We start from the raw sequence: 60,995 nt of genomic DNA on the forward strand, positions 1-60,995 counted from the left end.
CTAAAAACATACCCATAACATAATAAAGCCATCCCTATGCTTGAAAAAATGGAGAGTGGTACTCAGCAATGTGTTCTATTGGATTTGCCCAAAGATAACACTTTGTATTCAAGACAAAAAATGAATTGCTTTGCCACATTCTTTGCAGTATTACTTTGGTGCCTTGTTGCAAACAGGATTCATGTTTTGGAATATTTTTTATTCTGTACAGGCTTCCTTCTTTTCACTCTGCCAATTAGGTTAATATTGTGGAGAGTAACTACAATGTTGTTAATCCATCCTCAGTTAAACAGTATTACTGCACACAGAGTGAGTCCATGCAACTTATTATGTGACTTGTTAAGCACATTTTTACTCCTGAATGTATTTAAGCTTGCCTTAACAAAGGGGTTGAATACTTATTGACTCAAGACATTTCACCTTTTCATTTTTTATTAATTTGTCAAAATTTCGAAAAATATAATTCCAATTTGACATTATGGTGTATTGTGTGTAGGCCAGTGCCCCCAAAAAACTATTTGATACACTTTAAATTCAGGCTGTAACACAACAAAATGTGAACAAATGAAAGGGGTTTCAATACTTTCTGAAGGCACGTACAAGAATCGACACGTCACTCTAGTAATAGCGAAAGCGAAAGTAGCCAAAGCCTGTTGTCGGTCAATTTTACGATCTTTATCAGATCTTTCGACCCCTTCTAAACGTCAGCAGCCTGTAGGGTTTGCGAGGTAAGATTTTTTACGTTTTCCGTGTCTGTAGACTATGTTTTGTTTTTCTGAATAAATATTCTTAATTGTTGCTCATTGATATTGTTTTATAAATTTGAAAAATAAATTTTAGTGTGTTCGAGACACAATTACTTTTATGTGCAACTTTTTAAAAGTTGACCCTGCCTACAGTTGGGTTTCTCAAATACACTACATGGAGGAGCTGAGAGAAACTAGGCTGCCTGCGTGCGGGTTGTTGTGAGTTATATGCAACTGACAGTGGCTACTCAAAACCATTATGGGTAAGGTTAGGCTATGCTTCACGAGGGGTAGATTTGTGAGGTGCCGTTACTAGTAATGTTTATTTGCTTAGGGCTAATAGTACCCTCAAAATACATGGTGGACTTTCCCTAGTCGAACAGGCTATACCACCTCTTATCTATTTGCATAGTAAAAGAGAAAGTTCGGAGTCCTTTTGTGTTATCATACATTTTGGCGCTTTCTCCACATGTAAAGTATACTATATGGAATTGTTTGTTCGCTTTTGTCCCCAAACCACAACCACGTGAAGTGCTGAGTCCATAAACGGAATTATAGTTATAGAACTTCCTTCTCCTTTACTTCCCCTTCATGCGAGCTCTACTGTGATTCTACTGAAAAATGTATTCAATAACTGGTTGGTTTACTCCAGATAAAAAATGTTTTCTATTAACATTACACCCATACAATGTCTAGTTTATTAAAAAAGGAATTTGATAATTACATCACAACCATCTGGGAACGCAAAGGTGCAAGGCAGTACACTCTATATATCACAATGACAAATATGTAAATCTTTTTTTTTAAATATACTATCAAAGACCAGGTGGAGTACAAAAACTGCTAAAGAACAAATTGAAGAGGAGGGTACTGCACTTTTGTCTCTCGATTATTGCATACATTTTAGCATCCGTAGGCCTAATTTATGCATTTTTTTTGTGAAAGGTCCCTCCAGTAGTCCTCACTAGGGAGAAAATAAAATCCCTTATTCTCCCATTGCAGCTGTTTATTCCTATTCTTCAACTGCATTGGCTCTAGAAGCAATGAGGATATTGTGGGTGAGAATAACTCCAACAGCTTTAGTGACAACTTGAATTCATTCTCCCACACATTGTTTCCTTAATAATAGAATGTGTTTCCTTCAGTGAGTGTTATGCTCTTTTGTCTATTTGTCTAATGTTCACATTTTATTGCATTTGTCAGCCAAAGAAATAGTTCAAACAGGCATGTTGACAATCCAGGTGGGAGGTGACCAGTAGATAGCTAAATAGGGGACAGTTGTCTATGTGAGGCCCCCATTCACTATGCACTTAGTTAAGACCAATGGTTGACTTGGGATGGAAGAAGTGCAGGAGCTGTCTTTTTCCAAGTCGGTCCATTAGACCACCTCCTGCCGTTGTGCCCTTGATCAAGGCACTTAGCCCCCCACGTAGAACTGCACTGTTAATCACATGTCAACATGTGGTTAACCCTCCATCTGGAGAGCTCCTGGCTTTTTCAACATTACAACCAAATACTTTTGTCTTTATAAAATAATTCCCTCATTCAATAAATCAGGGATCAAATGGATAAGGTAGACTACTTCAAATCATGGTATCTAACTAGACATGTTTATATATGCGGCTCAAATATTCATGTTTCGGGGGAGATCTATGCACAGCAAGTTATTTATCTATTAGGCCATTATTAAAATATTTTTTTACGTTGTCCCAATTACATGGCTACTGTTTAATAGAGGAGAATTCCCGTTTTCCAACAGTGCAGATCTATTTAGGCTCTACAGTGCGGGTGGAAAGGCAACAACGGAATTCATGTTTAGATAGCTATAGTTAACTAGAGAGATAACTGCTACAAGTTATGTTTTAAATTGGTGATCTAGTTAATCTGTCATTATTTTTATACCTGCTGCTGAAATGTCTCGCTCTCTCTCCTCGGGCAATGGCCCACTCACACTGGCAGACACGCAGCACCACAGTCATGCACTGAAGGGTCATTCCGATATTGGCTGATATGTTGTTTTTTAATTGATTGATCATATTTAAAAGTGTGCTTTCATGAATTACGTTAACAACAATTATGAAACAAATTTCCATGACTTTTCATTTCCTTACAAACAGTGGTGGAGCTAGAGTTTTCTACATGGGGTGGCCGGGGGGGGGGGGGGGGGGCAAGGCTACTTCAGGGGGTCTATAGACCATGACAGAAAATGTGTGTGTAACCCTAACCTGGCATCTAAGGAGCATGATTGAATCCTATGATTGCTGATTAGAGGTAGAAGTGATAATTCACTTAACCCAGAGTTCTTCAATGTGGCAGATAGTGTGGTCCAAAAGGGTTACTTCACTACTTCACTAGAATTCTTTAACATACTATGAATAGTCAGTGTCTCTACCGCAGAACTGCAGCTCAATTTCTTTCTTTCTATCTTTAACTCTCTCACACACACGCACACGCACACACACAATCCCACACACACACATACACACATAAACACGCACACACACACACACACACACACACACACACACACACACACACACACACACACACACACACACACACACACACACACACACACACACACACACACACACACACACACACACACACACACACACACACTGTACTGTACTCACATACTGGAGAGACTTCACTCTGTTTTCATGAATATATAATCTGGGTCTATAAGTGTTGAACATCCAAAATATTTTCAGAAAATAAAGCACCAAGGAGATAAGATAGCATTTGTGTGTTACATAAATTGCATAGTTTATTTACAAAAATGGAAATTTACAAAAAAACACACTGCAATTTGACATACCAGGTATCAAGCAGAAATGGACTTCAAAATCAAAATAATTTTGGTTTCCATCAATATTACAAACGTGCAGTATCATATTTATGCTAATATATATTATGTTAACTAATAGCAAAGACAAGTTTTGGAATTGGCCTAATTAAGACCAAATGAAATCTGTGTGACATGATACCCTTTGGATTTATCATTTTAGAATGTCAGTGTACTAGTTAGTACACAGTGCAGGTTTTAATCATGACCAGAGGGACCGCCTAAGTGCCAAATTATCCTAGATAGATTTAAAACAGCATAATTTTGCGGTTCTGGTGAGAACTGGCAAAATGTTTCACAAACTCATCCATGTTGAGGGAGCGTGCCCTCCTTGACTCAACACTGAGAATTCTGAGGTGACTTAACCTGTCATCAACTATTGTTGTCCTAAGGTGGGTTTTAATCCGTTTTAAAGCTGAGAAGCTTCTCTCGCAAGAAGCACTGCTGACTGGTGTAACAACAGAAATCTTACAAAGTTGAAATAGCTCATGTAAGACCTCTTTATAAGGTTCAAGAAACACAACAAAGTCAAGGAGAGTAGACGGTCTGTCCCTTCCACTTTTCTCTCTCATATCAAGAAGCCGCTTGGTTTGATGAACCTCATGTTTGAGGTCCTCTAAATCTGACTCAAAGGTCTGAGCAAAGGCAAACAGAGGCTCCTCATTCAAGAATGTTGTACTCTTTGGGTTGAGAGACTGGACCCCTTGCATTGTCTCGCAATTCTTCTTTGAAAAGCGCCTCTGCAGCTCAGCTGTGAGACTGTCAAGCACCTGATAAAAGATAGCTCTTTGGAAGCTCTCACCATCACTTTGGTCACTATTTTTCTGTCCTACGGTGCTCATCATCAATGAGTCGTGAAATCGTAAGCTTGTTTTAGGCTGTCTTTTACACACTGTTTGTACACTTATTTTGCAGTGCTCTGCAATCTCTTCAACCTCTTTCCATAGTTCTCCAAAGTAACCCTCACTTCTGTAGTCATGTAATGTGTCTGTAAGAGCACCTACTAGATCCACAGCCCTTGCTGGGTCAAGAGAGCTTGATTGGAGCATGTCAGAAAGACATTGGCATCACCATGCACTTTACAAAAGGTAACCAAAAGCCCTATGACATGTAAATCAATCTGAGAAAGAAGGCCCCTTGCCTCCACTGATCTATCACCACTATTTTCAAGTGTGATATCCTGTAGCACTCTCAGAACTGCTGGAAGCCTGTCCCTCAGATTATTGCATGCCATGTATCTGCATGCCCACCTTACAGCTGTAAGTCTCTGTAGTTCCCTGGGCTGCTGCTGTGGATACAGCTCTTTCTGAACTGCAAGCCACTTGAGATGAACGTACGAGCCAGATACAAAGTTATAAAGCTTCTGCAGGAGAGCAAAAAAGTTAACTGCCTCAGGCACTGATTTTACAGCATTTACAAGAACCAAATTCTGACAATGTGCATTACAGTGCACACAAAATGCAAATCTTGCACTGTTTTTAATCTGTGCAGACACACCAGAATGCTTTCCGCTCATGACGGATGCACCGTCATAGCCTTGCCCCACAAGATTATTTCTGTAGTCCAGACCATGTTTTTCAAGGCAATCAATTATCATTTTTGTGAGACCTGCTGCATCTAAGCTTTCAGCTGACTGAAAGTGTAAAAAGCTTTCATTGATAGCCCTGTTGTAATAGTATCTCACAAACTAAAGACATTTGTTCTTTTTTCTTCAAATCTTTGGTTTCATCTGCAATTACACTAAACACGTCACTTTCTTTTACTTCTCTTGTTATTTCACTTTGTACCATCTCAGCTAAGCCTTCAAGAACTTCCTTCTGGATTTGGTGGCTTGTGTACTTAGCATTGCCACATGCATTCATCCTTTTCTCCATGAGAGGGTCATGCTTTGCTATTTCTTATAAGATTGTCAAAAAATGACCCTTGTTGTGAGAGTCATCAGACTCTCGATGGCCTCTCTGCGCTATATTTTGAGTGGCAGTTAATAGGAGCACATCTGCAGTTGTTTTAATGTAAGTACAGTTTTCGTCCACTCTCTTTTTCCGGTCCTCATTTATGACATCTAACATTGATGAGTTGCTGTCAATAGCCCTTTTATGCTGATTCCAAGCATACATAGCATTGATATGATGCTCTGCCTTCAAATGGAGCTTAAACCCAGAATCTTTAAACAGCGCCTTTTTCCAGTTACAAAAACCTGACTGTGATGTGAAGGCCGATTCAGGTGTATTGGGCAAAGAAAAATGCCTACAGGCGAAACATTAAATAAAATCTTGATTTACAGAATATTCAAGCCATGAATTGTCCTTATACCAGGAGCTGTTGAAAGCCCTTTTCCTAGTGCCAAGCTGAGTTCTGGGAAATGTTTTCAAACACGTCTGTACATTAAATAATGTGTCATATCTCTATGGAAATGTATAATTAAGGGAGCCACAAAATTAGATACTAACAGCTGCTAGCTAAAATGTGTAGTTTAAAGTATAGGCCTGGCCTACCATTGGGTCCTTTTTTCGGAACAGCATATCTGGTGCTTGATGCAGTTGGGAGGGGCTCGATGACATCTGGCAGCTCTGGCTCACTGTCTTGCTCAGAGCCAGAGGTCTCTGTGTCATCCCTTGATACATCTACTACATTAAAATAAAACAAGAACCATTAGTGTGTAATCACAATAAAAATGCCACAGCCATCAAAACAAGAACACACATTTTAAAGTGAGGCTTAATCTGACAAAATCATCTATTACAAGCTGAAGCTAAACTTACATTCTGATGGCTGACTGCCTGGTAGATGCTCTGCCATGGTGGTGGTAGACTGGGTCCTTGTGAAGACTCTGACTAGCCTCAGCTAGGGAGCTGCTTTCTTTTGCTTTTTTTGCAGTCCGGAGCCATTTTGAGTGACAGACGATCTATAAAGCTACCTCATGCTGTCTACAGACTTACCTCATACTGTTGTGACAAGTGTTGTCATTGTACATTTCTCTCTTCCTACTCAGGAATCCAAAGATGACTTCAGCTACCACCTTGCTGTTTTTTGTGATCCATTTAGCCTGTATCAGAGCTGGAAATTCCTCTGAGTGTAAGTTGTGCCATGAATGCCATAATAATGGTCATATACAAAAATAGCTTTCAGCTGATTGTTACCTTTGTCTGTGGTTTGGGAGAACTGTATATTGTAGTTTTTTTACTAAAAGTTCAATAAGATTGGCCACATGATAAAACTGACTACTATAACAGTAATTCTCTCTTGTATTAATGTACATTTTTTTCTCTGATATTTTACTAACAGCATTTGTCAAACTGGAGTGTAAAACAGAATACCATGGGGTTTATGGTCAGCAGTTAATTCTAGAGTGCATTGTCAAACCTGTGGTTGTGGATGTGACCATCATAACGGTGACCTGGAAGAGAATGGGAGCTGCTGATAAAGCTGATGATAATTTGTTGGAATACCATAAAGAGAAAATGGACCTAACCCCTGGGTTTAAATTTGCTGAGCCATCCTGGAACAAGAAGAATATGAATGTGTCCTTGTTGTTGACAAATACCAAGATGGCCGACAAGGGGGCGTATGAATGCATGGTGACCACAGATGTTGGGATTGCCACAGCTACAATCAGCCTCAGTGTCACAGGTGAGTCGTAGACTGTCTATAGTTCAACCAAGTGTGATTTTAGGAAAATATACACATTTTTCAACACAGGTTCATTAAAGGAGCAAACTTAACATGTGAAATATTCAGCCAAGCTTGGAGGGCAATAGAAGAATAGACAACATGTTTTCTTAAATGTGTCTCGGCTCATAGGTTATGATGCCCATACGCTGAAATGCTTTGGAATGAAGTTCTATTCAACTTTCAATGTTGTCTCCCACACACACACACACACACACACACACACACACACACACACACACACACACACACACACACACACACACACACACACACACACAACCATACAACCACTAAGACTTGCATCGAGGATAGAATTATAGCTGGACAGGCTTTTCAATTCTGAGAAAGCACTTCCATACAGTTATGATACAAAGTTGAGAAGGATGTTAATTCTGGAATATTTTCAGGGGGAGTTCAGATCTATTTCTAAGTGTGTAATTGGACAGCACAGCAGGAGCATTGTTTACTTTCTGTTTCAGTGGAAATTTATATTTATATTTTCTTTCTGCCCATGGTATGCAATCACAGTGTACACAGACCAAATTAGAACATGTAATAGAAAGAGGTAATTCCAGTTTAATAAAATCACTCCTACGGTAATCTCATTCCAAGATATAACCACTGAATTGACGTTGAAAAGGTGCAAAGTCCGTCTAGACAATGTTTACCCACTGACGTTGTATAACTACTGATGTAGCGAATATCAACCACATGTATAATATATTTTTCCCTTCCTCTCTCTCTTTCAGCTAAGTACAAGACTCCAACGATGAGCTCCATCCCTGTGACCAACATCAAAGAGAACACAGATGTGACCCTTTTCTGCAACTCTACAGGCGGGCACCAGACAGGGTTGATCTGGTGGTTTGACCAGTTTGGCAGCAATTGGACGCGCAGTGCTGAACTCGTGGCCAAAGAGACTGACGATGGACTGTTCCGCCTCTCCAGTAGATTCACAGTGCTGAAGGCTACATCCAGTTCCACAAACTACACGTGCAAAGTGCTCAATGTCAATGGTGCCAAGGAGGGGATGGCATCATTTGTGATAAAGTTTGTGTCTCGAGACTTAGGTACGTGCTGCCATGCCTGCTACCTATGGGTATGAATATGTTGGTGATGTCATCCTTTGTAGAAGCAGGGTCAAGTCCAAAACCTGCCAGTTTATCGTATTCGCTCATCCTGACCCTGATAATTGTAAAACAATTCAGCCTTAATCTAGTCTAATTTTATTAACATAGGCCTTTTTTTACGACGTCTTTATGACATTTCTGAACGCAATAAAAGTCAGCTTTATAATGAGAGAACAACATGTCACTGAGGGGTGGAGTAGATCAGGCCATAACATGCTGCCAAATCTGACTGAACATCTTCCTTGAAACTGGAAAAAAGAAAATGAATGTCTTGATTTGATTTGGGAAAGAAACAATAGATAGCAATAGTAATGGCATCTTTTTGTAGGCACTAACTCCCCGAATGGTTTGTTGGACGAAACCTATGAGGAAATGAATGGAGTTTTTGGAGGGTTTTTGGATAAACGCCAAAAATAAGGTCTGTGGTAAGCATAGGCTTAGGAGATCTTATATGTTTTGTTCTACGAGATAATCTTCATCAGTTTGCATAACTTTTTGTGAATTTTGAAGCTTTTATGTAATTTAATAAAGCACATAAAGGCTTCATAATTCATAAAGGTCATGTTAACTGACTGATATTATCTCATAGAACAAAATGTATAAAATCTCCAAAACCTGTGTTAACCTCTGACCTTATTTTCGGTATTTATCTCAAAACCATATTCTTTCCCCATTCATTTTCACCATAGGAATGGCTGAACGAACCAAGAGTAACTCATTTCCGGGTTTTAGGACTACAAGCGGTCCTTCAGCTTTTGTTCTTTAGCCTGGCTTGGAATTTTCCAAGACAAAGGATGCATCTAATGCCAAACGAATTGTTCTTAGCAATGGAAAGTAAAGTAGCCCATTCTTGCAGTCAATGACCAAAAGGGCCCTCTCTGGCCTCATGGGTGGAATGTTATGAATATTTTCCAGATTTAAAAAAACAAACAAATCCAGTATTTCTATGTCAAAAGGTTTTGTTATATTTCAGTCTTCAAGATTTGTTTAAAACTAATAATCTCTCTGTGTGACCTTGATTTATCCCACTGCAGTAAAAGGTTATTAAGATGCATGCAGATTTGAACAGAGCTCAAGTCTGTGTGTGTGAAATGCCCTGATATTGACTTTGACCCAAGCATAACTAACCTTTTTCTCTTGACTTCATATGAATTGCCTATTGATTTTGTTACTCCCAATTTATGTCCATTTTGTCTGTCCAGGTCGTAAAGCTGACCACTTGGATAATCTGTCCACCACCAAATGGCTAACCCCTGTTGTAGTGCTAGGATCTCTGATCATTGTACTCCTTGCTGCACTGCTGTTATTTAAGAGGCGCTCTGCCCAACGTAAGTACATTAGTTGTCATACTCATGTATCTGATCATGTACGTACTTGTCATGCTAACTGGTGCTAGATTAACCTGTACAGTGGCCCTGCCTCTGCCAAGCCTGCATGCTCTGGCAGCCATCCATTTTGGCTTTGCATGGGGGATTGATTACACAACCTGTAATGTTGTCTGGTAACTCAGCCAATACGGGTCATAGCTTTCACCTGGATTCACCTGGACAGTCTATTTCATGGAAAGAGCAGGTGTCCTTAATGTTTTGTATACTCAGTGTATAATATAAGAAAACTATTATCTATTAATGGATTAAGCATTAACTGCACTTGTAGGCTATTTATTGTTAATCTATTAATGGATTAAGCATTAACCTCACTTGTAGGCTATTTATTGTTCATCAGCATTGCCTTTGGTTTAATTATCTTTTTTATTTAATTTGTTTTAAGCTAAATTGTAATAGTAGGTTTTGTGTCCATTTTGACAGGAGCTCGAAGGCAGTCCACCTTCCCATTAATGAGTATGTCCTTCAATATTCAGTATATGTCATTTTCATTTGTCACTTTGGGTTTATGGTTTCCCATCTTTCCTAGACAGTTCACAGAAGTCACTGTAAAAGCAGTACATATACTTCATAATGACCTTGTCACGGTTGTCTGAAGAATGGGACCAAGGCGCAGTGTGTGTTTCGTTCCACATTTTATTTAAACTGTGGAACTGTCACGGTATTCGAAGAGATTAGACCAAGGCGCAGCGGGTTGCGTGCTCATTATTTTATTTAAACGTGAACACGAAAAAACAATAAACAAGGAACGACAGTTTTGCAGGCTATACTAACAGCAGTGCAAAGATAACTACCCACAAAGGGACAGGTGAAAAACAAGCTCCTTAAGTAGGACTCTCAATCAGAAACAACGATGTACAGTTGTTCCTGATTGAGAGCCACACCAGGCAAACAAAGAAATACACAACATAGACAACCTAGAACATAAAACAAGAACATAAACCAAAAACCCCGGAACACATAAATACAACACCCCTCTAAGTATACACACACCCCGAACCATATAAAACAAGTACCCCTCTACCTAAATACCTAGCCCAAACCACATGAAACAAACACTCCCTGCCACGTCCTGACCAAACTAAAATAACCCCTTATACTGGTCAGGACGTGACAGAAACTATGCAAGACATACAAATAAACTAATAAACGCAACAAACCGTGACAAAGAGGAGCAACATACACTTACTAAAAATAATCTCCCACAAACCCAGGTGGGAAAAACAACCACTTAAATATGATCCCCAATTAGAGACAACGATGACCAGCTGCCTCTAATTGGAGATCATCCCAAAAAACAACAATATAGAAATACAACAACTAGAACCCCACATAGAAATACATAAACTAGACAAAACCCCCAACATAGAAAAAAGAAACTAGAACCAACATAGACATAAATAAACTAGACAAAACCCTCTGTCACACCCTGACCTACTCTACCATAGAAAAATAAAAGCTTTCTATGGTCAGGATATGACAGACCTACATCATATTTTGAATATTTGATAAAAAATTATAACTCAACAAATGAAAATGATTACATTTTCCAAGGCAAAAACAACACTCCATAATGCATTCACATAGCCTGAGTGCCAGTCTGTTTGGGCTATCATGTCAACCCCTTGTCACTCATTGTCATGCCTAACATCTTTGTCTTGACAATAAGCTATGGAGTTGGCAAGAGTAGTACAAACAGATATTTGACCAGGCTAGCATTCACATGATTTTGGTTTGTGAAACTAGCCACTCAGCTTTGGACAGTAAAACTCACCCGGAACACTTGTCTGTCTGTTCTCACCCTTCCAAATCTTCTCACTAACCACATCCTCTATCAGTTCCTCTTTACTGTAGCTTCAGAGGGAGATACTTTGTTTACATTGGGCCCGTATGTCTGATATGCTGTACATACAGTATCTGTCCTATCAGTCCAGGGCAGGTGTTGGGGCTTCCAGGGGCAAAAATGGGCCTGTGTGTTAGACATTATTGCCTGCTTGTTAGATTTCTGATCCCAGTCCGTCCCTGTATCTGTCCCTGTATAATATCTGATATGCTGTACGCACAGTATCTGACTTAGCTATCCTATTAAACATGACTACTAGGGTGTTTGAATGTAGGTCAAAGGGTAGTGTTTCTTCCGTCACAAGTGGAGTATAAAATGGAGGCCGGATGATTACTCATTGTTTACCAAACCAGTTGGCGATGATGATAGCTCTGCTTTACCATTGTTCTCATGGGGAAATCTTAAGAATTGACTCACCCCTTTTCTAATTAAGGTAATTTAGCTGCATGGCTGTGGTGAAGGGAGATTATTTATTTTGGGTCATACTATTATGTAATGCTGGGTGAAATATGGGCCTACCTGCACTGAGAGGAAAGACTTGCTGTCTTGACTAACTTGTCTCTTTCTGCCCAACTCTTAATTCTACTGAACTTTGGAGGAGGCAATGTTCCTCTGGAGATTTAAACGTTAGATGACTTTCCTCCACAATATGTCACAGATCAGCTTCTGACTTAGTCTTTTTCTTTTTTAGGTGGCCATCAAACAGATAACATGCATGATCAGATGTTGGGGCAGAAGGTACTGTGTCCACGTGTTCAATCTACAATTAATATATCTATATTTTTATTGTACATCTAATGAACATATCTATCTAAAACATATTGTATCTACATCTACTGTATTTATAATAGCTCTCTTTCTATTCAGCATCATAGCTTCATAGGGGACATGTTTTTTTTAAATGATTGTAGTTTACATGCTGCTTGTGCTCCTTGTAATGATTAGTGAAAAGTCTCTCCTGTTTTTACTTTCTATTATTGTGTAACAATATGCTCGTTCTCTCTCTCTCTCTCTCTCTCTCTCTCTCTCTCTCTCTCTCTCTCTCTCCCCTTCTCTGTCTGTCTCTCTCTTTCTCTTTCACTCTCACTCTCTTTTGCCCTTTCTCTCTCTCTGTCTCCCTGTCGCCAGGTCTAAACAGCGACAGGAACTGATTCGTTAACTGGCTGTTTCTGGAAGGGACTGTTTCCTTGATGATCAATAAGGGGCTTGTCACTATCCTTTGGACTGTTTCCTGTTAAGTGTCCGATGACAGTCACTTTGGCACTCAGGTCATTCTGATTGAGGCATTTGTTTCCTCATAATCTACTGATGATGCCAGCCTTTAAGCACTGTGGTTGATTACAAATGATATAACTCTTTAACAGCCTATGTTTAAAAGCCTAACATGAATGGTTATATACAGAGTTGCCATGGTGTAGGTAGACTGTAGATTCTACCAGCATGATTGTTAAAACTCAGGTCTGCTGAGCGCAAATTTGAATATTGTGAAAATTCTGTGCAACTTCCTGTGCAGGTTTACTGTGAACACCGCGGCTGTGCCTGCTTTAAGTTAGTTTTAACAGTGGTCAAGTAGGCTACTGTGGCTATTTGATCATAATATAGGCCTACCAGAGTGGCCTACCATAATAAACAATGGAGAAAATGCATCCCATAACATTTTAACATGGAAATAGCTGTTCTATCATTCAGCCTACAGTAGCAGCTGATGTGTGGTGTTCAATGTAGGCCGATATTCCATGAGACTTTTGAAAAAAACATGCAGGGCTTGACATTAACCTGTTTATCCACTTGTCCATCAAACAAGGAGGGGACTGAACATGTGGTTGTGTTGTTTGATGCAAGAAACCACTTGCATCATTATTCCCATACCATTATTACAGAGAATGAGACAAATTATGCTACCCTCTGCCTATTGGCTACTTAGCTTATTCAAGACTGAAATGCACACATTTTGTGTTCTTGTAGGAAGCAATCACCCCCCCCCCCCCCCCCCCCCCCCCCATTTCTGACTACAAATTATCAATTACTGGGCTAATAACTCACTAACTACTGAACAAATGTACAAATATGCACACGTCGCTACATATAGCTCTCGCTTTGATCTACTCACAACCGCTCACGCTGTAAAAACAGTCCAGTTCAAAGTGAATGGCACAGATCTATATATTGCAATGGTCTATTTGCATATAGGCCTACTGCAGCTCTGATTGGTTATGGCGCACTGGTCTGTGTAGAGTACAAGCCTGAGTCTGCCTGTCAATGCAATAGAATCCTACTCCGATGCATTCTGCCAACAACAACATCTCTTATATATTTAGTTTTGCATAGTAAGTCTTGCATAGTTTGTTTTGTTTCGGTATGTTGCATTGAAAGTGGCTGATATTGCGTTGATTCGATCACAATTCCCACAGTAAAGGGAAACGCTGATAGTGTTAACTAACGGGGAAAACTCTAGAAAGTTGAGTAAAGTTCAGTCTCGCACAGGGCTGATATTTATTCTGCATATCAGTCCCTGGGAGCTGCACATGCACAGCTTAGAGGGAACATTGTTCATGAGACACAGCACTTATTCAGAAAGATGAAGTTAAACTAGTTTCGCCTCTGAGGTTTCGCAAGACTGTACAGTGCAATACGACATGTTTCATTTGACCAAAGATTTGTTGATCATCAGGTTTCGATAGATACTGCTGTGCCTGCCATTATTCCCCCTGGGCTTTGATTCTGCTGCAATGTGTATGAGAAGAAATGTTATGCTAAATAGTACATTACTTTTGACTAGAAGGAATAGGGTGTCGTTTTGAAGTCAACCTTTGGAACTTATTGTAACATTAACCAAACTTGTTACCAACAGCCAGCCTGTTGCTTCAACAGTTCTACCGCAGCAGTTTCTTTTGTTTTGTCCTTCCTTTTTCTGCTGGTGGAAAATTCAGATCTATGTCTATGTTTTGCCCAGGCTCGCCTCCATGAAGTCAGTTTAATGGAACGCAATAGTAAACACGAAAAACAATGGACTAGAGTCAATTATTAATCCGAGAGAATTGGTATCAGTTTCAAGGTAACGTAAACACCTTCACCTGGTGGTTGATTATGATCATTTTGGAAAAACATTTAAAAACATGTTGTGTTATGCAAGGGGCAGAAATTGTCTTATGTTTCTATAATGATCGTTTCAGTTCCCATTATGTTTTACTGCTATCGTGTTGCTGGCGATGGCGTTACATTTCAACTGAGAAATCTGTTGTATTGTGGCAACTTGAGGTGAACGCCGTCCACAACAAGACTACACCTCCCACAATTCCTTCCAACTCTTCTACAGTATCTGTTCCTTCTTGCTTAAGTGCATACTTGGCAGTTGGCACTGTAGATACAGATATGATTAACCTATCTCTATGCCAGCCTGCATGCAACTAATCAGGGCTCTTTGATATTTTGTGTTGTTGTTGATTTTTGCTCAGATCTACTGTGGTGTCTTGAGATGTTTGTGTGTAAAGTTATGACTATTTGCAAATTCGAACAAAAATAAGACATGTTATTTCGTAGTGTAAGAGGCCAAGATGAGAGAGGACTCCTGTCTGTATATGAAGTGATTGTCAAGTGATTTCATAATAGGTACAAAAAAAAGACAACTTCCTGTTTTCAGCACATAGATATGCCTGCTTGAGGCCTACTCCGTACCTTACCCAATATGTACCTTACCCCATTTTGTATGTTTTTATATGTGACTTTGTTTGTTATTAAGGATATCATTGAGATTAAAGCTTTTTTACTTTATCCAGATAAAACATGTAAAATGCAGAATATCATTTTGTATGATATTTCTGGGTATATTTTTCACCGAAATTCCTGTTCAAATCGTGCACCTTGATACTGTTCATTAAATATAGGGCAGTGAGAAAGATGTTACACTGAATGTTTTGTAAATATTTTCAATTGTTGTTTTTAAATACTGTAATCTTTAAACAAATGAAAATCATTATTGATGGGGAGACTAATCTGCATTCTTTCATGTTCTAAGATGTAAATAGTTTTCATAAGTTTTAAGGAACCAAAAGCAGTAAACCCATTGTGATGAAAATGTATGTAATCACTGCACAAAGAAGAAAAAAAAAATGTCTTCATAATTATGTATTATATAAGTAGTTACAGTACCTGAAGACTGTATTGTTTTCCCCCCAGCGACAGTACATTAGTTCACAGTAGCAAAACAATTCACAACGGAAAACTTATCGTATGTTCAGGTGGTCTCTCTACATCGGCTTTCATTTCGTCCCTTGTGAATACAACCCTGGATTGATTGAACTGAAGTTAGACATGTGACACTGAACAGAAGCACTAGAGGGAATTCTCTCCTCACATTCAAATTCTGATGCAAAGGGTGAGAAGAGATATGAGCTGAGTTTGATTAACATTGAGAAAAATCGACATCTGAAAGGTGAATAACATGAACACAACATGATGTAACTTTGATATGCTTTTTTAACAGGCCTGTAGTAATGTGAATGCAATAAAGTTCATTTACAGTTGGATATGTTATTGTTGTTCTCTAACAATGCAATCCATCTAAACTCTCCACTCACCATATTGTATGTCTAACACAATAAACCATTGAGATTCTAATAGCATATAAAAATAGCATTTGATTCAATTAAGAATTCTAAATTAGACTGCAGTAATACATGAAGGTGTGGTTGACTGTGAGGGACTGTGATGTCAGATGTACCCTATTTCCTGTTCTTTATAAGTAGATGTCAGACAGAGACAGACTGCAGTACACAGCCAGCTGTGGTAATGGTGATGTCACTGTTGAGGAGTTTTCTGTTGTTCTACTTCTCATTCAACAAATTGACCACAGCAGCAGGTAAGGCACGCTGTTTCTTCCCACCAATCAAGGTTGATTCTGTATTAAATCCTGTTAACTCATTAAAGTGAAGGTTCTGAGTCCTGCAAATGTTTCATTTTGTGTATCAAACATTTTGGAGCTTTCTCCACATGTCAAGTATACTATATGGATTTTTTGTTGTTGTTGTCTCAAACCACAACCAAGTTAGCGGGGTACTACATCCTATCCCTTGATCATTGCCTGAAGTTTTGCATCTGTAGGCCTATTTCATGCATCTTTCTGTAAAAGGTCCTTCCAGTAGTCCTCACAAGGGAGGAAAAAATAACTTATTCTCCCATTTCAGCTGTTTATTCCTTTGCGCATTCTTCAGCTACATTGGCTCCAGAAGCAACAAGTATATTGTGGGTGAGAATAACTCCAACAGCTTTAGCGGCCACTTGAATTAATTTAACAGTACTGTCATTCTCCCACACATTGTTTCCTTAATAATAGAATGTGTTTCCTTCAGTGTGAAAAAAAAGCCTTTCGCACTTGTCCCTCCCTTACTAGCTCTAACTTTACTGATAGCTACTTTATTGAGGAAAAATGTATTTACTATGACTGCGATATGTGGTTGACCCACCTAGCTAGACTACATTACCAAAGTATGTGGACACCTGCTCGTCAAACATCTCATTGCAAAATCATGAGCATTAATATGGAGTTGGTCCCCCCTTTGCTGCTATAACAGCCTCCACTCTTCTGGGAAGGCTCTCCAGCAATGTTGGAACATTGTTGTGGGGACTTGCTTCCATTCAGCCACAAGAGCATTAGTGAGGTCGGGCACTGATGTTGGGCGATTAGGCCTGGCTTGCAGTCGGCGTTCCAATTCATCCCAAAGGTGTTCAATGGGGTTGAGGTCAGGGCTCTGTGCAGGCCAGTCAAGTTCTTCCACACCGATCTCAACAAACCATTTCTGTAATGACCTTGCTTTGTGTATGGAGGCATTGTCATGCTGAAACAGGAAAAGACCTTCCGCAAACTGTTGCCACAAAGTTGGAATCACAGAATCGTCTAGAATGTCATTGTATGCTGTAGCATTAAGATTTCCTGTCACTGGAACTTAGGGTCCTAGCCGAACCATGAAAAAAAGCCTCAGACCATTATTCCTCCTTATAGTTGGCACTATGCATTCAGACAGGTAGGGTTCTCCTGGCATCCGCCAAACCCAGATTCGTCCGTCAGACTGCCAGATGGTGAAGCGTGATTTATCACTCCAGAGAGTGCGTTTCCACTGCTCCAGAGTCCAATGCCGGCGAGCTTTACACCACTCCAGCCACAGCTTGGCATTGTGCATGGTGATCTTAGGCTTGTGTGCGGCTGCTTGGCCATGGAAACCCATTTCATGAAGTTCCTGCCAAACAGTTATTGTGCTGACATTGCTTCCAGATGCAGTTTGGAACTCGGTAGTGAGTGTTGCAACCGAGGACAGGCGATTTTGTGTGTCCTACCACTTCGCGGCTGAGCCGTTGTTGCTCCTAGACGTTTCCACTTCACAATAACAGCACTTACAGTTGACTGGTGCAGCTGTAGCAGGACAGAAATTTGATGAACTGACTTGTTGGAAAGGTGGCATTCTATGACGGTGCCAAGTTGAAAGTCACTGGGTTCTTCAGTAAGGCCATTCTACTGCCAATGTTTGTCTATGGAGATTGCATGGATGTGTGTTCAATTTTATACACCGGTCTTCAACGGGTGTGGCTGAAATAGCCGAATCCACTCATTTGAAGGGGTGTCCACATACTTTTGTATATACAGTGCATCTTAATATGAACACTTAAGTCGCTTTGGATAAGTGTGTCTGCTAAATTACTAAAATGTAAATGCTCTTTTGTCTATTTGTATAATGTTCACATTTTATTGTGTTTGCCTGCCAAAGAAATAGTTGAAACAGGCATGTCGACAATCCAGGTGGGAAGTGACAAATAGATAGCTTAATAGGGGACAGTTGCCTATGTTAGGCCCTCATTCACTATGCACTTACACTGAACAAAAATATAAATGCAACATGTAAAGTGTTGGTTCCATGTCTCATGACCTGAAATTAAAGATCCCAGAAATGTTCCTTGCGCACAATATTTTCTCAAATATTGTGCACAAATTTGTTTACATCCCTGTTAGTGAGCATTTCTCTTTTGGCATGATAATCCACCTGAGAGGTGTGGCATATCAAGAAGCTGGTTAAACAGCATGATCATTACACAGGTGCACCTTGTGCTGGGGACACTAAAAGACCACTTTAAAATGTGCAGTTTTGTCACATACCATAAACCACCTCCAGCGTCCTTTTAGGGAATTTGGCAGTACGTCCAACCAGCCTCACAACCACAGGCAAGTGTATTGCGTCGTGTGAGCAAGCGGTTTGCTGTGCCAATGTTGTGGGGTTTGCTGAGTGCCCAATAGTGGCGGTGGGGTTATGGTAAGGGCAGGCATAAGCTACGGACAATGAACACAATTGCATTTTAACGATGGCAATTTGAATGCACAGAAATACTGTGAGGCCCTTTTATTTTTAAATGTATCTGTGACCAACAGAGGCATCTGTATTACCAGTCATGTTAAATCCATAGATTAGGGCCTAATGAATTTATTTCAATTGACTGATTTCATCATATGAACTGTAAATCAATAAAAAAATTGAAATTGTCACAGATTGCATTTATATTTTCGTTCAGTATAATTAAGACCTATTCAGCCCTTTACTTTAGTCGATCAGGATTTGTTTCTGTTAGCAACTGTTTTATGTCTTTATTTTTGGATGACAGTCCAGAGCCACTCTGTGAGTGATAGGCAGTCTATAGACCTACCTCACGCGGTCTAGAGACTTATCTCATACTGCTGTGACAAGTGTTGTCATTGTACATTTCTCTCTTCCTACTCAGGAATCCAAAGATGACTTCAGCTACCAGTTTTCTATTTTTTGCGATCCATTTAGCCTGTATCAGAGCTGGAAATTCTTTTGAGAGTAAGTTATGCCATAAATTCCATAATAATGATTATAAAATGTTATATACAAAAATACAACAATGTATTTATCGTTTTCAGCAGATTATTAACATTGTGGTTTGGAAGAACTGTATATTATTTTTTACTAAAAGTTCAATAAGATTGGTCACATTATGATAAAACTGACTACTATAACAGTAATTATCTTCTGTATTTATGTGGTCTTTTTCTCTGTAATGATATTTTACTTACAGCATTTGTCAAACTGGAGTGCAAAGAAGAATACCATGGGGTTTATGGTCAGCAGTCATTGCTGGAGTGTATTGTCAAAGCTGTTCAGAACGTGACCATCTTGACGGTGACCTGGAAGAGGGTGGGAGGTGATGCACTTTTGTTGGAATACCATAAACATGTAAATACCTCAACCCTTGGATTTAAATTTGCTGAGCCATCCTGGAACAAGAAGAATATGAATGTGTCCTTGTTGTTGACAAATACCAAGATGGCTGACAAGGGGGAGTATGAATGCATGGTGAGAACAGACAGTGGTGATGCTACAGCTACAATCAGCCTCAGTGTCACAGGTGAGTCCTATACTGTCTACAGTTCAACCAAATGTGATTATAAAAATAGAAGCACCTTTCAACACAGGTTCATGAAAGGAGAAAACGGAACATGTGAGATATTCAGACACTCTTTAAGGGCAATAGAAGAATACAATACAACATTTAATTTTTTGAAATGCGTCTCAGCTCATAGCCTTCATCAGGGTGTTATGATGCCCACATGTTGAAATGAAGTTCTATTCAACTTCCATTGTTGTCACACACACACCCACACACACCCACACCCGCCCATACAGTTATGATAAAAAGTTGATAAGGATGTTTAGTCTGAAATAGGTTCAGGGGGAGTTCAGATCTATTTGTGTGTGTGTGTGTGTGTGTGTGTGTGTGTGTGTGTGTGTGTGTGTGTGTGTGTGTGTGTGTGTGTGTGTGTGTGTGTGTGTGTGTGTGTGTGTGTGTGTGTGTGTGTGTGATTGGACAGCACAGCAGGAGCCAGAGTTTCTTTCTGTTTCAGAATGACAGTGCTCAAACGGCACAGAGTATTATCAGTGGGAATGTCCACAACTAGTCTCCATAATGCCATTCTACCCATGTCATGCAATCAGTGTTTACAAATAATGTACACAGACTCAGTTAGAACATGTGAGTGATAAAAGAAAGGTAATTCCAGTTCATTAAAAATCACTCCTCCAGTAATCTCATTCCAAGTTCTAACCCTTTGATGGGTGTTGAAAAGGTGCAGTCTGTCTTAACGATGTTTACCCACTGACGTGGTTGCAAACTGCACCCACATGTACAGTTGAAGTCGGAAGTTTACATACACTTAGGTTGGAGTAATTAAAAATCTCTTTTCAACCACTCCACAAATTTCTTGTTAACAAACTATAGTTTTGGCAAGTTGGTTAGGACATCTACTTTGTGCATGACACAAGTCATTTTTCCAAAAATTGTTTACGGACAGATTATTTCACTTATAATTCACTGTATCACAATTCCAGTGGGTCAGAAGTTTACATACACTAAGTTGACTGTGCCTTTAAACAGCTTGGGAAATTTCAGGAAATGATGTCATGTCTTTAGAAGCTTCTGATAGGCTCAAATTGACATCATTTGAGTCAATTAGAGGTGTACCTGTGGATGTATTTCAAGGCCTACCTTCAAACTCAGTGCCTCTTTGCTTGACATCATGGGAAAATCAAAAGAAATCAGCCAAGACCTCAGACCTCCACAAGTCTGGTTCATCCTTGGGAGCAATTTCCAAACACCTGAAGGTACCACGTTCATCTGTACAAACAATAGTACGCAAGTATAAACACCATGGGACCACCCAGCCGTCATACCGCTCAGGAAGGAGACACATTCTGTCTCCTAGAGATGAATGTATTTTGGTGCGAAAAGTGAAAATCATTCCCAGAACAACAGCAAAGGACCTTGTGAAGATGCTGGAGGAAACAGGTAGAAAAGTATCTATATCCACAGTAAAACGAGTCCTATTTCGACATAACCTGAAAGGCCGCTCAGCAAGGAAGAAGCCACTGCTCCAAAACCGGCATTAAAAAAAGCCAGACTACGGTTTGCAACTGCACATGGGGACAAAGATCGTACTTTTTGGAGAAATGTCCTCTGGTCTGATGAAACATAAATAGAACTGTAGCTCAGTTGGTAGAGCATGGTCTTTGCAATGCCAGGGTTGTGGGTTCGATTCCCACGGGGGGCCAGCACAGGAAGAAAAAAAAATGTTTATGAAATGTATGCATTCACTACTGTAAGTCGCTCTAGATAAGAGCGTCTGCTAAATGACTAAAATGTAAATGTATAATGACCATTGTCATTATGGCCGAACAGCCAACTGACACTTACTCTTGTGTTACTGACTTGTTGCACCCTCGACAACTACAATGATTATTATTATTTGACCATGCTTGTCATTTATGAACATTTGAACATCTAGGCCATGTGCTGTTATAATCTCCACCTGGCACAGCCAGAAGAGGACTGGCCACCCCTCATAGCCTGGTTCCTCTCTAGGTTTCTTCCTAGGTTTTGGCCTTTCTAGGGAGTTTTTCCTAGCCACCGTGCTTCTACACCTGCATTGCTTGCTGTTTGGGGTTTTAGGCTGGGTTTCTGTACAGCACTTTGAGATATCAGCTGATGTAAGAAGGGCTATATAAATACATTTGTTTTGATTGTTATGTTTGGAGGAAAAAGGGGGAGGCTTGCAAGCCGAAGAACACCATCCCAACCGTGAAACACGGGTGTGGCAGCATCATGTTGTGGGGGTGCTTTGTTGCAGGCGGGACTGGTGTACTTTACAAAATAGACGGCGTCATGAGGATGGAAAATTATGTGTATATATTGAAGCAATATCTCATGACATCAGTCAGGAAGTTAAAGCTTGGTTGCCAATGGGTCTTCCAAATGGACAATGACCCTAATACTTCCAAAGTTGTGGCAAAATGGCTTAAGGACAACAAAGTCAAGGTATTGGAGTGGCCATCATAAAGACCTGACCTCAATCCTATAGAACATTTGTGAGCAGAACTGAAAAAGCGTGTGCGAGCAAGGAGGCCTACAAACCTGATTCAGTTACACCAACTCTGTCGGGAGGAATGGGACAAAATTCACCCAACTTATTGTGGGAAGCTTGTGGAAGGCTTCCTGAAATGTTTGACCCAAGTTAAACAATTTAAAGGCAATGCTACCAAATACTAATTGAGTGTATGTAAACTTCTGACCCACTGGGAATGTGATGATAGAAATAAAAGCAGAAATAAATAATTCTCTCTACTATTATTCTGACATTTTACATTCTTAAAATAAAGTGGTGATCCTAACTGACCTAAGACAGGGAATTTTTACTAGGATTAAATGTCAGGAATTGTGAAAAACTGAGTTCAAATGTACACTGCTCAAAAAAATAAAAGGAACACTTAAGCAACACAATGTAACTCCAAGTCAATCACACTTCTGTGAAATCAAACTGTCCACTTAGGAAGCAACACTGATTGACAATACATTTCACATGCTGTTGTGCAAATGGAATAGACAACAGGTGGAAATTATAGGCAATTAGCAAGACACCCCCAATAAAGGAGTAGTTCTGCAGGTGGGGACCACAGACCACTTCTCAGTTCCTATGCTTCCTGGCTGATGTTTTGGTCACTTTTGAATGCTGGCGGTGCTTTCACTCTAGTGGTAGCATGAGACGGAGTCTACAACCCACACAAGTGGCTCAGGTAGTGCAGCTCATCCAGGATGGCACATCAATGCGAGCTGTGGCAAGAAGGTTTGCTGTGTCTGTCAGCGTAGTGTCCAGAGCATGGAGGCGCTAGCAGGAGACAGGCCAGTACATCAGGAGATGTGGAGGAGGCCGTAGGAGGGCAACAACCCAGCAGCAGGACCGCTACCTCCGCCTTTGTGCAAGGAGGAGCAGGAGAAGCACTGCCAGAGCCCTGCAAAATGACCTCCAGCAGGCCACAAATGTGCATGTGTCTGCTCAAACGGTCAGAAACAGACTCCATGAGTGTGATATGAGGGCCCGACGTCCACAGGTGGGGGTTGTGCTTACAGCCCAACACCATGCAGGACGTTTGGCATTTGCCAGAGAACACCAAGATTGGCAAATTCGCCACTGGCGCCCTGTGCTCTTCACAGATGAAAGCAGGTTCACACTGAGCACATGTGACAGACGTGACAGAGTCTGGAGATGCCGTGGAGAACGTTCTGCTGCCTGCAACATCCTCCAGCATGACCGGTTTGGCGGTGGGTCACTCATGGTGTGGGGTGGCATTTCTTTGGGGGGCCGCACAGCCCTCCATGTGCTCGCCAGAGGTAGCCTGACTGCCATTAGGTACCGAGATGAGATCCTCAGAACCCTTGTGAGACCTTATGCTGGCGCGGTTGGCCCTGGGTACCTCCTAATACAAGACAATGCTAGACCTCTTGTGGCTGGAGTGTGTCAGCAGTTCCTGCAAGAGGAAGGCATTGATGCTATGGACTGGCCCGCCCGTTCCCCAGACCTGAATCCAATTGAGCACATCTGGGACATCATGTCTCGCTCCATCCACCAACGCCACGTTGCACCACAGACTGTCCAGGAGTTGGCGGATGCTTTAGTCCAGGTCTGGGAGGAGATCCCTCAGGAGACCATCCGCCACCTCATCAGGAGCATGCCCAGGCGTTGTAGGGAGGTCATACAGGCACGTGGAGGCCACACACACTACTGAGCCTCATTCTGACTTGTTTTAAGGATATTACATCAAAGTTGGATCAGCCTGTAGTGTGGTTTTCCACTTTACTTTTGAGTGTGACTCCAAATCCAGACCTCCATGGGTTGATAAATTGGATTTCCATTGATTATTTTTGTGTGATTTTGTTGTCAGCACATTCAACTATGTAAAGAAAAAAGTAATTAATAAGATTATTTCTTTCATTCAGATCTAGGATGTGTTGTTTAAGTGTTCCCTTTATTTTTTTGAGCAGTATATTTGGCTAAGGTGTATGAACTTCCAACTTCAACTGTATGTAATATAATGTATCTTTCTCTCTCTCTTCCAGCTATGTACAAATCACCAACCATGAGTTCCAGTCCTGAGAACTGCATAAAACAAAACACTGGTGTGACCATTTTCTGCAACTCTACAGGTGGGCACCAGAAAGGGTTGATCTGGTGGTTTGACGAGTTTGGCACGAACTGCACAGGCAGTGCTGAACTTGTGGCCAAAAAGGCAGACGACACACTGTTTAGCCTCTCCAGTAAACTAACAGTTCTGAAGGCTACATACAGTGGTTCTACAAACTACTCATGCACAGTGCACAACACCAATGGAGTCCAGGAGGGGAAGGCATCATTTGAGATCCCTTTTGTATGTTCAGCAGGTACGTTCTGCCATCGTGGTCGGTATACACAGTGTGTATGAATGTTTGTGATGTCATCCTTTTTGAAAGCAGGGCCAAATCCAAAACATGCCAGTCTCCCTTATTCGCTCATCCTAACCCTGATCATTGTAAACAATTCAGCCTCAATCTAGTCTACTTTTATTAGCAAAGGCCTTTTTTGCGATGTCTTTATCATGCGTGAGCACAATAAATCAGCCTTATAAAGAGAGAACATGTCACTGAGGGGTGGAGTAGATCAGGCCATAACATGCTCCCAAATCTGACTGAACATCTTCCTTGAAACTGGAAAAAAGAAAATGAATGTCTTGGTTTGGCTAAGAAACATTCCATACATGTTTCAATATGATTCCAGAAGATCTTCAATGTTTGCTTAACCCAGTCTGCTTGTCATCTGGTGAGCCTAGAGGAAATTACTAGGTTAATAATGATAGTGGAGTTGTAAATACCTGCACTAGTTGCAAATTAGAGCTCATAGTCTCCAATCTGCTCCATTTTATCACGATTCAGTGTAGTCATAATACCTTTTTACCAGAACATTCCTTCTCTGCAGTTGTTTCTCTCCTCTCGCAGCCATTTTGAATGTTTTTTCTGACCTGCCTGTCTGGTAATTTCCAAATACAAGTTATCCATCTGATGCGAAAACGAATTAGTTTTAGCAATGGGAAGTAAATTAAGATTATATTTAGATTAGAAAAGAGCTCTAGTCTGTTTATTTTAAGATATCAAAAATTACTCTGCAGGAAATGAAGTTGGAACAAGTGACCTGACCTGATACTGACTTTGACCAATCATAACTGACCTTTTCCTCTGGATTTGATATTTTAAAATAATATTGGAACTTCTATTTAGTTGAAATGACATTGAACTTTGGTTGACTGAATCCAGGTCTGCTGGATTAGATTTGTAAAAATAATCTGATTTTATTTGTTCTCAATCATGGACTTTGTGCATCTATGTCTGTTCACAGAGTAGCACTACCTGTATTTCATTCAAATATCTGTGAATTCCCTATTTAATTTGCAAATTGTTTATTTTCCACCTGCATTTGAAGGTTCAAAAGATGATTTTGCTTCTGACTCCACTACCCAGTGGCTTGCACCAGTTGGAGTCATAGGATCTTTGGTCATTGGACTCCTTGCTGCGCTGCTGATATTTAAGAGGCGCTCTGTCCAACGTAAGTACAAGAATTGTCATACAGTACAGACTGATGACAGCTCTCTTCGACTGTGCTACATGGGCCTGGCTGATATGTGTGATCTCTCTGTGTGTGTAACTCCATGAACAGATATCATTGCATGAAGCTTGGTTGAGTATCATGGATCTCTGCTTGGCGTGCTAAATGAACCTGTATAGTGGGACTGCATGCTTTAGCAGTTAGCAGCCACCCATTTTGGCTCTGAATAGGTATGATTACCTTAAAGTTACACTGCCAAGTACCTCAGTAGTCAAACAACCTAGTGAAAATACCCAGGCTCAGCCAGTCGTCATGTACAGTAGTTAAATATCAGACATCTTTACTATATGATCAGTGGCTTTCAGCCATGTGTGGCATAGGCTTATATTAACCATGAAAAACTGTGTATTTGATGCTCAATCCAAGTCAATATTAACGGATTAAGCATGAACTGCACTAGTAGGCTATTTATTGTTAATCAACATCACTTTTGCTTTACTTATTAGCTTTTTTTATGTATACTGTACAAAAATAAACGTAACATGCAACAATTTCAACCATTTTACTGAGTTACAGTTCATATAAGGAAATCAGTCAACTGAAATAAATAAATTAGACCCTAATCAATGGATTTCACATGACTGGGCAGGAGTTCATCAATGGGTGAGGGCATAGGCCCACCCACTTTGGAGCCAGGACCGGCTAATTCATTTTCCCCCACAAAAGGGCTTTATACAGACAGAAATACTCTTCAGTTTCATCAGCTGTCCGGTTGGTTGGTCTCAGATGATCCCGCAGTTGAAGAAGCCGGATGTGGAGGTCCTGGTCTGGCGTGGTTACATGTGGTCTGCGGTTGTGAGGCCGGTTGGACATAATGCAAAATTCTCTAAAATGACGTTGGAGGCAGGTTATGGTAGAAAAGTGAACATTAAATTATATGGCAACAGCTCTGATGGACGTTCCTGCAGTCAACATGCCAAATGCACACTCACTCAAAACTTGAGACATCTGTGGCATTGTGATGTGTAACAAAATTGCACATTTTAGAGGGGCCTTTTATTGTCCCCAGCACAAGGTGCACCTGTGTAATGATGCTGTTTAATCAGCTTCTTGACAAGCCACACTTCTCAGGTGGATGGATTATTTTTGCAAAGGATAAATGCTCACTAACAGGGATGTAAACGCATTTGTGCACAACATTTGAGAGAAATCTGTTTTTTGTGCATATGGAACATTTCTGGGATTTTTAATTCAGGACATTTAACATGGGACCAAGACTTTACATGTTGCATTTATATTTTTGTTCAGTATAGTTCGTTTTAAGCTAAATTGTAATAGTAGGTTTTGTGTCATTTTTTTTTTCTTCACAGGGGCTCGAAGGCTGTCCACCTTTCCATTAATGAGTATGTCCTTCAATATTCGGTATTTATTAAAAAATGTAATTTTTATTTGTCACTTTGGGTTCATGGTTTCCCATCTTTCCTAGACAGTTCACAGAATTCCCTGTAAAAGCAATACATATACTTTATAATGACCAGCATCATAATTTGGAAAATTTGATAATTATAACTCAACAAATGAAAATGATTACATTTTCCAAGGCAAAAACAACACTCCATAATGCATTCACATAGCCTGAGTGCCAGTCTGTTTGGGCTATCATGTCAACCCCTTGTCACTCATTGTCATGCCTAACATCTTTGTCTTGACAATGAGCTATGGAGTTGGCAAGAGTAGTACAAACAAATATTTGACCAGGCTAGCATTCACATGCTTTTGCTTTGTGAAACTAGCTACTCAGCCGGAACACGTCTGTCTGTTCTCTCCCTTTGAATGTAATTACTTATTTGATTGAATGTTGGTCAAAGGGAAGTGTTTCATCCGTCACAAGTGGAGTATAAAATGGAGGCCGGATGATTACTAATTGTTGGCGATGATGATAGTTACGCTTTTGTATTGTTCTCATGGGGAAATTTTAAGAATTGACTCACCCCTGTTCTAATTTCGATAGTTTAGCTGCATGGCTGTGGTGAAGGGAGATTATTTATTTGGGTTATACTAAACTCAGCAACAAAAAAAAGAAAACGTCCTCTCACTGTCAACTGTTTATTTTCAGCAAACTTAACATGTGTAAATATCTGTATGAACATAACAAGATTTAACAACTGAGAAATAAACTGAACAAATTCCACAGACATGTGACTAACAAAAATTGAATAATGTGTCCCTGAACAAAAAGGGGGTCAAAAGTAAGTCAGTATCTGGTGTGGCCACCAGCTGCATGAAGTACTGCAGTGTATCTCCTTCTCATGGACTGCACCAGATTTGCCAGTTCTTGCTGTGAGATGTTACCCCACTCTTCCACCAAGGCACCTGCAAGTTTCCGGACATTTCTGGGGGGAATGGCCCTAGCCCTCAATGTCCGATCCAACAGGTCCCAGATGTGCTCAATGGGATTGAGATCCGGGCTCTTCGCTGGCCATGGCAGAACACTGACATTCCTGTCTTGCAGGAAATCACGCACAGAATAAGCAGTATGGCTGGTGACATTGTCATGCTGGAGGGTCATGTCAGGATGAGCCTGCAGGAAGGGTACCACATGAGGGAGGAGGATGTCTTCCCTGTAACACACAGCGTTGAGATTTCCTGCAATGACAAGCTCATTCCGAAGATGCTGTAACACACCGCCCCAGACCATGATGGACTCTCCACCTCCAAATCGCTCCCGCTCCAGAGTACAGGCCTCGGTGTAACGCTCATTCCTTCGACGATAACCGCGAATCCGACCATCACCCCTGGTGAGACAAAACTGTGACTCATCAGTGAAGGGCACTTTTGGCCAGTCCTGTCTGGTCCAGCGACGGTGGGTTTGTGCCCGTAGGCAACGTTGTTGCCGGTGATGTCTGGTGAGGATCTTCCTTACAACAGGCCTACAAGCCCTCAGTCCAGCCTCTTTCAGCCTATTGCAGACAGTCTGAGCACTGATGGAGGGATTGTGCGTTCCTGGTGTAACTCAGGCAGTTGTTGTTGCCATCCTGTACCTGTCCCGCAGGTGTGATGTTTGGATGTACCGATCCTGTGCAGGTGTTTTTACACGTGGTCTGCCACGTGAGAACGATCAGTTGTCCGTCCTGTCTCCCTGTACTGCTGTCTTAAGCGTCTCACAGTACGGACATTGCAATTTATTTCCCTGGCCACATCTGAAGTCCTCATACCTCCTTGCAGCATGCCTAAGGCACGTTCACGCAGATGAGCAGGGACCCTGGGCATCTTTCTTTTGTTGTTTTTCAGAGTCAGTAGAAAGGCTTCTTTAGTGTCCTAAGTTTTCATAACTGTGACCTTAATTGCATACCGTCTGTAAGCTGTTAGAGTCTGAACGACCGTTCTACAGGTGCTTGTTCATTGTTTATGGTTCATTGAACAAGCATGGGAAACAGTGTTTAAACCCTTTACAATGAAGATCTGTGAAGTTATTTGGATTATACGAATTATCTTTGAATGACAGTTTTTTTTGTTGTTGCTGAGTTTATTTTGTAATGCTGAGTGAAATATGGGCCTATCTGCACTGTGAGGGAAGACCTGCTGTCTTGCAAGTAGGGCTGGGCGATCGAGTTTTTTCAACATATTCGAGTTTGTTTTAACACGATATGGAAAATGTCTATCGCAATAATTGAGGTTCTGTTATAATGTTGTAACGTTTTACAAATGCAGTGTCTCACTGTCTCTTCGCTGTCAGCCCAATGTCGAATCATGTCCCAATTGCGTGCCAACACGTGCACAGAGGTTATCCACCATCACAACCCAAGACAGCCTTTCACAAATTGTAACCACGCCGACGAAGTGTAGTGGCGGTAAGAGTTCCGCCAAAATGGAAAGTGGGGAAGCCAGCTCAGCCTCTCATGAGGTTGAAATCATCCCCAAAAAGGGCAGCAATATTTTTCAGTAATTTGGAAGTGGTTCGGGTTGAAGAGGTCTGTTGTTCAGTGAACGAATGTCCTGTGCAAAATGTGTCGCAAGACAATTGCTACGAAAAGCAGCAGTACAACCAACCCCTTCCACCACCTGCAACTGAAACACGCGGTGGAATGGGAGGAATTCGTGAGACTATGCAATGCCGATTCCAGTCGCCCAATTTCCAAAATGTCAGCTAAAAGACAAACTACCATAGCCGCTTCCTTTTCAAACGTAATCCCTTATGTCAAGAAAAGTTTGAGGTAGAAGGAGATAAGGATGCAGTGACCTATTACATAGCGAAAGATAAGGTTCCAATTTGTACAGTAGAAAAGCCAGCATTTAAAAAAGCTGCTAGGTACAGGTGTCCACAAATCAGCTGCCAAGCCGCAAGTATTTCACGGAAGAAGCCCTGCTGCGATTATACATTGCTACCCGCGAAAGAGTCGCAGAGAAGCTGGCTAGTGTTTCTTATTTTTCCACCACAGACGATCTATGGTTGAGCAAAATGTCAGAGCCATACCTAAATTTGACAGTCCACTACATAAATGAAGACTGGAATTTATAAAACGTCTGCCTCCAGACGTCTTACTTCCCCGATGATCATACGGGTGAAGTAATAGCCCAGGATCTCAAAGACTCTGGCATCGTGGAAGATCAGTGAAGACCAACAGGTGTGCATGACAACTGACAGCAGGAGCAACATGATAAAAGCATTGCGCTTGAACAACTGGACCCGCCTGCAGTGCTTTGGGCACAGGCTTCACCTCGCCATCGGTAAGTGTGACATTGGATAATTAAAGTGCATTCAAGAAAGTTATGTTCAGGCCAGCTGTAGGCTAATGTGTTAGTAGTTGTCTCATTCTGCCAATCCAATAGCAAATAACTACAGGCTGTTTAATTATAACAACAAATTAACTAAATGAATACATTTTCAATCAAAATGATTATATAAATTACATTCAAACAGCTTGTGGTCAAACATTCCTAAACAATAGAATAGACACGTGGATGTGTTCATTTGTTTTGCACAAATAGGCATTGAGGCCTTATATTTTTTAGTTTTAATAAAGAAAATTCAGTTAAGAATTAAGTGTTGGCCTATTTTAAATTTGTTTAGAGAAAAACAAGAAATCGAGATATATCGGTAATCGTCCTAACCTCTGAAAAGAATGGAGATGTTACTTTTAGGCCATATCGCCCAGCCCTACTTGCAAGTCTCTTGACTAACTTTAAAAAACATTCTGCCCAACTCTTATTTTCACTGAACTTTGGAGGAGGCAATGGTCCTCTGGAGATTGAAACATTACATGACATTCCTCCACAATATGTCACAGATCAGCTTCTGACTTGTCCTTGTCGGTTATAGGTCACAGTGGCCACCCAACTGACACGCACCACGCTGATGAGGCAGAAGGAAAAGCTATCCTTACTGTATGTTCTATCTACATCTAATATGTCTATCACTATTGTACATCTAAAACATATTGTATCTATAATAGCTCTCTTTCTGTTCAGCATCATAGCTTCACAGGGGACATGTTTTTTTTTAATGATTGTAGTTTACATGCCGCTTGTGCTCCTTGTAATGATTAGTGAAAAGTCTCTCCTGTTTTCACTTTCTATTATTGTGTAACAATATGCTCTTTCTCTCTCTTTCTTTCTCTCACTCACTCCATCTTTCCAGGTCTAAACAGTGACAGTCCACAGGACCAGCATTTCAGTCGTTAGTAACTGATTCGTTAACTGGCAGTCTCTGGAAGGGACTGTTTCCTTGATGATCAATAAGGGGCGATCAATAAGTGTCCGGTGACAGTCACTTTGGCATTCAGGTCATTCTGATTGAAGCATTTGTTTCTTCACAATCTACAGATGATGGCAGCCTTTAAAGTCTGTGGTTGATTACAAATGATATGTAACTGCCCTATATATCAATGTTTCTATACAGGGTAACCATGGTGTCACTATGCATTAGATTCTACCACTGTAGAACATTGGTATACTGTAATACCAGGTAATCTAATCACTATACTCTAGATTCTACCACTGTAGAACATTGGTATACTGTAATACCAGGTAATCTAATCACTATACTCTAGATTCTACCACTGTAGAACATTGGTATACTGTAATACCAGGTAATCTAATCACTATACTCTAGATTCTACCACTGTAGAACATTGGTATACTGTAATACCAGGTAATCTAGTCACTGTACACACTACTATACTCTAGATTCTACCACTGTAGAACACTGGTATACTGTAATACCAGGTAATCTAATCACTGTACACACTATACTCTAGATTCTACCACTGTAGAACATTGGTATACTGTAATACCAGGTAATCTAATCACTGTACACACTATACTACAAGGTGCATGGTTTAACATTCCACGTTTCCTCTACTGTAGATTCTACCATATTGGTTGTTATTACTATACTGTAACACCATACCATCTAATCACTATAACGTTACATGCTGTTCTATACTAAGGTTGTGCGAACATTCAATTTGAACACTGCACTTTTCTGAAAACATGTAGTAAAACTGGTTTACCTTCTGAAAGAGTGTTTCGCAAGACTGTACAACAACCACTCTTATAACCAAAAGCCAGCCTGTTGCTCCTACCACAGATTTAGTTGTTGGCCTTCCTCTTTCTCCTTGTCTTGCTCGATCTGCTGGTGTAAAATGCAGATCTATATCTATCTTGCTCAGGTCCAGGAAGTGCAATGGAATGAAACTGTAAACATGTTGATCATCAGGTTTCAAGAGCTACTACTGCATCTGCCACTATTCTCCCTGGGCTTTGATCCTGCTACAATACCTCTGGGAAGAATGAGTCCCCATCTATTCTATTTGTTTGAGTCCCAAATGGCACCCAATTCCCTATATAGTGCACTACTTTTGACCAGAGGGAATAGGGTGCCATTTGGAATGCAACCTTTGACTTGACTTTGTTTTATTATTTTTGGCACTGAATGTAACATATAACCATTACCAGAAGTCAACCTGTCGCTCCTCCCACAGCTGTTTGTTGTTGGCCTTCCTCTTTCTCCTTTCTTCTTGTCTTGCACCATCTGCTGGTGGAAAATTCAGATCTATATTTATATCTTGCCCAGGGTTCGCCTCCATGAAGGCAGTGCAATGGAACGCAACTGTAAACCTGAAAAACGAGTCAATTAGTAATCTGAGAGAATTAGTTATCAGTTTCAAGTTGAACATGTAAATGTTTACCTGGTGGTTGGTTATGATACTTTTGTAAATGCCACAATTGTTTTATGTTATGAAAGAGGCTGCTATTGTCTTAATTTTGTAGTTATAGAATGACTGTTTCAGTTCCCATTATGTTTTACTGCTATCATGTTGCTGATGACATTACATTTAGACTGACTAATCTGTTGTATTGTGGAAGCTTGAGGTGAATGGCGTCCACAACAAGACTCCGCCTCCCATAATTCCTGCCAAATCTTGTATCAGTTCCTTCTTACTTCAGTACATGATTGGCAGTTGGCACTATAGATACAGCTAGAATGATTAATCGATTTATATGCTAGCCTGTTTGGCACTGGTCAGGGCTCTTTCAAAGAAGCTTGGACTTTTGGCTTAGCTCTATTATGGTGGTTTGAGATGTTCATGTGTAAAGTTTTGTTTATTTCGCAGTTCAACAAAATTTGTTTTGTTTTCTGTGTGAAGTGTATATCAAGCGATTTGTTGAAGATGTGCCTGCTTGAGGCCTACTCCACATCTTAACCCATATAACATACTTTTTTGTTGTCCCCTGTTTTTCTTTTGTATATTTCACACTTTGAAATTCCTTTTCAAATCCCACACCTTTGCCACTGTTTAGGTTCTGTAAAAATGATGAAAATTGTTATTGATTTTAATTACTATAATCTTTAAAAAAAAAGAATCATAATTGATGGGGAGGCTAATCTGAATTTTTTTGTTCTAAGGTCTAAACTGTTTTAATACGTTTTAAGGAACCAAAAGCAGTAAACCATGTGAGAAAAATTTATATAATTACTGCACAAATATTTAACAAGTGACATCATTAAGGGATCATAGCTTTCACCTGGATTCACCTTGTCAGTTTCTGTAATGGAAAGAGCAGGTGTTAATGTTTTGTATACTCAGTGTATAGTCTTCATCAGGGTGTTATGATGGCCACATTTTGAAATGCATTGGAATGCAGTTCTATTCAATTTCCATTGTCCTCCAAGAGTGGCTGAATATCCTGCATTGTTGTGATTGAACAGCACAGCATGAGCCAGAATTACTTTGTTTTAGAATGACAGTGCTCGAATGGCTGAGCCATCCTGGAACAACAAGAATATGAATGTCTTCATGTTGTTGACAAATACCAAGATGGCAGACACCGAGGAGTATGAATTCTGTTTTACTATCCAGGTCTGTGCCCAAACAATTTGAGCTTATAATTTTAAAATCCACCTCTCCAGAAACAAATCTCTTACCGTTGCTCCTTGCTATAGACCACCTTCTGCCCCCAGCTGTGTCCTGGACCCCGAATGCGAATTGATTGCCCCCATCTATCTTCAGAGCTCGTGCTGTTAGGTGACCTAAACTGTGACATGCTTAACACCCCGGCCATCCTACAATCTAAGCTTGATGCTCTCAATCTCACACAAATTATCAATGAACCCACCAGGTACAACACTAAATCTGTAAACACGGGCACCCTCATAGATATCATCCTAACCAACCTGCCCTCCAAATACAACTCTGCTGTCTTCAACCAGGATCTCAGTGATCACTGCCTCTTTGCCTGCGTCCGTAATGGGTCTGTGGCAAAACATTCTGTGGCATACTGCATTAGCATCAAATAGCCACCGTGATATGCAACTCTTCAGGGAAGTTAGAAACCAATATACACAGGCAGTTAGGAAAACAAAGGCTAGCTTTTTCAAACAGAAATTTGCACCCTGTTGCATTAACACTAAGTTCTGGGACACTGTAAAGTCCATGGAGAATAAGAGCACCTCCTCCCAGCTGCCCACTGCACTGAGGCTAGGAAACACTGTCACCACCAATAAATCTGCGATAATTGAGAACTTCAATTAGCATTTTTCTACGACTGGCCATGCTTTCCACCTGGCTACCCCTACCCCGGTCAACAGCCCTGCACCCCTCACTGCAACTTGCCCAAGCCTCCCCCATTTCTCCTTCACCCAAATCCAGATAGCTGATGTTCTGAAAGAGCTGCAAAATCTGGACCCCTACAAATCAGCAGGGCTAGACAATCTGGACCCTCTCTTCCTAAAATTATCTGCCGAAATTGTTGCAACCCCTATTACTAGCTTGTTCAACCTCTTTCGTATCGTCTGAGATCCCCAAAGATTGGAAAGCTGCCGCGGTCATCCGAGACACTCTAGACCCAAACTGCTACAGACCTATATCTATCCTTCCCTGTCTTTCTAAGGTCTTCGAAAGCCAAGTTGACAAACAGATCACCGACCATATCGTATCCCAACATACCTTCTCCACTATGCAATCTGGTTTCCGAGCTGGTCACGTTCAAGGTCCTAAACGATATCATAACCGCCATCGATAAGAGACAATACTGTGCAGCTGTATTCATCGACCTGGCCAAGGCTTTCAACTCTGTCAATCTCCACATTCTTATTGGCAGCCTTGGTTTCTCAAATGACTGCCTTGTCTGGTTCACCAACTACTTCTCAGACAGAGTTCAGTATGTCAAATCAGAGGGCCTGTTGTCCGGACCTCTGGCAGTCTCTATGGGGGTGCCACAGGGTTCAATCCTCGGGCTGACTCTTTTCTCTGTATGCATCAATGATGTCGCTCTTGCTGCTGGTGATTCTCTGATCCACCTCTATGCAGACAACACCATTCTGTATACTCCTGGCCCTTCTTTGGACACTGTGTTAACTAACCTCCAGACGAGCTTCAATGCCATACAACTCTCCTTCCGTGGCCTCCAACTGCTCTTAAATGCAAGTAAAACTAAATGCATGGTCTTCAACTGATCGCTGCCCACACCTGCCCACCCGTCCAGCATCACTACTCTGGATGGTTCTGACTTAGTGTCACATCCTGACCAGCAGAGGGAGCAATTGGATTCGTTTTGGTCAGGATGTGGCAGTGTTTTTGTGTGTGTGTGTGAATGGTTGTTGGTGATTAGGACTCCCAATTGAAGGCAGGTGTGTTGAGTTGCCTTTGATTGGGAGTCCTATATAGGAGTGTGTGTTTTTCTTTGGGGTTGTGGGTAATTGTTTCTTGTTTAGTGTGGTTGCACCTGACAGGACTGTTGGCTGTCAGTTTCCTTGTTTTTTTGTTTTTGTATAGTGTTCTTTCCAATTAAATTGAAGGATGAATACTAACTCTGCTGCGTTTTGGTCCTTTCCTGAAGACAGCTGTGACAGAATTACCCACCAAACCAGGACCAAGCAGCAGAGGAACGAGGAGGAAGGATGGACGTGGGCAGAGCTAAGGAGGAGCGTTTCCAGGGCGAAGGAAGAGTTTAGGAAACTCGAGAGGCAGCCCCAATAATTTTTTTGGGGGGGGCACAAGGGCAGTTTTGCCAGAGTCGCCAGAGTCGCCAGAGCTGCCTGCCAGTCAGGAGTCGCCAGAGCTGCCTGCCAGTCAGGAGTCGCCAGAGCTGCCTGCCAGTCAGGAGTCGCCAGAGCTGCCTGCCAGTCAGGAGTCGCCAGAGCTGCCTGCCAGTCAGGAGTCGCCAGAGCTGCCTGCCAGTCAGGAGTCGCCAGAGCTGCCTGCCAGTCAGGAGTCGCCAGAGCTGCCTGCCAGTCAGGAGTCGCCAGAGCGGCCCGACTGCCCGGAGATGCCAGAGCGGCCCGACTGCCCGGAGATGCCAGAGCGGCCCGACTGCCCGGAGATGCCAGAGCGGCCCGACTGCCCGGAGATGCCAGAGCGGCCCGACTGCCCGGAGATGCCAGAGCGGCCCGACTGCCCAGAGATGCCCGAGTGGTCCGTCTGCCAGGGTCAGCCCGAGTGGCCCGGCTGCCCGGCGCAGCTATCGGCGCCACCGAAGTGGGCGACAACGAAGGTGGAGCGAGGTCCACGTCCTGCACCTGAGCCACCTCCAGGATAGGTGGGTTGGGGAGGGAGGGTGTAGCACAATGCCGTCGTTGACGGCAGCCACCCTCCCTTCCCTCCCTTCCCTCCCTTATTGTTTAGGGGTTATTGTTTATTGGTTTTGTTGGGGTATTGGGGATTTTTTGTTGTGTTTTCTTTTTGTAAGGTGCATTACGGGGTCTGCACCTTGAGGGGGGGTACTGTCACATCCTGACCAGCAGAGGGAGCAATTGGATTAGTTTTGGTCAGGATGTGGCAGGGTTTTTGTGTGTGTGTGAATGGTTGTTGGTGATTAAGACTCCCAATTGAAGGCAGGTGTGTTGAGTTGCCTTTGATTGGAAGTCCTATATAGGAGTGTGTGTTTTTCTTTGGGGTTGTGGGTAATTGTTTCTTGTTTAGTGTGGTTGCACCTGACAGGACTGTTGGCTGTCAGTTTCCTTGTTTTTTTGTTTTTGTATAGTGTTCTTTCCAATTAAATTGAAGGATGAATACTAACTCTGCTGCATTTTGGTCCTTTCCTGAAGACAGCTGTGACACTTAGAATATGTGGAGAACTACAAATACCTAGGTGTCTGGCTAGACTGTAAACTCTCCTTCCAGACTCACATTAAGCATCTCCAATCCAAAATTAAATCTACAATCGGCTTCCTATTTCACAACAAAGCATCCTTCATTCATGCTGCCAAACATACCCTAGTAAAACTGACCATCCTACCAATCCTTGACTTCGGCGATGTCATTTACAAAATAGCCTCCAACACTCTACTCAGCAAATTAGATGCAGTCAATCAGTGTCATCCGTTTTGTCACCAAAGCCCCATATACTACCCACCACTGCGACCTGTATGCTCTCGTTGGCTGGCCCTCGATTCATATCCGTCGCCAAACCCACTGGCTCCAGGTCATCTATAAGTCGTTGCTAGGTAAAGCCCCGCCTTATCTCAGCTCACTGGTCACCATAGCAGCACCCACCCGCAGCAGGCGCTCCAGCGGGTATATTTCACTAGTCATCCCCAAAGCCAACTCCTCCTTCGGCCGCCTTTCCTTCCAGTTCTCTGCTGACAATGACTGGAACGAACTGCAAAAATCACTGAAGCTGGAGACTCATATCTCCCTCACTAGCTTTTAGCACCAGCTGTCAGAGCAGCTCACAGATCACTGCACCTGTACATAGCCAATCTGTAAATAGCCCATCCAACTACCTCATCACCATGTTATTTATTTTGCTCTTTTGCACCCCAGTACTGCTACTTGCACACTCATCTTCTGCACATCTATCATCCCAGTGTTTAATTTGCCAAACTGTAATTCATTTCGCCACTATGGCCTATTTATTGCCTCAACCCCTTTTCCTACCTCATTTGCACACACTGTATATAGACTTCCTCTATTGTGTTATTGATTGTATGTTTGTTTATTCCATGTGTAACTGTGTTGTTTGTGTCGCACTGCTTTATCTTGGCCAGGTCGCAGTTGTAAATGAGAACTTGTTCTTAACTAGCCTACCTGGTTAAATAAAGGTAAAATAAATAATGAATTCATGGTGGTCACAGACCAAGGCGATGCCATTGTCACAGGTGAGTTCATCCAAGGGTAAACAACAGAATGGTGAAACCAGATTGGCGGTATGCAACCTCAGGAAGTAGCATTAACCACCCTAATATGGTGTTAGCACATTTTATTTTATTTCGGACGGTACCATTATTTTCCCTGGTTTTTAGGCCTGGTTGCCATTGAAGCTAGTTTAGGAGGAAACCAATGCCTTTGCAGCCTGAATGGAGGATGTTTTATGTACCTGCTCGTCGCGGGGACAGACGAGTGTATCACCCGCTGGGCTGACTGCTTTGGGACACCAGAGATCAGAGAACGTCAGGAATAATAGAGCCCTCTGGCGGTCCTTGGGGCTGGACTTGACTATAGTTTTACAAGTGCAACAGAGATTTGCTCGATAGCAGTCAGAGTTGAATCTGATAAATGATATACAGTGGGGGAAAAAAGTATTTGATCCCCTGCTGATTTTGTACGTTTGCCCACTGACAAAGAAACAATCAGTCTATAATTTTAATGGTAGGTTTATTTGAACAGTGAGAGACAGAATAACAACAAAAAAATCCAGGAAAACACATGTCAAAAATGTTATTAAATGATTTGCATTTTAATGAGGGAAATAAGCATTTGACCCCTTTGCAAAACATGACTTAGTACTTGGTGGCAAAACCCTTGTTGGCAATCAGAGGTCAGACATTTCTTGTAGTTGGCCACCAGGTTTGCACACATCTCAGGAGGGATTTTGTCCCACTCCTCTTTGCAGATCTTCTCCAAGTCATTAAGGTTTCGAGGCTGACGTTTGGCAACTCGAACCTTCAGCTCCCTCCACAGATTTTCTATGGGATTAAGGTCTGGAGACTGGCTAGGCCACTCCAGGACCTTAATGTGCTTCTTCTTGAGCCACTCCTTTGTTGCCTTGGCCGTGTGTTTTGGGTCATTGTCATGCTGAAATACCCATCCACGACCCATTTTCAATGCCCTGGCTGAGGGAAGGAGGTTCTCACCCAAGATTTGACAGTACATGGCCCCGTCCATCGTCCCTTTGATGCGGTGAAGTTGTCCTGTCCCCTTAGCAGACAAACACCCCCAAAGCATAATGTTTCCACCTCCATGTTTGACGGTGGGGATGGTGTTCTTGGGGTCATAGGCAGCATTACTCCTCCTCCAAACACGGCTAGTTGAGTTGATGCCAAAGAGCTCCATTTTGGTCTCATCTGACCACAACACTTTCACCCAGTTGTCCTCTGAATCATTCAGATGTTCATTGGCAAACTTCAGACGGGCATGTATATGTGCTTTCTTGAGCAGGGGGACCTTGCGGGCGCTGCAGGATTTCAGTCCTTCACGGCGTAGTGTGTTACCAATTGTTTTCTTGGTGACTATGGTCCCAGCTGCCTTGAGATCATTGACAAGATCCTCTCGTGTAGTTCTGGGCTGATTCCTCACCGTTCTCATGATCATTGCAACTCCACGAGTTGAGATCTTGCATGGAGCCCCAGGCAGAGGGAGATTGACAGTTCTTTTGTGTTTCTTCCATTTGCGAATAATCGCACCAACTGTTGTCACCTTCTCACCAAGCTGCTTGGCGATGGTCTTGTAGCCCATTCCAGCCTTGTGTAGGTCTACAATCTTGTCCCTGACATCCTTGGAGAGCTCTTTGGTCTTGGCCATGGTGGAGAGTTTGGAATCTGATTGATTGATTGATTGCTTCTGTGGACATGTGTCTTTTATACAGGTAACAAACTGCAGTTAGGAGCACTCCCTTTAAGAGTGTGCTCCTAATCTCTGCTCGTTACCTGTATAAAAGACACCTGGGAGCCAGAAATCTTTCTGATTGAGAGGGGATCAAATATTTATTTCCCTCATTATAATGCAAATCAATTTATAGCATTTTTGACATGCGTTTTTCTGGATTTTTTGGTTGTTATTCTGTCTCTCACTGTTCAAATAAACCTACCATTAAAATTATAGACTGATAATTTCTTTGTCAGTGGGCAAACGTACAAAATCAGCAGGGGATCAAATACTTTTTCCCCTCACTGTATATCTAGTAATGTTTGAAAAAACAGGTGGTGCTGAATCCAGACCTTAACCCTTTTCTCTCCAATATTCTCCTAATTTGGAGATATTTGGATGACATTTTCATTATCTATACAGGCACACAGGAAGAACTTTTGGAATTCCATGCTTATCTAAACTCTATGAATGAACACCTTAATTTCACCATTAACTATGATCTATCACAAATCAGTTTTCTTGATATGATGGTTATTAAGGACAAAACCTCTCTCTCTACAGATCTCTCTATAGAAAATCTGCGGACAGGAATACCCTCCTTAGAGGCAGGGGCGAAAATCTGATATCAACTTTGGAGGGGACAATTACATGAAATTTTCTCAAGAGCAATCCCTGAGGGGGACACCAAAAGTAGTGCTGTAACACATAGCCTACGTTGTAATATGGTAAATGTATGTTGAGGAACCAAAGAAATAAGGTGTTTGCCATACTCCTAACTACCGGTACCCAAAACTACACAACTAATCACAACAGCAATACCATTGCCTTTAACAAATCTTAGTTCAGTTACCAGTTTATAATGTTGCAAAACAAAGACTCAACAAACTTACCTGAGACTCCCTGTCTCTGCCAGTCTGTCCCTGCAAATCTGTCCCCAGCTCTGCTGTCTGTGTGCCATCTGTTGCCTGCTCTGCCTAATGACATCATTGTGAAACATTACCATTAGCATTTCACTTCTTTCTTATGAACATTTTATCAACTAGTCTTTGAGATATTAGGCTACTAGGGTTCTTACTTTGCGTTTTGGGGTACTGAAAAATACTCTGATGTCTGTCTTTTTTCTTTTTTCTGCCATTTTTCTACCTGGCTGGCTACACACACACACACACACAGTGTGTAGGTTATTTACAGTAGGAGATGGGCTTCTATCATCTTATCTTCTATCATTCTATATGGGCTTCGATCTAAAAGGTAGCTAGCAAATGTGAAACGGATTGCAGTGACAAGAGTTGACAGCTGTATGAGTTCACCATTTACACAACATATGCTGCAACCTTTTGTAATTTTAATCGTTTATTTCATATTGGCTGGCTTCCAACAATAGCTGAATTTGCAAAGCTAGCGAGCACCAATTCCGTTTCAGTGGTGTTTGTTATAATCTTTGCTACCCGGGTTAAATAAAGGTGAAATAAAATAAATAAATAAAAGTTCCCTTGCCACAATTTAGCTTTTTCAACGAGACCATTAAATATATTTAAGACAATGGTAGAAGAGAGTGTAGTTCTGTTCAGTTTGGACTTCAGTTTATCGCTAACCTTATCACAGGGACTTTGAAGCACTAACATACATCTGCATGCTGATCTTGGAATAAATTGACAATAGCAAAGATTCCATCTTTGATGACGCCACATAAATGGAATAGGTACTAGCTAGCTTAATAGTTCATATTTGCGCGCTAACTCTGCAAATTCAGCTAGTGTGTGTGTGAACCCTGCCAACATAAAACAAAACATTGCTATGGCGCGATTGACTGGATGAACCTCACGTCAGTTACGTGCATTGAGTGCCTTTCAGACAGTAGATACAAACCCTCTGTTGCCAACTAAGGAACTGGCAGTGGATCAAACCATTGTGAGGCAAAGGGTGGGGGGTCGCAATCTTTTGAAACTTAAAAACGTGCTATTAAGTGTCTATAATCAGCACAATTGCATTCATTGCGTATTATTAATATTATTTAAAATTACATAGTTATGTTTACAGTGATATATTGGGGGGGACAAATCATATTTTTCACAGGATGGGGGGTCGTGTCCCCCCCGTCCCCCCTGGGATTTCCGCCCCTGCTTAGAGGTGACAGCTTTCATTCACATCCACATATTAAAAGTCTCCCTAAAAGTCCATTCAGTCGCATCAGACGACTATGCAGCTCTGATGCTTCTTATCAGAAATAGACCACGGACCTCACACAAATCAAATCAAATTGTATTTGTAACATGCGCCGAAAACAACGGGTGTAGACCTTACAGTGAAATGCTTTCTTACAAGCCCTTAACACTTATTTAACTTCTTAAAACATTATTGGTTAAGTAGAAAATAGATAAGTAGAAAATTAAAGTAACAAATAATTAAACCGCAGCAGTAAAATAACAAGCGAGGCTATATACGGGGGTACCGGTACTGTCGAGTATACTCCCTCTCCGACCTCTAGGTCATCAGGCTGCTGATTATCCCACACACCTGTCACCATCGTCAAGCGCACCAGCACCTCATGACACTCACCTGAACTCCATCACCTCCTTGATTATCTTCCCTATATCTGTCACTCCCCTTGGTACTTTCCTCGGGTGTTATTGACTCTGTTTCATGTCGGTGCGTTGTTTGTTTTGTGTTTATTGTTTTGTTATTAAAACACTCACTCCCTGTACTTGCTTCCTGACTCTCAGCGCACTCGTTACAGAATAGCACCTAAGGGAAGCATCAGGGAGTGTTTTTTTGTTTGTTTTTGTGTCAGTGTAAATGACGTCGGGTCCGGGAGCCGCTACAGGCTCTCATTCCTCAGCTGGATCGACAGGCGCCCCTGCCTCAGATGGCTCATCGGGCTTTAATGCCTCAGCTGGATCGCCGGGCTCCCCTGCCTCCGCCGGCTCGCCGGGCTTTCATGCCTCCGCTGGAACGACGGGCTCCCGCGCCCCAGCCGGCTCGACGGGTTCCCGTGCCTTAGCCAGGGTGACCAGTCCACTCCTGATCCCCGGGTTCATCCCCTTTGTCGGCGTCCTGCGGCTGGAGCCGCGTGTCGGGGAGGGGGTACTGTCACGTATACTCCCTCTCTGATATCTAGGTCATCAGGCTGCTGATTATCCCACACACCTGTCACCATCGTCTCACGCACCAGCGCCTCATGACACTCACCTGAACTCCATCACCTCCTTGATTATCTTCCCTATATCTGTCACTCCCCTTGGTTCTTTCATTGTGGTTAAAACTGATTACCCACCAGAGAAAAGGGAAACCTTCTTGGACAAGGTTCCAGAGGGTAATTACAAATGTGGCCAATGTGCTCAATGCAGCTTCACGTACAAATGCAACTCACTTACCCACCCTGCACAGGACAAAGATTTAAGAGCAAAGGCTTGATTACCTGCATGTCCACCAATGTTATTTACATGTTGAAATGTCCTTGTGGTCTGTCTTACATAGGGAAAACCCGTAGAACCCTTAAGACACGGATCAGTGAGCACCGCAGCAATATACGGACAGGTGAGACAAAATCTGGTTGCTGCTCATTTTGTACAAGCTGGACATCCTATTAGTACTCTGAGATATATTGGAATAGAAATGATCAAGATGTCACGCAGGGGAGGGGACATTGAGAGGAAACTTCTTCAAAGGGAATCTTTCTGGATTCACAGGCTCATCATACTGTTTCCTCTTTGCCTTAACAAGCAGTTTGACTTGATACCGTTTTTATAGTTTCAAAATGTCCAAATTGTTTTTTTTATTCTAATTGATTATTGTATGTGTATGTATATTACTGTAAATATTGATCACATTCCTTGTGTATGATCTTGTATTTTTATACATTGAATGTTAATACTGTGAACCTATGTTATACATTTTTACCTCCTGTTTCAGGAAGTGATGTTACTGAGTACTGCCCCTATATATGGGACCTTCCACCCCCACCTGGGAAATGGATGTCTGACGAAGACCTAAGGGTAGAAACGTTGTTAGAAATAAATATCACATGGTGTCACGTCCTGACCACTATAGGGGTTATTTGTGATTGTAGTTTGGTCAGGACGTGGCAGAGGGTATTTGTTTTATGTGGTTCGGGGTGGTGGTTTGTTTAGAAGGGCATTTGATTTATTATTTCCGGGTTTTGGGTTTTGGGTTATGTTCTATGTTTTTGTAATTCTATGTTCTTTCTAGTTTAGTATTTTCTATGTTAAGTAATTGGGTGTTGGACTCTCAATTGAAGGCAGGTGTTTGTAGTTGCCTTTGATTGAGAGTCCTATATATAGGGATGTGTTTTGTTTGTTAATTGTGGGTAGTTGTTTTTGCATTGCGTTGGTGTAGCCTGCAAAACTGTTTCCTGTCGTCGTTTCGTTGTTTATTGTTTTTTGGTGTTCATATTCAATAAATATAATGATGAACACGCAACCCGCTGCGTCTTGGTCCTCTCTTCACGAAGACAGCCGTTACAGAACTACCCACCAAAAATGGACCAAGCAGCGGAGAAAGGAGCAAAGAGAATTACGGGTGGACTATAGGGAGCAGCACCTGGAGTGGAGGAAGCAACGCGCTCGGGAGGAGATGGCATCCTGGTCGCTGGAGGTATTGGAGTCTAGAATTGACTGGACATGGGAACAATTATTGGACCACTGTGATAACCTGCCTGGGAGGCAGGTAGAGCACGAGAGGCAGCCCCAATAATTTTTTTGGGGGGGGCACACGGGTAGTTTGGTTGGGCGAGGATTAAGTCCCAAGCCAAATCTCCATGTTTTTTCCAAATGACCATTGACTGGACAGGTCCCGTGCTTTGGGGTGATGGGTGCTGTGACGAGGCCGGGTATTTTCAGGCCGGTACGCGCAGTACCAGCGCCCCGCATGTGCCAGGGGAAAGTGGGCATCCAGCCAGTAGGGGTCCTGCGCTCGAGACCGCCAGTGCGCCTCTACGGTCCAGTGTTTCCCGCTACACGCACTAGCCTTGAGGTGCGTGTCTCCAGGCTGGCACGTCCAGTACCAGCACCACGCATCAAGCTTCCAGTGAGTCAGCCCAGTCCAACTCAGCCTGTTCCCTCTCCTCGCACTAGCCCTGAGGTGCGTGTCTCCAGGCTGGCACGTCCAGTACCAGCACCACGCATCAGGCTTCCAGTGCGTCAGCCCACTCTAACTCAGCGTGTTCCCGCTCCTCGCACTAGCCCTGAGGTGCGTGTCTCCAGGCTGGCACGTCCAGTACCAGCACCACGCATCAGGCTTCCAGTGCGTCAGCCCACTCTAACTCAGCCTGTTCCCGCTCCTCGCACTAGCCCTGAGGTGCGTGTCCCCAGGCTGGTACCTCCACCACCAGCCCCACGCATCAGGCTTCCAGTGCGTCAGACCAGGCCCGAGTATCCGGCAACAGTGCCTCGTCCAGAGTATCCGGCAACAGTGCCTCGTCCAGAGTATCCAGCAACAGTGCCTCGTCCAGAGTATCCGGCAACAGTGCCTCGTCCAGAGTATCCGGCAACAGTGCCTTGTCCAGACTGTCCGGAACCTGGGGAGACGGCCCACTGTCCGGAACCAGGGATGACGGCCCACTGTCCGGAACCAGGGGAGACGGCCCACTGTCCGGAACCGGGTGAGTCTGCCTGCAACCCGGAACTGGGTGAGTCTGCCACCAGTCCGGAGCCGCCAGAGCCGCCCGCCAGTTCGGAGCCGCCGGAGCCGCCCGCCAGTCCGGAGCCGCCCGCCAGTCCGGAGCCACCTGCCAGTCCGGAGCCGCCCGCCAGTCCGGAGCCGCCGGAGCCGCTCGCCAGTCCGGAGCCGCCGGAGCCGCCCACCAGTCCGGAGCCGCCGGAGCCGCCCGCCAGTCCGGAGCCGCCGGAGCCGCCCAGCCAGTCCGGAGCCGCCAGGGTCGCCCGCCAGCCGGGCGCAGCCAGGGGTGCCACCTAAGTGGGCTAAGCCAAGGGTGGATCGGGGTCCACGTCCCGCACCTGAGCCACCTCCAGTATAGGTGGGTTGGGGAGGGGGGGTGTAGCACAGGTGCCATCGTTGACGGCAGCCACCCTCCTTTCCCTCCCCTTTAGTTAGGGGTTTATTTATTTATTTTTTGTTTTTTGAGGTGCATCCGGGGTCTGCACCTTTATCACATGGTGTCACGTCCTGACCAGTATAGGGGTTATTTGTGATTGTAGTTTGGTCAGGACGTGGCAGAGGGTATTTGTTTTATGTGGTTCGGGGTGGTGGTTTGTTTAGAAGGGTGTTTGATTTATTATTTCCGGGTTTTGGGTTATGTTCTATGTTTTTGTAATTCTATGTTCTTTCTAGTTTAGTATTTTCTATGTTAGGTAATTGGGTGTTGGACTCTCAATTGAAGGCAGGTGTTTGTAGTTGCCTTTGATTGAGAGTCCTATATATAGGGATGTGTTTTGTTTGTTAATCGTGGGTAGTTGTTTTTGCATTGTGTTGGTGTAGCCTGCAAAACTGTTTCCTGTTGTCGTTTCGTTGTTTATTGTTTTTTGGTGTTCACATTCAATAAATATAATGATGAACACGCAACCCGCTGCACCTTGGTCCTCTCTTCACGAAGACAGCCGTTACACATGGGAACATGAGCAGCAGCGTCCGGCGTTTTCCTTTCTGTTTTCCATGAGTTTCAAATAAGCATAGCCTGTTGGTCCTAGATAAAAAAAACTGTTTAGAAATACTGTTCTTTAGTGGTTATTTTTGGTACAATTGTGTGTCTGATAGTTATCTTGTATGAGTGCCAAAGCACACTGATCGGATTTTCCCCATAGTTGATATCTCCCTACAGCTTCCATGTCCTCCAGCTACTGCGATAACGCTGATCCCCATTTACCCAGCCGTCAAGAAGCCCTGCCCATCTCCCACTACCCTCTATGATGGTCAGCATCATCACCAGCGTCTCCACCACCCTGCTGTGTGCTGTTATCTTCTAATCTGGGGAATCCTGATTGTGCTACTACTCAAGAGATGGTGCTCTCGGCACAGAAACTGGGATACTTTGGCTCAGTATGTATCAGGACTCTTAACACTACAGGCATATGGTTCATGTCTGTTCAGTAGCATTATCAGCTCTTGTGTTCTTTTGGTTTTGCGTAAAAAAAGATAAACAAAATGGATGCCACGAGACCTGACACCTGTCCTGTCTGCAGGTCTAAATCATCCAAAAACAGCCTACAGGTTACTTGCCTGGCTACCCAAACTCCTTGCTCCAGCCAAACGCTACGCCACGCCCACTGAAGTTAGTTTCTTCTCCGCAATGAATCTGGATCTGAGTACTCCCCTGACGAATTCTAGAATGGAAATCTGGCCAGAGCCAGAACACATGTGAGTTAAGCACCGTTTTGAAAATTCATCATTGGCTTTGATACTCTGATTAGAGATGATCCTGTTGCTGTTGACTTTGTTTTGTACAAAACCTCTCGTTTTGATGTCATCACAAACGACTTCAATGATGGCAGTCTGAGACTGAAGTACAGTTGAAGTAGGAGGTTTACATACAGCTTAGCCAAATACATTACAACTCAGTTTTTCACAATTCCTGACATTTAATTCTAATTTCCTGTCTTAGGTCAGTTAGGATCACCGCTTTGATGTCCTTTGTTTTAAATGTATTGTTTATTTTAATTTTTTTGCATTGTTGTTTGCTGTTTTCTTCTGTCTTTTCCTTTTTTCTCTTTAGTTCATTCTCTTGGTTGATGGTGAATTGGGGGTTCTTGGGGAATGGAATTAATTGTATTTTTATTTTTTTTCGCCCAGGGGGACGGGTCTCGAATGGTTGAAATTTTTTTTTAAAACTTTTTTTTAAAAGGATCACCACTTTATTTTAAGAATATGAAATGTCAAAATAATAGTAGAGAGTGATTTATTTCAGCTTTATTTCTTTCATCACATTCCCAGTAGGTCAGAAGTTTACATACACTCAGTTAGTATTTGGTAGCATTGCCTTTAAATTGTTTAACTTGGGTCAAACATTTCAAGTTGCCTTCCACAAGCTTCCAAGCTGATGTCTTGAGATGTTGCTTCAATATATCCACATAATTTTCCATCCTCATGATGCCATCTATTTTGTGAAGTGAACCAGTCCCTCCTGCAGCAAAGCACCCCCACAACATGATGCTGCCACCCCCGTGCTTCATGGTTGGGATGGTGTTTTCGGCTTGCAAGCCTCCCCCTTTATCCTCCAAACATAACGATGGTCATTATGGCCAAACGGCTGTATTTTTGTTTTATCAGACCAGAGGACATTTCTCCAAAAAGTGCGATCTTTGTCCCCATGCGCAGTTGCAAACCGTAGTCTGGCTTTTTTTAATGGCGGTTTTGGAGCAGTGGCTTCTTCCTTGCTGAGCGGCCTTTCAGGTTATGTCGATATAGGACTCGTTTTACTGTGGATAGAGATACTTTTGTACCTGTTTCCTACAGCATCTTCACAAGGTACTTTGCTGCTGTTCTGGGATTGATCTGCACTTTTCGCATCAAAGTACGTTCATCTCGTGAAGACAGAACGCGTCTCCTTCCTGAGCGATATGATGGCTGCGTGGTCCCATGGTGTTTATACTTGCGTACTATTGTTTGTACAGATGAACGTGGTACCTTCAGGTGTTTGGAAATTGCTCCCAAGGATGAACCAGACTTGTGGAGGTCTACAATTTCTTTCTGAGGTCTTGGCTGATTTCTTTTGATTTTCCCATGATGTCAAGCAAAGAGGCACTGATTTTGAAGGTATGCCTTGAAATACATCCACAGGTACACCTCCAATTGACTGAAATGACGTCAATTAGCCTATCAGAAGCTTCTAAAGCCATGACGTCATTTTCTGGAATTTTCCAAGCTGTTTAAAGGCACAATCTACTTAGTGTATGTAAACCTCTGACCCACTGGAATTGTGAAACAATGAATTATAAGTGAAATAATCTGTCTGTAAACAATTGTTGGAAAAATTACTTGTGTCATGTACAAAGTAGATGTCCAAACCGACTGCCAAAACTATAGATTGTTAACAAGAAATTTGTGGAGTGGTTGAAAAACGAGTTTTAATGACTCCAACCTAACAGTATGTAATCTTCCGTCTTTAACTGGATATATATATCTCTCAACATAAATGGGGAGACATGGATTTTACAGAGTGGTGGGAACAGGACAAGGGAGGGGTCGACAATCCCCAAATAATCCGCAAGTATGAGACAACAACAAAGGAAGGATTAAATGCTATCCTTCACGAGTTTTACGGGAGTGTGAGGAATGCTAAGGGTGAAGTGTACGGGCTGAGTAGCTTCACGGGTCTCCGTGCCCCCCCTTTCGAGTGAACGCACACCCACTACATTTTTAGTGGCTGCGACTTGCTTGCTAGTTGAGATTTCTGCTCTTCACTCCTTTGTCAGTTTAGCCTACATTTCACTGATTTTAGTAGCAGAAAGCATTTTTTATTTGTGTCCTTCAAGGCAGCTGTCAATGATCACGTTAGGCTGCGTTTAATTCATTTTTTTATGGTGGTTTGAATGCGGGGGAGGCATTAGTAATGTCTGTAGTTTTCATTTTGGTTATTTGTTTCAAGTGTATTAGTCTATAAATTAATCTCTTTGCCAAAATTCGTCATCTCTCCCATGTTTTATTTGACTAGTAGTTGTTCTGAAATGTTTATTGCTTGCCTACATTTGACTCCCTCTATGTTTAATATAACACATACATTAATTACTCATTTCGTTTGCCTATCCTGATGTGAAGTTTTTTCTATAGAAAGTATTTGACTCTGATGTGTCCCACAGAAAGTATTTGACTCCAATGAGAAAATGAAGGAAATTAGAAGGGGGGGGGGAATTTCGGCAGGCAATAAAATGGCCTCGCCGAACCCCCCCCCCCCAACCCCCTTCTAATTTCCTTAATTTTGTGGCTAGAGGCTAAAATGTTTTTGATTAAACAATGTCATTAATATTTGTATAATATGTTTGGCAACAGTTTTATAAAAGCAATAAGGCCCTAGAACCTGGGGACTATCATGTGATAACTCCCTCCTCGTTATCACACGATAATCCCTTTACCTTTAGCTAGTTTGAGAACAAGTTATCATTTACAACTGCGACCTGGCCAAGATAAAGCAAAGCAGTGCAACACAAACAACAACACAGAGTTGCACATGGTTACACCCCTACTAGGCATCACCATCTCACTGGAATTAGATGTTTAATATTCCCCTATGGTAGAAGAGGAATAATAATAATAGACCCCAATAAATACAACAGGTTTCACCAGCGTCGCTGCTGAACCCCTAACAAGAACAACAGACATTGTTAAGTGAAGTCAACCAAGTCCTCTCTGGTATGTCTACAGTAGATGGCAGCAGGATCAAGATGATACACTACATGACTAAAAGTATGTGGACACCTGCTCGTCGAACATCTCACTCCAAAATCATGGGCATTAGTCCCCCTTTTGCTGCTATAACAGCCTCCACTCTTCTGGGAAGTCTTTCCACAAAATGTTGGAACATTGCTGCCGGGTCTTGCTTCCATTTCGCCACAAGAGCATTAGTGAGGTTGGGCACTGATGTTGGACAATTAGGTCTGGATGGCAGTTGGCGTTCCAATTCATCCCAAAGGTGTTCGATGGGGTTGAGGTCAGGACTCTTCCCCAAACTGTTGCCACAAAGTTGGAAGCACAGAATCGTCTAGAATGTCATTGCATGCTATAGCGTTAAGATTTCCCTTTTTTTAAATGTTATTTCACCTTTATTTAACCAGGTAGGCTAGTTTGAGAACAAGTTCTCATTTACAACTGCGACCTGGCCAAGATAAAGCAAATCAGTGCAACACAAACAACAACACAGAGTTGCACATGGAATAAACAAACATACAGTCAATAATACAATAGAAAAAGTCTATATACAGTGTGTGCAAACGAGGTAGGATAACGGAGGTAAGGCAATAAATAGGCCATAGTGGCGAAATAATTACAATATAGCAATTAAACACTGGAGTGATAGATGTGCAGATGATGAGTGTGCAAGTAGAGATACTGGGGTGCAAAGGAGCAAAATAAATAACAGCATGGGGATGAGGTACTTGGATGGGCTATTTACAGATGGGCTATGTACAGGTGCAGTGATCTGTGAGCTGCTCTGACAGCTGGTGCTTAAAGCTAGTGAGGGAGATGTGAGTCTCCAGCTTCAGTGATTTTTGCAGTTCGTTCCAGTCATTGGCAGCAGAGAACTGGAAGGAAAGGCGGTCGAAGGAGGAATTGGCTTTGGGGGTGACCAGTGAAATATTCCTGCTGGAGCGTGTGCTACGGGTGGGTGCTGCTATGGTGACCAGTGAGCTGAGATAAGGCGGGGCTTTACCTAGCAAAGACTTATAGATGACCTGGAGCCAGTGGGTTTGGCGACGAATATGAAGCGAGGGCCAGCCAACGAGAGCATACAGGTCACAATGGTGGGTAGTATATGGGGCTTTGGTGATGACAAAACAGATGGCACTGTGATTGACTGCATCTAATTTGCTGAGTAGAGTGTTGGAGGCTATTTTGTAAATGACATCGCCGAAGTCAAGGATCGGTAGGATGGTCAGTTTTACTAGGGTATGTTTGGCAGCATGAGTGAAGGATGATTTGTTGCGAAATAGGAAGCCGATTGTAGATTTAATTTTGAATTGAAGATGCTTAATGTGAGTCTGGAAGGAGAGTTTACAGTCTAGCCAGACACCTAGGTATTTGTAGTTGTCCACATATTCTAAGTCAGAACCGTCCAGAGTAGTGATGCTGGACGGGTGGGCAGGTGCAGGCAGCGATCGGTTGAAGAGCATGCATTTAGTTTTGCTTGTATCTAAGAGCAGTTGAAGGCCATGGAAGGAGAGTTGTATGGCATTGAAGCTCGTCTGGAGGTTAGTTAACACAGTGTCCAAAGAAGGGCCAGACGTATACCGAATGGTGTTGTCTGCGTAGAGGTGGATCAGAGAATCACCAGCAGCATGAGTGACATCCTTGATGTATACAGAGAAAAGAGTCAGCCCGAGGATTGAACCCTGTGGCAACCCCATAGAGACTGCCAGAGGTCCGGACAACAGGCCCTCCGATTTGACACACTGAACTCTGTCTGAGAAGTAGTTGGTGTACCAGGCGAGGCAGTCATTTGAGAAACCAAGGCTGTTGAGTCTGCCGATAAGAATGTGATGATTGACAGAGTCGAAAGCCTTGGCCAGGTCGATGAATATCAAATCAAATCAAATTTATTTTTATATAGCCCTTCGTACATCAGCTGATATTCTCAAAGTACTGTACAGAAACCCAGCCTAAAACCCCAAACAGCAAGCAAAGCATGTGAAAGAAGCACGGTGGCTAGGAAAAACTCCCTAGGAAAAACTCCCTAGAAAGGCCAAAAACCTAGGAAGAAACCTAGAGAGGAACCAGGCTATGAGGGGTGGCCAGTCCTCTTCTGGCTGTGCAGGGTGGATATTATAACAGAACATGGTCAAAATGTTAAAATGTTAAAATGTTCATAAATGACCAGCATGGTCAAATAATAATAATCATAGTAGTTGTCGAGGGTGCAACAAGCACGTCCGGTGAACAGGTCAGGGTTCCATAGCCGCAGGCAGAACAGTTGAAACTGGAGCAGCACGGCCAGGTGGACTGGGGACAGCAAGGAGTCATCATACCAGGTAGTCCTGAGGCATGGTCCTAGGGCTCAGGTCCTCCGAGAGAAAGACAGAAAGAGAGAATTAGAGAGAGCATATTTAAATACACACAGGACACCGGATAAGACAAGAGAAATACTCCAGATGTAACAGACTGACCCTAGCCCCCCGACACATAAACTACTGCAGCATAAATACTGGAGGCTGAGACAGGAGGGATCAGAAGACACTGTGGCCCCATCCGATGATACCCCCGGACAGGGCCAAACAGGCAGGATATAACCCCACCCACTTTGCCAAAGCACAGCCCCCACACCACTAGAGGGATGTCTCCAACCACCAACTTACCGTCCTAAGACAAGTCCGAGTATAGCCCACAACGATCTCCGCCATGGCACAACCCTAGGGTGGGGCGCCAACCCAGACAGGAAGACCACGTCAGTGACTCAACCCACTCAAGTGACGCACCCCTCCCATGGACGGCATGGAAGAACACCAGTAGGCCAGTGACTCAGCCCCTGTAAAAGGGTTAGAGGCAGAGAATCCCAGTGGAAAGAGGGGAACCGGCAAGGCAGAGACAGCAAGGGCGGTTCGTTGCTCCAGCCTTTCCGTTCACCTTCACACTCCTGGGCCAGACTATACTTAATCATAGGACCTACTGAAGAGATAAGTCTTCAGTAAAGACTTAAAGGTTGAGACTGAGTCTGCGTCTCTCACATTGGTAGGCAGACCATTCCATAAAAATGGAGCTCTATAGGAGAAAGCCCTACCTCCAGCCGTTTGCTTAGAAAATCTAGGGACAATTAGGAGGCCTGCGTCTTGTGACCGTAGCATACGTGTAGGTATGTACGGCAGGACCAAATCGGAAAGATAGGTAGGAGCAAGCCCATGTAATGCTTTGTAGGTTAGCAGTAAAACCTTGAAATCAGCCCTTGCCTTAACAGGAAGCCAGTGTAGGGAGGCTAGCACTGGAGTAATATGATCACATTTTTTGGTTCTAGTCAGGATTCTAGCAGCCGTATTTAGCACTAACTGAAGTTTATTTAGTGCTTTATCCGGGTAGCCGGAAAGTAGAGCATTGCAGTAATCCAGCCTAGAAGTAACAAAAGCATGGATTAATTTTTCTGCGTCATTTTTGGACAGAACATTTCTGATTTTTGCAATGTTACGTAGATGGAAAAAAGCTGTCCTTGAAACAGTCTTGATATGTTCTTCAAAAGAGAGATCAGGGTCCAGAGTAACGCCGAGGTCCTTCACAGTTTTATTTGAGACGACTGTACAACCATCCAGATTAATTGTCAGATTCAACAGAAGATCTCTTTGTTTCTTGGGACCTAGAACAAGCATCTCTGTTTTGTCCGAGTTTAAAAGTAGAAAGTTTGCAGCCATCCACTTCTTTATGTCTGAAACACAGGCTTCTAGCGAGGGCAATTTTGGGGCTTCACCATGTTTCATTGAAATGTACAGCTGTGTGTTGTCCGCATAGCAGTGAAATTTAACATTATGTTTTCGAATGACATACCCAAGAGGTAAAATATATAGTGAAAACAATAGTGGTCCTATAACGGAACCTTGAGGAACACCGAAATTTACAATTGATTTGTCAGAGGACAAACCATTCACAGAGACAAACTGATATCTTTCCGACAGATAAGATCTAAACCAGGCCAGAACTTGTCCATGTAGACCAATTTGGGTTTCCAATCTCTCCAAAAGAATGTGGTGATCGATGGTATCAAAAGCGGCACTAAGATCTAGGAGCACGAGGACAGATGCAGAGCCTCGGTCTGACGTCATTAAAAGGTAATTTACCACCTTCACAAGTGCAGTCTCAGTGCTATGATGGGGTCTAAAACCAGACTGAAGCGTTTCGTATACATTGTTTGTCTCCAGGAAGGCAGTGAGTTGCTGTGCAACAGCTTTTTCTAAAATTTTTGAGAGGAATGGAAGATTCGATATTGGCCGATAGTTTTTTATAATTTCTGGATCAAGATTCGGCTTTTTCAAGAGAGGCTTTATTACTGCCACGTTTAGTGAGCTTGGTACACATCCGGTGGATAGAGAGCCGTTTATTATGTTCAACATAGGAGGGCCAAGCACAGGAAGCAGCTCTTTCAGTAGTTTAGTTGGAATAGGGTCCAGTATGCAGCTTGAGGGTTTGGAGGCCATGATTATTTTCATCATTGCGTCAAGAGATATAGTACTAAAACACTTTAGTATCTCCCTTGATCCTAGGTCCTGGCAGAGTTGTGCAGACTCAGGACAATGGAGCTTTGGAGGAATACCCAGATTTAAAGAGGAGTCTGTAATTTGCTTTCTAATGATCATGATCTTTTCCTCAAAGAAGTTCATAAATTTATTACTGCTGAAGTGAAAGCCATCCTCCATTTGCGAAGGCTGCTTTTTAGTTAGCTTTGCGACAGTATCAAAAAGAAATTTCGGATTGTTCTTATTTTCCTCAATTAAGTTGGAAAAATAGGATGATCGAGCAGCAGTGAGGGCTCTTCGATACTGCACGGTACTGTCTTTCCAAGCTAGTCGGAAGACTTCCAGTTTGGTGTGGCGCCATTTCTGTTCCAATTTTCTGGAAGCTTGCTTCAGAGCTCGTGTATTTTCTGTATACCAGGGAGCTAGTTTCTTATGACAGATGTTTTTAGTTTTTAGGGGTGCAACTGCATCTAGGGTATTGCGCAAGGTTAAATTGAGTTCCTCGGTTAGGTGGTTAACTGATTTTTGTCCTCTGACGTCCTTGGGTAGGCAGAGGCAGTCTGGAAGGGCATCAAGGAATCTTTGGGTTGTCTGAGAATTTATAGCACGACTTTTAATGCTCCTTGGTTGGGGTCTGAGCAGATTATTTGTTGCAATTGCAAACGTAATAAAATGGTGGTCCGATAGTCCAGGATTATGAGGAAAAACATTTAGATCCACAACATTTATTCCATGGGACAAAACTAGGTCCAGAGTATGACTGTGGCAGTGAGTAGGTCCAGAGACATGTTGGACAAAACCCACTGAGTCGATGATGGCTCCGAAAGCCTTTTGGAGTGGGTCTGTGGACTTTTCCATGTGAATGTTAAAGTCACCAAAAATTAGAATATTATCTGCTATGACTACAAGATCCGATAGGAATTCAGGGAACTCGGTGAGGAACACTGCATATGGCCCAGGAGGCCTGTAAACAGTAGCTATAAAAAGTGAGTGAGTAGGCTGCATAGATTTCATGACTAGAAGCTCAAAAGACGAAAACGTCATTGTTTTTTTTTTTGTAAATTGAAATTTGCTATCGTAAATGTTAGCAACACCTCCGCCTTTGCCGGATGCACGGGGGGTATGGTCACTAGTGTAACCAGGGGGTGAGGCCTCATTTAACACAGTAAATTCATCAGGCTTAAGCCATGTTTCAGTCAGGCCAATCACATCAAGATTATTATCAGTGATTAGTTCATTGACTATAACTGCCTTGGAAGTGAGGGATCTAACATTAAGTAACCCAATTTTGAGATGTGAGGTATCACAATCTCTTTCAATAATGGCAGGAATGGAGGAGGTCTTTATACTAGTGAGATTGCTAAAGCGAACACCGCCATTTTTAATTTTGCCCAACCTAGATCGAGGCACAGACACGGTCTCAATGGGGAAAGCTGAGCTGACTACGCTGACTGTGCTAGTGGCAGACTCCACTAAGCTGGCAGGCTGGCTAACAGCCTGCTGCCTGGCCTGCACCCTATTTCATTGTGGAGCTAGAGGAGTTAGAGCCCTGTCTATGTTCGTAGATAAGATGAGAGCACCCCTCCAGCTAGGATGGAGTCCGTCACTCCTCAACAGGCCAGGCTTGGTCCTGTTTGTGGGTGAGTCCCAGAAAGAGGGCCAATTATCTACAAATTCTATCTTTTGGGAGGGGCAGAAAACAGTTTTCAACCAGCGATTGAGTTGTGAGACTCTGCTGTAGAGCTCATCACTCCCCCTAACTGGGAGGGGGCCAGAGACAATTAATCGATGCCGACACATCTTTCTAGCTGATTTACACGCTGAAGCTATGTTGCGCTTGGTGACCTCTGACTGTTTCATCCTAACATCGTTGGTGCCGACGTGGATAACAATATCTCTATACTCTCTACACTCGCCAGTTTTAGCTTTAGCCAGCACCGTCTTTAGATTAGCCTTAACGTCGGTAGCCCTGCCCCCTGGTAAACAGTGTATGATCGCTGGATGATTAGTTTTAAGTCTAAAACTGCGGGTAATGGAGTCGCCAATGACTAGGGTTTTCAATTTGTCAGAGCTAATGGTGGGAGCCGTCGGCGTCTCAGACCCCACAACGGGAGGAGTAGAGACCAGAGAAGTCTCGGCCTCCGACTCCGACTCGCTTAATGGGGAGAACCGGTTGAAAGTTTCTGTCGGCTGAATAAGCGACACCGGTTGAGCATTCCTACAGCGTTTCCCTCCAGAAGCCATGAGAAAGATGTCCGGCTGCGGGGACCGTGCGAGGGGGTTTATACTAACGTTACTATCTGTACTTACTGGTGGCACAGACGCTGTTTCATCCTTTCCTACACTGAAATGACCCTTGCCTAACGATCGCGTCTGAAGCTGGGCTTGCAGCACAGCTATCCTTGCCGTAAGGCGATCGTTCTCCTGTATATTATAAGTACAACGACTGCAATTAGAAGGCATCATGTTAATGTTACTTAGCTTCGGCTGTTTGAAGTCCTGACGAACCATGTCCAGATAAAACCTCCGGGGTGAAAAAGTAGAATGAAAAAAGTTGAGTGAAGGAAAAAGTAAAAATATACGGTAATGAAAAAGTAAAAAACCGTCAGGTATCAAAGTAAGATCGGCAACAAAAACGCACAGCAGCGTAAACAAGTCTGCAAGTTGTGACCGGAAACAGGAAACCAGGCTGTGAATTCTGCAAAACGATACTCTGGGATTGCACAATCCACAGTATTGGAACTAAGGGGCCTAGCCCGAAACATGAAAAACAGCCCCAGACCATTATTCCTCCTCCACCAACTACGCATTGGGGCAGGTAGCATTGGCTTGGCAGATGGTTATTTTAGGATTGTGTGCTGCTGCTCGGCCTTGAAGCTCCCGACGAACAGCTCTTGTGCTGACATTGTTTCCAGAGGCAGTTTGGAGCTCCGTATTGAGAATTGCAACTGAGGACAGACTATTTATGTGCTACGCGCTTCAATACTCGGCGATTCCATTTTGTGAGCTTGTGTGACCTACCACTTCGCTCACAAACGTTTCCACTTCACAATAACAGGACTTACAGTTGCTCTACCAGAACAGAAATTTGACAAACTGACTTGTTGGAAAGGTGGAATCCTATGACAGTGCCACGTTAAGTCACTGAGCTCTACAGTAAGGCCATTCTACTGCCAATGTTTGTCTATGGAGACTGCATGGCTGTGTGCTCGATTTTATACACCTGTCAGCAACAGATATGGCTGAAATAGCCAAATACACTCATTTGAAAGGGTGTCCACATACAGTGCATTCTGAAAATATTCAGACCCATTGATGGTTTCCACATTTTGTTACGTTAAACCCTTATTCTAAAATTGATTAAATCATTTTTCCCTCATCAATCTAAACAATACTCCATAATGACAAAACTAAAACAGGTTTTTAGACATTTTTGCAAATGTATCAAAGATAAAAAAAACTGAAATATCACATTTGCATAAGTATTCAGACCCTTTACTCAGTACTCGAGTCTTCTTGGGTATGACACTACAAGCTTGGCACATCTGTATTTGGGGAGTTTCTCCCATTCTTCTCTGCAGATCATCTCATGCTCTGTCAAGTTGGATGGGGAGCGATGCTGCATAACTATTTTCTGGTCTCTCCAGAGATGTTCGATCGGATATAAGTCTGGGCTCTGGCTGGGTCACTCAAGGACATTCAGAGACTTGTCCCGAACCCACTCCTGCGTTGTCTTGGCTGTGTGCTTAGGGTCGTTGTCCTGTTGGAAGGTGTACCTTCACCCCAGTCTAAGGTCCTGAGCGCTCTGGAGCAAGTTTTCATCAAGGATATCTCTGTACTTTGCTCTGTTCATCTTTTCCTCAATCCTGACTAGTCTCCCAGTCCCTGCCACTGAAAAACATCCCCACAGCATGATACTGCCACCACCTTGATTCACCGTAGGGATGGTGCCAGGTTCTCTCCAGACGTGATGCTTGGCATTCAGGCCAAAGAGTTCAATATTGGTTTCGTCAGACCAGAGAATCTTGTTTCTCAGGATCTGAGAGTCTTTAGGGGCCTTTCGGCAAACTCCAAGCGGACTGTCATTTCTCTTTTACTGAGGAGTGACTTCCGTCTGGCACTCTACCATAAAGGCCTGATTGGTGGAGTGCTGCAGAGATGGTTGTCCATCTGGAAGGTTCTCCCATCTCCACAGAGGAACCCTAGAGCTCTGTCAGAGTGACCATCGGGTTCTTGGTCACCTCCCTGACCAAGGCCCTTCTCCCCCGATTGCTTAGTTTGGCCTGGCAGCAGGCTCTAGGAAAAGTCTTGGTGGTTTCAAACTTCTTCCATTTCAGAATGATGGAGGCCACTGTGTTCTTGGGGACCTTCAATGCTGCAGAAATTTTTTGGTACCCTTCTCCAGATCTGTGCCTCGACAAAATCCTGTCTCTGAGCTCTACGGACAATTCCTTCAACCTCATGGCTTGGTTTTTTGCTCTGACATGCACTGTCAACTCTGGGACCTTATATAGACAGGTGTGTGCCTTTCCAAATCATGTCCAATCGCTTGAATTTACCACAGGTGGACTCCAATCAAGATGATCAATGGAAACAGGATGCAGATGAGCTCAATTTTGAGTCCCAAAGCAAAGGGTCTGAGTACTTACGTAAATAAGGTATCTGTTTTTTTTGTTTTTTTTCATCCATTTTAGAATAAGGCTGTAATGTAACAAAATGTGGAAAAAGTCAAGGGGTCTGAATACTTTCCAAAGGCACTGTATATACACTGCTCAAAAAAATAAAGGGAACACTTAAACAACACAATGTAACTCCAAGTCTATCACACTTCTGTGAAATCAAACTGTCCACTTAGGAAGCAACACTGATTGACAATACATTTCACATGCTGTTGTGCAAATGGAATAGACAACAGGTGGAAATTATAGGCAATTAGCAAGACACCCCCAATAAAGGAGTGGTTCTGCAGGTGGGGACCACAGACCACTTCTCAGTTCCTATGCTTCCTGGCTGATGTTTTGGTCACTTTTGAATGCTGGCGGTGCTTTCACTCTAGTGGTAGCATGAGACGGAGTCTACAACCCACACAAGTGGCTCAGGTAGTACAGCTCATCCAGGATGGCACATCAATGCGAGCTGTGGCAAGAAGGTTTGCTGTGTCTGTCAGCGTAGTGTCCAGAGCATGGAGGCGCTACCAGGAGACAGGCCAGTACATCAGGAGACGTGGAGGAGGCCGTAGGAGGGCAACAACCCAGCAGCAGGACCGCTACCTCCGCCTTTGTGCAAGGAGGAGCAGGAGAAGCACTGCCAGAGCCCTGCAAAATGACCTCCAGCAGGCCACAAATGTGCATGTGTCTGCTCAAACGGTCAGAAACAGACTCCATGAGTGTGATATGAGGGCCTGACGTCCACAGGTGGGGGTTGTGCTTACAGCCCAACACCATGCAAGACGTTTGGCATTTGCCAGAGAACACCAAGATTGGCAAATTCGCCACTGGCGCCCTGTGCTCTTCACAGATGAAAGCAGGTTCACACTGAGCACACGTGACAGACGTGACAGAGTCTGGAGACGCCGTGGAGAACGTTCTGCTGCCTGCAACATCCTCCAGCATGACCGGTTTGGCGGTGGGTCAGTCATGGTGTGGGGTGGCATTTCTTTGGGGGGCCGCACAGCCCTCCATGTGCTCGCCAGAGGTAGCCTGACTGCCATTTGGTACCGAGATGAGATCCTCAGACCCCTTGTGAGACCATATGCTGGTGC

General features: G+C 42.8%; 2 protein-coding genes across 6 annotated transcripts; both read left to right on the forward strand.

Moving 5' to 3' along the window:
- Positions 1-634: 634 nt before the first annotated feature.
- LOC106564667 (uncharacterized) lies at positions 635-16,150 on the forward strand. Its single transcript, XM_014130879.3, has 8 exons — positions 635-728; positions 6,587-6,669; positions 6,880-7,224; positions 8,016-8,336; positions 9,599-9,724; positions 10,205-10,237; positions 12,316-12,362; positions 12,753-16,150. The coding sequence occupies exons 2-8, from the start codon at positions 6,597-6,599 to the stop codon at positions 12,756-12,758; spliced, it is 951 nt and encodes a 316-aa protein (XP_013986354.1). The 5' UTR covers positions 635-728; positions 6,587-6,596; the 3' UTR covers positions 12,759-16,150.
- Positions 16,151-16,331: 181 nt separating this feature from the next.
- On the forward strand, positions 16,332-37,607 carry LOC106595778 (CD276 antigen). Of its 5 annotated transcripts, none has more exons than XM_045691206.2 (9): positions 16,332-16,482; positions 16,808-16,865; positions 19,386-19,468; positions 19,704-20,033; positions 24,573-24,893; positions 25,966-26,088; positions 27,459-27,510; positions 31,409-31,473; positions 31,727-37,607. In XM_045691206.2, exons 1-8 carry the CDS (start codon positions 16,332-16,334, stop codon positions 31,428-31,430), a joined length of 1,140 nt encoding a protein of 379 aa, XP_045547162.1. In that variant the 3' UTR covers positions 31,431-31,473; positions 31,727-37,607. The 5 variants fall into 5 exon arrangements, with proteins under 5 accessions (XP_045547162.1, XP_045547161.1, XP_045547165.1 ...); XM_045691205.2 differs by having other exon boundaries at positions 27,459-27,491; XM_045691209.2 differs by having other exon boundaries at positions 24,573-24,659; positions 27,459-27,491.
- Positions 37,608-60,995: the final 23,388 nt, after the last annotated feature.

The sequence above is a fragment of the Salmo salar genome, chromosome 12, assembly GCF_965601325.2.
Source record: "Salmo salar chromosome 12, fSalSal1, whole genome shotgun sequence".
In the NCBI taxonomy this organism is placed as follows: Eukaryota; Metazoa; Chordata; class Actinopteri; order Salmoniformes; family Salmonidae; genus Salmo; species Salmo salar.

Coding starts and splice junctions, on each gene's coding strand:
- LOC106564667 (XM_014130879.3), top strand. CDS start 6,597: ATGACTTCAGCTACCACCTTGCTGTTTTTTGTGATCCATTTAGCCTGT. Junction 8,337..9,598: donor GTTTGTGTCTCGAGACTTAG/GTACGTGCTGCC, acceptor TTGTCTGTCCAG/GTCGTAAAGCTGACCACTTG. Junction 9,725..10,204: donor TAAGAGGCGCTCTGCCCAAC/GTAAGTACATTA, acceptor CCATTTTGACAG/GAGCTCGAAGGCAGTCCACC.
- LOC106595778 (XM_045691205.2), top strand. CDS start 16,332: ATGTCAGATGTACCCTATTTCCTGTTCTTTATAAGTAGATGTCAGACA. Junction 19,469..19,703: donor AGCTGGAAATTCTTTTGAGA/GTAAGTTATGCC, acceptor TTTTACTTACAG/CATTTGTCAAACTGGAGTGC. Junction 26,089..27,458: donor TAAGAGGCGCTCTGTCCAAC/GTAAGTACAAGA, acceptor TTTTCTTCACAG/GGGCTCGAAGGCTGTCCACC.